Here is a 62652-nt window from a genome sequence, read left to right as displayed (position 1 = left end):
CTCTCTCCCTCTCTCTTTCTCCCTGCCTTTCCCTATCTCTCCCTCCCTTCCCCACATCCCTCTTTTTCCCTCTCCCTACTCTCTGCTTCTCTCTCCCTGTCTCTCCCTATATCTCCTTCTCTCTCCCTTCCTCTCTCTCTCTTCTTCTCTCTCTCTCCCTCTCTCTTTCTCCCTGCCTTTCCCTATCTCTCCCTCCCTTCCCCACATCCCTCTTTTTCCCTCTCCCTACTCTCTGCTTCTCTCTCCCTGTCTCTCCCTATATCTCCTTCTCTCTCCCTTCCTCTCTCTCTCTCTTCTTCTCTCTCCCTCCCTCCCTCTCTCTCCCTCCTTCTCCCTATAGAGAAAGAGGCAGCCCGCCCTAGCTCATGCAGCCAATCTGGACTGGAACCCAGAGTTTCCCTGCCTGTTCCTTTTCCTTACTTCCAAAAATATCACACTTGATCCCAAATCACTCGCCTACCTCCATTTTATAGTGAGAGAAAGTAGAATACCAAAATTGTTGAAGCATACAGACTGAGGTACAAACTAGCCCCACAACTCACTCTGAGACCTTGGGCGAGTTCTGTTTCCTCAGAAAGACACAGGACTTCCCAGGGCCGCTGTGCATGCCCAGTTCTTAGCCCAGCACCTGGGACATAGTTGGTGCTCAGTGTTAGCTGTTAACTCTTTGGGGTGCTTCTTCATTCTTTTCCAATGCTTGGGAATCTATAGGAAGCTGGCCTTCTAGGCACCAACGCCTTTGACAAGGGAGCTTAACTTGGGTAGGAAAAGGAAGGTAGCCCTTAAGAACACCCCCTTGCCAGGGGCACGGGTTGCACCTCACCCCTCTTACCCCTCTCACCCCATCTATCCCACTTACCAATGACGTTATGCTCTGCAGAGAGAAAGATCCAAAAGAGCAGCAGGGAGAGGATGCAGAACCCATGATGTCACTGAGGCAGCGCACACATGTGCCACCTGCGGTCTCCACCACCTGATGGTCAAGGAAAGGGATGGAGAAGTGGGGAGCTCAAAACCCACTGACTCTGGTCAAAGAACAGGTCTTAGAGGACTCACATTTGAGGACTAGTATGTATCAGAGCCCCAGAAATTCCTGCCCACTGGGCAGAAGGGTTGGAGGAGGTCATGGAGAGGACATGACTGCCACTTGACCTGCAAGCTGGCCCTGGGCAGTTGGGGGTTCCTCCCCATCCCCTGTCCTTGGAATGTTCCGCCACTCCCTGTTCCCATAGTGGGAGCCATTTTCAAGGATGTAGCCTTGAGGGATCAAGATGTTGTTGAGACCCTCTGGCCAGTGCATGGGACTGAACCCTGTAAAGGTCTCTCTGTAAACTGTTAAGGTTCAGGTGGTCAGGCGCTGAGATCTGCTGGCTTCTGGACCCCAAGACAAGCGTCCTGTTTAAGTTCCCTTGCACCTGCCACCTGCTGATGGGGAGTGATCTCTTTCTTCATCTCACCATGCCCTCTGTGTATAGGGAGCTGCTTTCAGATTTCACCCCCCAAGGTGAGCCAGCAGGAAGCTAAGGTTGGGAAGGGGTGTGGTTGCGGTTTTTCATTCTGGTCAGAGCTAATTTCAGGGTGCGAGGTTAGGGCATCTGTAATAGAAGGGCCCACGGAGATCTGCCCCAGACCTGAGGCCGAAATGGTCTTAAGCTGAGGAAGGAAAGGTTCTGATGGCTTCTTTGGTTTAGGGTACAACAGTAGGGAAAGAGGCCTAGAAAGGCCCAGAGGAGGGGGAGGGAGAAACGGAACTTGGCCCCATCTCAACCTTTGACCTCCAACTCCAACACAATCAAACAAAAACAACAAAAACAAAGGGTCAAATTCAACCCTTTGGTTCATGCCCATGCTCGCTCTTGCGCACGCGCGCACTCTCTCTCTCTCTCTCTCTCTCTCTCTCTCTCATTCTCTCCCCTCCCCACCACCCCATGTCATTGCTCCCATGTGGACAGGGTGGGCTGCCCCAGATGAAGAGGAAAGATCTGGAAGGGACATCTCTCCTGGTGCTCAGCCTGAGCTGGGCTGGGACTCACACCTTCCTTTCCGGTCCCACCCCCACCTCCAGCGGAAAATCATCCTACCGTATTTTAAGATCCCAGGATTGCTGTTTTCATTGAAAGCTTCTCCATATTGATTTTTTAGATGGTGTCCGTGTATTATCTCTTTTTTTAATAAACAATAACACGATAAGGAAAACAATGGAAGAAGAACCTACCAAGTTGTTCAGCAGCCAATTACACTGACGCGGGAGGTCCTCCTAGTTCCCTGCACTATGAGCCTGGGACCCTGAGGGTCCCTAGGATAGCCATGGCAAGGCTCACACTAGCCACTCTTCTTCAGATCAAACACAGACATGTCCTCTCAAAGAGATGAGTATTCCGAACCAGTAGAAAACCAGAATTTCACAGGCCAGTGTGAAAACAGAGAGAAAGGGGCACAAAAAGACAACAGTGATGGAAATTTTTTTTAATTTTAAAGTTTTATTTATTTATTGGAGGAGGGGCACAGGGAGAGAGAGTCTTGAGCAGACTCAGAGCCCGACACAGGGCTCGATCTCACAACCCTGAGATCACAGCCTGAGCAGAATTTAAGAGTCAGACACCCAACCGAATGTGTCACCCAGGTGCCCTGGAAGGTTTTTTTTTACGTTGTAACTTGCCTTTTTCTGTTAGAGTTGGGAATTATAAAAAACATTTTTGCAATATTCAAGGCGAGCACTAATATTCTTTCTTGTTATAAAAGTCCTACCTACTTAGAAATTTCTGCCCAAATTTTGAATGCATATGTCCTTTAACGCAGTACGACACACGAGGTTCATTACTTCCCTCCCCCATTCTCTCCTTCCTTGCTAATAGAATCTCAATTTTTAAACCCAGGTGGGTCCCTCCCTCAGCCTCAAGGATGAAGCACGTTTCATCTAAGAAGTCACATTTTCCCCTTACTGTTTGCAGACATTTGCTTTTCCAGACAATGAGAGGACGAGGGAAACGTGGGGAGGGGTCAGCTTCCAGGGAAGATGGTCTCTGTCATTAAAAGGAGAGACCATTTGAGGTGAAGGTCTTTTCACCATTACCCTTTCCACAGACCTTCCTGCCATGATGTCCAGGGCTGCAGCAATCGTCCCACACCCGTCCCACACCCGTAAGGGGACCGTCTTGAGGACAAAAGCCAGCATGCTGGGGTTGGTGGGGAAGGAAGGAAGGAGTCTTCTCATTAGCGCTGTGGATGCCTCTCTCCACACTCCAATGTGAGAAAATTAAATTGTCTTTATTGACTAAGCCACTGTTTGGTGGGTTTTCTAATACTCAAAGCTCAACAAATTCCTTACAGACAGACTTGGGAATTATATTCATTCTTTCAGTCACTCAACAAACACTGATTGAGGGCCTTTTCTGAGGGGGTCAGGCTCTATTGGAGAAACTAGAATTCTACCACAAAGAATTTCCCCAGATGTGCCTGCAAAAGAAGGCCAAACTTTATATGTACAGGGATTCATGTTCACCAAGAGAAGACTAATTAAATTAGCTATTCTCATGGTGTCCCGTTACAAAATAATGTGATGACATAAATTTCTCCAGGATATAGAACGTGATCCATTTTGTATGCATTTTTAAAATTTATTTTTAATCTTTTATATTCTGAGAAACTGAAGGCAACCCTTCCCTATAGCAAAGCTACCTGAAGGGGACAACCTGCTTGTCTTGGAGCCAAGGGCCAGCCCCCAGAGAAGGAGATCCAAGGTGGGACCATCCAAGAAACTATAGTAAACTAGTTTCCCACCCCAGTTCCATCCCCAACTCACATTCTCTATTAAAAGATCAGCAGGCCCAAGAAGAGCCCTGATGGTCCCACTCCTGAGGCTTGAGAGAGAGAAATCTATGGCAAATCAGCTGAGACTGACTCCCACCCACCTTTGCCCTCACCACTGGGGCAGCACCCACTTTCAGTGTTCTCGGAAAGGATGGGTTCCTTAAGTCCCGTAATCCTGCAGCCGTGCTCAGACTCCCTGGCTCTCTCTCCTCCTCGTCCTGGCCCTCCAACAGCACAGGCAAGAAGGTCAGTACAGTCTTTATTGGGGAAAAGCAGTACCGCACACCATTGCCCAAACCCACGACTCTGATTCCCGTGCTCAGGGCCACAGCAGGAACAGAAGCAGAGCAGAGAGGGCAACGAGAGCCCTCAGGAGGGTCACAGCCCTAGGACATCACCCTCTCCTGGCAGCCAGGACAAGCCCCCCCTGTCATCACCAAAGCAGCTCAGGACGAATCACGACAGCTAAGGCACCAGGATCCCTGCAGAAAGAAGCAGCAGCAGGTCACACTTGTGTCCTCCTGGTTCCGGCTCCCCCCGACCCTAGAGAAAAGTTGGTCATGCATGGCTCCCCAAAGCCTTGGATGGCACCATTTCCCAGACAATCCAGTCCAAACTGGCAGTGAAGATGACTCACTCAGATGTCAACCTTGTATCTCCTAGCACCAAAACAGCTCACTCTCGCCCCATCCCGACCCGGGTCCCCAAGTGTGTCACACACATTCCACCTTTATGCCTTTGCTCACCACCAGACCGCCTGTCCAGCATGTTCTCTGTGCTTTCCTCCCTTTGCCGCATCCTGCCTAGTCTTTAGGGCCCAGATCCAATCCTACTTTGGCAGAAAGACCTTCCCAAGGAGCCACACCCACTCAGAGCCTAGAAGCCCACGCGGTCTATATGAAGGTTTCCCATCTGGGGCATTGGATCTTTCTCTCCCACCAGACTCTCCAGGGCAAGAACTTAGTCTTGATCCTCTGAAGGCTCCTACCCAGGAGCTAAGCCAGTGCTGTCCACACACAGCAGTCAAGTGCACTCTTCTCAATGAGGCTGGCCGTGACTCACCTCTGGCAGAACCAGGGTTGAGGGTCCGGTTGGGGTTTGTGGCCAGTTCCGCTGGCAGAACGGGCGGGACACAGAAGCGGCCGCAGCCTGACGTGCAGCACTTTTCCCAGGCCTGGCAGTTCTCATCCATCATGCAGGTGACAATGCACAAGCCCACCAGAAGGTGTGGACACTCACCACCCCGCCCTGCGGGGGCAACAGAAACAGGTAGAGACGGGAGTGTCAGCGCCACTGACTCTGGATGCAACTGAGACTCGGAGTCTCCAGACGAATCCATCCCTGACTGTAGCCAGATCTTAACCAAAGTTCTGCCTGGGAAGCCTGGGAGTTAGAGCCTCTGAGAATCAGTGGGGCCGTAAGAGAGCATCTGGACCAGCAGTTTTCAAATGGTCTCCCACAGAGTTCCCCAGAGGTCCCTGGGTTCGATGCCTCTGTGGGTGGGGCTGCGTGGAGTGCCACGGAGCTCCCCACCCCCTCCCCCCATGGCTGGGCCTCTCAGTGTCCCTTCCTCCAGGAGGCCTCCCTCTGCCACCCCAGACAAGGTTTGGTGCCCTGCTTTGTGCTCCTCTCATCAGAATTCATTCCAGTTCTTGATCTGTCTACCTTCCCTGATGATAAGGACAAGAATCTATCTTCAGAAACTTGAACACTACCTGGGAATCTACACGTTGTCTAAAAACAACATCTGAGCCAGTGATTCTGAAGTGGAGTTCTACAGTGCCTGGTACGAAAGGAGCATATCGAAAATATGGATTCGTTTAAAAATACATATGTTGAAACAAAGAAGTCAGATCAGAAATGCTCTTATCTATTGTGAATATGTTGCTAAGAATCTGGTCAGAAAGCCATGACCTTGGGCAACTCCCTCACCTTACAGATGAAGAAACTGGCTCAGGACAAGTCTGCTTCCCTGAGGTTACAGAGCCGGTCAGCAGCAGAACCAAGACCAGAAGCCACACCACCTATCTTCCAGTCTTAGGACTTTTCCTTCTAACTCACTGCCTTCCCCTAGTTCTTTCGACACCAGTGCGGGGCCCCTGGGCCCCAGGAGAGGTGGGGTGGCTTTGGGCTGGGTCTAGGAGGACAGGAGGGATGAGAACTCTGACTCCTCCCAGGAAGGGAAAGACCAGAAGGCCACAGATGGCTCCCTCCCCAACCCACCCTGAAACTCACGAATCCCTTCCCCAAGAGGCCAACATACCTCCCTGAATGTCTCCACGGCAAGAGTGGCCACAGCCGGTACTGCAGCACTTATGCCCCTGGGGACAGGACTCGTCCCTGTCACACAGCTCCTCACATGGAAGGGGGTCAGCAGGACATTCACCACCAGACTCTGCCACAGAATCAAAGCATGGGACCCAGAGGTGTTCAGACCCAGTGTTCCCAGATATTTTCACTGTGACTCTTGAGTTTTATTATATTATATATATTTCATTGTGCATGTTAATCCTATGCTTGCCTAAAATATGTATTTATGTGCATATATGTATGTACTTTACAGTCTTTCTAGTTCTTTCTTTTTTTTTTTTTTTTAATCCTGGTCATCGACTACTAAAGTGTTCTCAAGACTCACAATCTGGAAAACACTATGGAGATCTAACCCAGTGTGGCAAACAGACTTATGGCCAGCCCCACATTCACTGTCCCTCCCTCCTTCCCGTGGTAGACACCTATGGTGGTGGCCCCCAGGGAGCCACACCTCCCATATGGTCTCTGGGCTGGACTGTGTGTCTTGCTTTGACGAACAGGACACCAGCAAGCGTGATGCGAGCAGAGGCCTGATAAGCACTTGCGTGTTGGGGTTTGTCCCCTTAAAACACCCCCCGCCTTGGAAACCAGCCGCTATGCCATGAAGAAGCTTGAGCTCAACTCCAGAATGATGAGATGCCCCAGAGAGAGAGAAGCTGGATGAAGAGACGCATCCCGCCCGGTCCAACCACCGTCAAGTTACCCGCTGGGCTCCCAGCTGCACGCAGCTACATGAGTGACCTAGCTTCGCCGTGTGGGCAGAAGAACGGCCCAGGTGAGCCAACCCAAACAGCCAAGGGAAAGAGGCAACTGTTGTCATTTTGAGCCACTAAGTTTGGGAAGTATTTGTGATGCAGCCGTGGACAACTGAAGCACTTGCTAATGAAACCACAGTTGTGTTTGGAGAGGCAGCGAGCCCAGCCAGCTGCAAAGCCTTGCTTCCCCAAGTTACCTTGTAACTAGAAGTGGCCACAAACTAGGACAGAAGCTGGAAAAACTTTTGCATTCTTGACCCAGCTATTGCACCTTTCAAACTGCGCCCTGACTTCTCTTTCTTCCGGTGCAAAGACAGAGCTAACCCAGGGAGGTAGAACCATCTTCTTCAACCACGAGGCAACGAGTATGACGAAGTCAAGGAAGGCAAAGGAGAAGGAAAAAAAATAAATAACCTCATCCTCGTCGGTATCGTGGAGCCACCATCCCAGCCCTGGTCCCCACTTCAGGACTTCTTGTTATGTGAGGAAAAAGGAACCCCTATTTTGTTAATTTTCTGTTGCATACAGCCAGACACATCCACGATGTGCCCCTTCACCACCCCTCTGAAGATAGCGACACTCAGAGAAGAGAAGAGGTTTGCCCAGAATGACAGAGTGAGTCAGTGGCAAAGCAGGACAAAACTCAGCCTCTTGGTTTGCAAGCAAGCACTCTTTCTACTACACCATCCTTTAAACACGCAGGCCCTGGGCCAGGTCCCCCGGAGCAGGCACACCCTAGGAACCCACATCCAAACCAAACTGCCTCGCCATGACTCATTCATCTCAGTGTTTATTTCAGCTTCTTTAAGTGGAGAAAAGAAGCGACAGGCTATTAAAAGCATTATGGAAAACCGAAGCAGGACTGGCCCAGTGCCTCTGAGTTGGGACATGTAAGTACAATTGCCTATGGAGGGCTCTGGGAAGTCTGCCATGATGGAAAAAAGCCAGTGTTGGCCTCCCAGGAGGCTATGTGCAGCTGACAGTCAGGGTCTAATAACCCGGCATCACAGGATTTTCCTGAACAGTCCCTATTTCAAAGAATCTCTGCCATTGTCAGAACACATCGAATTTGATTTTTTATCCAGAACACATGGTCACGCTAATTGCCAGATGCACCTCTCCACACCTCCCCACCTGCTTGACAAACACTAAAATCTATTTAACAAAGAACGAAGCCTTTCATCCCACAGTTGAGAAGGCTGGGCATAAAAAAATATATATATCTCTGGTGGGAAAAACCTAGTAATATAACTTCTTGTGGAGCTATACAGAGCAACACCCTTCCCAGATGTCACCATTTTGCTGAGCTTGGCCCTGAAGTGACTAATGCCAGGAGTGCTCTGCCCCTCCTCATCCCCAGGACCAGGCAAGGAGAAACCTCTACTCTCTTCCAGGCTAGGCTTCCTTGAGGTCCCTGGAGTTTTGTCAAATAGTAGACACAGTGAAGGGACTCTTGGGGAACAGGCTGAAGCCCTGAGGGTCAGAGCACATGCCCTTTGACCAGTACACACCACGGCCACCACTGCATCCCCCATGAATTCCTGCCAAATAATTCCCTACTCTCAGCTCAAACACTGGAACTGATGGCCTCCAAGCCAGACTATGCCATCCTTACAATTTTTAAGATTTCTTTATCTATTTATTTTAAAGAGAGAGGGGGAGAGAGCACATGTGGGAGAGGCAGAGGAGAAAAGAGAGAGAGAGAGAATCTCAAGCAGACTCTGCGCTGAGCACAGAGCCTGATGCAGGGGTCCATCTCACAACCCTGAGTCCACGACCTGAGCCAAAATCAAGAGTCAGCTGCTTAACCAACTGAGCCACTCGGGCACCCCATTCTTACACTTTACACTCAACTGAAATCTGGATGTCTAGAAGTTCTATCCATCAGTCCTTGTCCTGTGCCCAGAAACCTTGTGAAAACATGGCTAGCACCATCATCCCAGACAGGACCCTCTGCCTCTCACTATCTCAGGTTTCCCAAACTAGGTAAGCTCAGTTCCTCATACCACATGGCTTCCAGGCACCTCATAGTTATCTAACCAGGAATCTAACCAGGATGAGAAAGAGGAATGAGAGTCAGAATGGGAATGGTCATCCCCACCCTTCAAATATGCCCCTATCCCAAGACCCAAGCTATCACACACACAAAAAATGGAATAAAAACCTGACACCCAGGAAATACTCAGACATAGGCTTTACTGTTGCCCCAGCTCTAACCTTCCACTATATTTGAGGGAAGGACAGTGGTGCTGATAGAAAAGTGAAATCTCAAAACTTCTTAAGCCAAGAAGGGCCCTCTGAGTCATCATACCTCCTCCTGCAAACAGACAGCCAGACAGCCAGACAGCCAGACAGCCAGACAGCCAGACATCCGGAAAAGGAGCAGGACTGGCCTGTGGTCAATGGTGGCAGAACTGGGTCCCAAATTCCCAGCTCTGACACCGGGACCAATGATGTGGTCCTTTAAGCCACATCATTGTGATTCCCTACACTCCACAAGTATTACCCAAGAACAAGAGCTGGGACTCACTCACAGGGAGACTGGGTGGCTCCCTGCTCAACAGGGAGTCTGCTTCTCCCTCTCCCTCTGCCCCTCCAGTGCTCCTTCTCTCTCTCTCTCTCTATCTCTCTCTCTCTCTCTCTCTCTAATGAATAAATAAATCTTTACTTTTAAGTCTCCTAATAAAGAAATCTTTTTAAAAAGTTTTTTTAAATAAAGTAAAATGAAAACCAGACTGGGCCTCACTTCCCTGCTTTTACAAGCCCTGCAAAGGCTTCCCAGTGCGTTTAGAACAAAGCCTTAGACAGAAGCCCTGGAGACTAACCCGAAATCTGGAACTCTCCCTAAGTGGAGCCACCTTCCTTCTCTTTCCCTTTCCTCCAACCCCACTGACCTCCTTTCACTTCATTGAAACAGTAAGCTCTTCCCTACTCCCAGCCTTGGCTGGTGCAGCTCCTGCTCATCCTCCAGGTTGAAAGGACACCTCCTAGCCTCTGCCTTTGGCTCGGGTCATGATCTCGGGGTGCTGGGATCGAGCCCCACGTTGGGCTCTCTGCTCATTGGGGAGCATGCTTCCTTTCCTCTCTCTCTGCCTGCCTCTCTGCCTACTTGTGATCTCTGTCAAGAATAAATAGAATCTTTAAAAAAAAAAAAAAAGAAAGAAAGGACACCTCCTCTCCAGCTTGCTTTGATGTCCCTTTGCAGTCCTCATCACAGTTGGTGCCCAGTATTTTTAACCACAGCGGCCTTGCTCACCACGGGACACATATGCCAGCCAGGCAGAGGCTCGATAGGTAGTGAGCGAGGGAGAAAGTGGGGGAGTGGACAGACAAGTCAGACTTGGGATGGTGGGGAGAGAATCTGAACAGAGACGTGCTGGGCATCACAGCACAAGCTGCTAAACGTTATTTGGCAGGTTTTCTAAAGGCTTTTTAAATACATTTCTCGGGACGCCTGGGTGGCTCAGTCATTGAGCCTCTACCTTCAGCTCGGGTCATGATCCCAGGGTCGTGGGACTGAGTCCCACATCGGGCTCCCTGCTCGGCGGGAAGCCTGCTTCTCCCTTTCCTGCCCCCCCTGCTCGTGTTTCCTCTCTTGCTGTCTCTCTGTCATAGAAATACATAGAATCTTTTAAAATAATAAATAAATAAATAAATAAATAAATAAATAACTTCTTCCAAAGTGTATGATATAGACCCCCAGTGTGATGGGTTTAGGAGATGGGGGCTTTGGGAGGTGACGAGGTCGTGAGAGGGGAGCCCCCATGAAGGGGACGCTGCCCGCACTGCGCCTGTCCACCGTGTGAGCTCCCAGGAAAGACATGGCAGTCTGTGAACCAGGAAGCTGGCTTTCCCCAGACACTGAATATGCTGGCGTCTTAACCTTGGACTTCTCAGCCTCTAGAATTCAAGACATAAATGTCTTTTATCTATAAGCCTCCCAGTCCATGGTGTCCTGTTCTAGCTGCCCAAAGGACATTATCACTCTTTGAGGTAAGTACACTCATCTCCACTTTAGAGAGACAAAGGCCAGGACCAGAGAGGCCACACAGCAATCAGAGAAGCCACGGCTCACATCATACTCAGACCAGAGCAGCCTCACGGGGCAGGTGCCAGTGTCTGCCCCAAGCCCTCGGGCGGCCTGACCGTCCCACCGCCTTACCATGCCGACCGGCACTGGCTCTGGTAAAACTCTGGCCATGTCAGAGCTGAGGGAGAGCAGGAACTGTTCAGAGCCCAGGACGGACAGCCTCCTGTGATGCCAAGTGTAGTAACCAGTCCCACTGAGCAGTCCAGCCCAGCCCCGGAGCCCTAGGGAAGTCACTGCCTGCTAAGAGTGCAGCCACTTCCGCCTCCCGCTAGACGAGGACCTGCACTCAGCCAGTAAGTACGCTCTGGGAAATCAGCAGGGAGGTCACCGTTGCAGGCTGCCTGGCTCCAAGGGAGGAGGCAGCCCTGTCTGGCCTGGCCAGGGCTCAGAGCTGCTCACAAAGGGCCTGGCTTGGGTGCCAGCCTGTCCCTCAGCCCCTGTCACTCGGCCATCAGCTTCACACACTGGAAGACTGTGCTGGGCCCTGCAGGCTGGCGGTGAGTGACTGGCCTGACACAGGTTCCCAGGCTCTGGTTCCAAAACTGGGCCAAAAGAGTCCTGGCAAGGAAGACAACCCTCTATTCTCTCTTATGGGCAGGGTGCCCAAGCGAGCTGCCAAAGCCAGACAGAGACAGCCCCACGGGGTCCAGGGAAGGGGCTGCTACCTGGTGAGGTTTGGCTGGGAGGAAAGAGGCGGTCACATGCTGTGGAGTTCCAGGGTCTCCAAGAGGAAGAGGTCCAGGGAGGAGAAAGCAATCCTGGTTCTTGATAAAAGGGGCTGGTTAGCAACTGCACTCCTGAGGAAGCCCAACTTAGCAGGCAACAGGAAGGAAGCCAATGTCCACTGAGGGCTAAACACTTTACATACTTTGAACCTTTACAACAACCTCCAAGGCTTATTCTTTCCATTTGACAGAGAAGGGAAATGTGGCCCAGGGAAGCAGAAGACACTTGACCAGGGACCTGCTGGCTGGTAACTGGGGAGCCTCAGGCTTGAACCCAGCTCTCTGATGACCAAAATATAAGCTTTTCTACTGGAATAGCTGCCACATGCACTCACAGAGAATGGTTCCAGTTTCTTTAGGAAACATAATGGAAGGTGTGATGTAAGACCCCATTTAATGCAGTGAAGAAAAAATAAAACTTAGGCATTAACTTATCAAGAAGTATTTTAAAACTATAAAACACCCTGAAATACACCAAACACATCTGGACAATGGGAAGACATAAAGATTCAACATAAAAATGTCCGTTGTGCCTAAGTTAATTTTTTAAAGATTTTATTAATTTGAGAGAGAAAAAGTGAGAGAGCGAGCAAGAGCAGGGCAAGGGGCAGAAGGAGAGGGAGAAGCAGACTCCCTGCTGAGCAGGGATCCCAACATGGGGCTCTATCTCAGGACCCCGAGATCATGACCTCAGCTAAAGGCGACGCTTAACCCACTGAGCCACCCAGGTGCCCCCCTGAAATTAATTTATATATCTAACATCTCTCTAAAAAAAGCAGCCTCTGTATTTTCAGGGAGGGGGGTAGTGCGAAACAATATCATAATAAAATTTATTTGGAAGCACAAACAAGCAAAATTAACCATAAAAATCTGGAAACGACAGGGACATGAGAAGGAACAAGCCACGGAGAGACACTGTCAATTTCTAATACTTTTTGGAGGCCTCTCAGGAGCCAGGGGAGGAGGCAAGCACAAGAGCAGAAAGTTCCGCAAGTCACAGATCTCCCTGCTGGCAGCCTCCTCTGCCTGCCTGGATCCCATGCCACAGATCATCCTGGCTGGGGTACCTTTTGTCTGTGGTTTGTTTGTTTGTTTTTAAGGTTCTCAGAATTTGGCAGGCAATTATCGTGGCTCAAAGTAAGGAAAAACCAGGAATAGTATGGTGTGGGCTTATTTGAGAAAGGAGACGGCAGGCCAGCGAGCCCGGGAAGGCCTGGGGCAATATTTCTTACCCAGCTTGGGTTTAGTGACTGGGACCACACAGCGCTTGTTACATCCAAACGTGCAGCATTTCTCTGTACCTGGACAAGTCTCATCAGTGACGCACCTTTGGAAGCAGGATTGTTTCCGAACAGCCCTGGGACAATCTCCTTTCCTCCCTGTAGGGAAAAAGGAAGACAGCCACACACAAAAAGAGAGAGAGAAACAGAGAGATAGTAGTGCCCAGTGGCTCCCACAGGTTTAGCAAAAGGGAAAATCAAAGAAAGGAAGGAAGCCCTGAGCTTCTTTAGGACACTCAACCCTGGGGCTAAAGCAAAGACAATAACAATGATGAGAGCTCATATTCACTGAGTTCGCCTTGTGCCAGGAACCTCTCATTTGATCCTCATAACCATCCCAAGAGGTACAAACCATTATCTCCATTTTACAGGTGAGGAAATCGTGGCTTAAAAGCTTAACGCTTACAAATAGTAGCTTATGGCTTATTTGCAGCAAGAAAAGTCTCCTTGGCTTGAGATCGACTCTTGTGATCACTACCTCTAACAGGCTTCCCCTCACAGTTTGGCCCCCCAGCCTTCACGGGAGCCCTGAGTGCAAATAAAAGGCAGAGATCATCAGTGTGTCTTCCTTTCTGACAGAGGACAAAGAACTGGGGGTTGCATGATTAAAGAAGAAACCCCCAAACCGGGGAGAGATGTTGCAGACATGCTCCATTTCCAGAGCACATCTAGGAGGCAGGAGCCTCTCTGGGTCTTTCTAGCCCAGAGGCAAGGTCAGAGAGCACACCTGGATTGTGCCCCTCCAGCCAACATACCTTCTGGAAGGCCTCCTCGGCAGACACGACCGCAACCGGTGCTGCAGCACTTTTGCCCGGCAGGACACGACTCATCCCCCTGGCACAGCTCTCTGCACGGGTGCTTATCAGGAGGGCATTCTCCTGCTTTCACTGCAAAAGATGTCCCACGAGGTCGAGGTGACCCGCTAAGCCTCAAGAAATGGGGAATGGAAGCCGAGCACTTCAAGGCTCTTCAGCCTCTGCCAACATTCCTATCCAAGATAGCTCTGCCACTGCTGTCCCCTCCCCTCACACAACCCCTGACACTTGCCCACCACTACTGAACATCGGGCCACTTTGCAGGTGTGATCCTGTTCACATTTAAGGAGCTCTAGGCAAAAGCCAGAACCTCTACTAAGCCAGACTGGAAGGCCTACCTCCTAGTCCAGAGAGGGTAGAGAAAGCCAGGAAGACCTATTCCGGCTGTCCTGAGAATCCATGCATCCTGTCCTGTCCTACAGAGATGACCATCTCCACAAATGAGGACTCTCACTCCAGGAAAAGGCAGGGGAGGTCTTCTTCTTGGTCACTCTCTGTTACTGTTGGTCAGGGACCCCAAACAATAGCTCACCATGCTCTCCTGCAGCCACCCAGGATGTCAGGGACCCAAGAGCAAGAAGGACCTTCAGGAGGAAGAGGCAACTCAGCATGACGATGGCGCCAAGAGTTGAGATGAGCGCTCAGTCCAGGCGGGAGGTGTACACCTTGCCCAGGGCACCCACCAAGGGATGGGCAAGACTAGGAGACTGCCCTAAACCCAGCCCCAAAGTCTTCTCTTTCGCAATATTCCCCCAAGGATGTGTTCTCCTGACAAGAAGAAAAGTGACTGGTTGCTGTTATGTGGGAAAATTCCTGGCACTCCCAAAGGCACATGTGATGACGGTGATCAAAGTCTGTAATGGAACATATACAACACCCGTGGACAATGAAGAAGAACCTGATGGGTAGTTGGGGGAAATGAGGGATGGCCACTGGATACAGGATCAAAGGGAGCCCTAAAGGGCTTTGGAAGGACACAGCTGCAGCCAAAGTGATGGAGGGAAAGACCAGAGATGCAACTTAATAATAACCAAAGCTAATAAAATGCAGTGTGGCTCCTATTCATCCTAGCAACCTAGAAAACAGAGAATGGAGCAGACTACTTAGAAACCATGAAAAAAAAAAACTACAGTAAAGCCATATTTCAGTTTGTTCAGAATGAATACAAATACACCAACACCTGCATCTTCGTCTGTCTAGCCCATACAGGTCATTTTTGGATTGTGTGAAGGCTAGTTCACAGAACCCAAAAGAAGTTGCTATGACTCAAGTAGTCTAGACCATCTATACTCCTTTTCTTCATCTCCTCTTCCTCTATTTCGTTTGACTTATCTGTCCTGCTTATGACTTTGGTCAGACATGATATTTAATGGTATCCACTGGGACTGCTTAGCCCGTAAGATTAAAGAGCAGAGGAAACTCAAGGCTTAAAGTAAAAATCTCCTTAATAGAGCCAAAGAGTTTGGTGCTGAAGAGTTGCCTTATTGTTTTAAGGCTGATACTGGAGCATGGATATATTTAACACTTGTTGACTTACCAACAATTCGATGAACATGTGTTTTATATGTATTGTTTATTTTAGTCCTCACAATAACCTTGCAGAGGTAATAAAACTGGGATTGAGAAAGGGATTGAGAAAGAATACCCAAGGTCATAAAGCTAGTAAGTGGTGGTTACTGGAATTTAATAATAGTAACGACGATAGCATTGCTTGAGGGTTTACTTGCACCACAATTCTAAGTGCTTTATATGAATTAACTCACTTAATCTTCACTGCAACCCTGTGAATTAAGTACTATTATCCCCGCTCTACAGATGGGGAAACTGAGGCACAGAAACATACGTCACACAGTTAAGAGGTGGTAGACCAAAGGCAGGCACCCCAATTCCATAGTCAGTGTTCTTAATCACCATATCATCCTGGATTTGAAGTCAGATTTTTCTACATGAAAAACTCGTACTTTTTACTACCCCATATTGTGACCTGGTAAAAGTAACTTTCTCTACTACCCATAAATCGATCCAGCTCTATTCACGAACATCTCACCTCTAAGCCAGAGCTAAGGGGAGCTCTGAGGAACTCCAGACGCCTCCACTGAGTCCCCTGCCCATCCCAGAATCACCAGTCTGGAGAGAGCAACCCAGCTCCCTAGGGTTTGGGGAGTCCACCCAGCCTTCATTATGATGCTTTCAGATAAAACAGGCAGCCCCTGGGGCCTAGCCCTAGAAGGACCCTGTGGGCCAGACCCCCTTTTGGGGTTGGGTTTTGGGTCCCCGCACTAGACCGACTCTATGGCTTTCAAAGACTGAACTGCAGGCGCCGCTATGCTCGCCGCCCCCTCCTGCCCCGCACTTCACCAGCCTGCGCCCAGAAGAAAGATCCCCCGGACCAAATACCCACAGTTGCACCCGAGGCGCGGCCCCGCCCTAGCAAAGCCCCGGCCACCGCGCTCACTGAGCGGTTAGGAGTCTGGGACCCCAGCAAGACTCGACCTTGCGGTTCCCATGGAAACCCAGCATCTCGCCGCGGCGCGCTTCCGGGTCGGCGCGCGGCGCGTTCCAATGACGTCACGGGGCCACTTTCCGGCCGGTGGCAGAGTCGGACTCAAGTTGTGGGGGCTGGGGGAGCCATGGGGGCCACTGGCGACGCCGAGCAGCCGCGGGGACCCGGCGGGGCAGAGCGGGGCGGCCCCGAACTAGGCGACGCGGGCGCAGCGGGGCAGCTGGTTCTCACGGTGAGGACGCCCCCGGGGAGGCCGGGGCTGGGCCTGGGCTCGGGCCGTCTGGGCCTCGGGCTCCCGGGACCCTGGCCCGCGGGCAAGAGAACGCGGCGGCTAGTGCTGCCCAGGGGGTTGGCGTTTTCTCAGTCCGACGACCTGGATTCAAATTCTGGTGCCGCCCTCCTAGCTAGGTGACATGAGCCAGTCCTGTCAACCCCTGAGCTCCAGTTTCCTCTTCTGTGAAATGGAGATGATTAGCGCCGCCTCAAAGTTGTTATGGGGTTGGGGTGTAAATGCGAAGAAAGCGCCCAGCACACCGGCTGCCCCAGAGTAGTCCCTCGGTAAACACTGGTTCCCTTCCTCCTGCCGTCCCAGAAAAGGTGGGTTTGGGACTTTGGAAGCAGGAAACTTTTCCGGAGTTCCTCCACCCCGCAGGGCCTTTCAGCCGCCGCCCTCCCTCCTACCCCAGGGTGGAAGAAGCGCTGAAATTCCCTGAGAAACAGGGGTGTCTAAGTTTAACTTCATACTCACCTTCCACCTCTACTCCAGTGTCACGGGCCTCAGTGACATCTGTTCCCTTGGTCCCCGCAGAATCCTTGGAACATAATGATAAAGCATCGGCAGGTGCAGCGAAGGGGCCGCCGCTCACAGATGACAACAAGGTAAGGCTGGTCCTGGGTATTCACCTCCCAGCACCCTTGGGGTCCCCCCTGCACAGAGCTGGAAAGAGCTCATCAGCCATTAGAAAGAACACTGGACTAGGAAAGAGGAGACTCAGCTTCTGTAACTCTGTGTTGATCTTGGTTGAATCATTGCCCCCTCTGAATTCAGGTACAAAATGGGGAATCATGGATTCAGCAGTGCCTGAGATCCCTAACATTCAGTCGGCTCTGTGGTTGAGGGCTGTAAAAAGGCAGAATAGCAAACAGTAGGATTTTGGGGTTTTCTGTTTTGTTGTTATGCAAACAGTAGTATTTATGTCAGGGAAGGGAGAGAGCACAAGATGGACCTTGGGATGCTGATTATATTTCTTGACAGGTCGTGATTAAGTGGATGTTCTCTACAACTACTCGTTGAAGTGTATAGACTTTGTATCTCATAAAACGCTTTAAAAAATAAAACTCATTTCATAGGGTTATTATGGAAATGGAATAAAAAACCATGTCCGTGTAGTTTGCACAGAACCTGGGCATGTAGCTTGTTTTCAGGTGAAGCTATCTATTATTGTCGTTAAAGGAGCCTGTGTCAGTAATTGGCTGGGCAGACTAAGAAAGATATGTCTGGGACATGACCCCTGACTGTGTCTCCTTCCTGAATGCAGTTTCACAGATCCTGCCATCTCCATGGACCTCCTCCGCGCTGTCCTGCAGCCTAGCATCAATGAGGAGATCCAGACTGTCTTCAACAAGTACATGAAGGTGAGAGGGACAAAGAGGCATGGCCAAGCCTTTCCTACATCACAATCCCCTGGATCTCTCTGCTACACACAGATGTGTAAAGTCTTCCAGTTCTGAACCCCTGAGAACTTTTACCCCTTTCTTTGGGGGTAACTTGAATACCTCTTCTGCCAAGCTATTTTGAGGGTAAAATAATTTAAGTGTAATATGCTCAACACCATGCTTCAAACAAGTGTTTTTGTTTGTTTGTTTGTTGAAGATTTTATTTATTTGACAGAGAGATCACAAGTAGGCAGAGAGGCAGGCAGAGAGAGGAGGAAGCAGGCTCCCTGCAGAACAGAGAGCCCAATGCGGGACTCGATCCCAGGACCTTGGGATCATGACCTGAGCCGAAAGCTGAGGCTTTACCCACTGAGCCACCCAGGTGCCCCCAAACAAGTGTTTTTATTATTTGTGTAACAGTATCAACGTTATTATTATTTAAAATTCCTTTCTAAGCCTCTAAATAAACTTCTGCATGACTCTGATTGTCCCATAGATGCTTCAAGCAGCATATTCAGAATTGACCTTTTTCTTCCTAAACCTCTTCTTGTGTTTATTCATTCAAGAAGTATTCACTGAGCTTCCACCATAATACAGGCACAGTTCAAGGCACTGAGGATGTAGCAGAGAACAAAATGAACAGTGTCCCTGCCCTCTTTAAACAGATATGTACTACATTAGGGAATGCCACAGAGAAGGGGGAGAGAGTGACCAGTGGGAAACAGTAAGGCTGTTTCATAGACTGTGCCCAGGAAGGCCACATGTGAGCAGAGACCTGAATAAGGGAAGGGAAAAACAAGACACATCAGGGAAAAACAGTCCAGGCAGAGGGAACAAGGGCAAATGCCCTAAGGCAGCGGTATGCTTGGCACATTCAAAGCAACAAAGTCTCCATTGTGGCTAGAGCCAGCTGAGCCAGGAGGAGGGTAATAGGAGAGGTAATCAGAGGGGAAAGAGGGGCCCAGTTCATGGAGAACCTTTGAGGCCATGGTAAGAATGTTGGGGTTTACTCTGATTAAAATAGAGGCTCTTGGAGAGTTTTGTGCAGAGTATTTGATGTGAACATTTTTAAAGGGTCACCCTGACTGATGTGCAGAGAATCACCTACAGGAGGAGGCTTGAGATGATGGTGGCTTGAGTGTTAGCAGTAAAGGTGTTGGGAAGGTGAGATTCCACGTGTGTTTTAGAGGTAACAACAAGCTTTGCTGATGATTCAGATGTGTGGGTAAAAGAACAAGAGAAGTGAACGCATATTATCTGCCCTGGGCAACTATAAACACAGCATTGCCACTGGCTTGATATGAGGAAGACAGGAACGAGCAGGGGGAATCAGGAGCTCATTCTGGGACATGTGATGTTTGAATGGGACTACCATTCATTTAGAAGCCGGAAACCAGGGACTCTGCCTTTCCTTCATCTCCCCTGTCCAGCCACAGTCCTGTACATTCCACTTCACAATCTGCCGTGCCCTTCTTCTTCCTCACCTCCGCCTTGGTTCAGGCCTTCATTTTCTCTTACCCAGGCCCCTCCTGTGACCCCTACTGCTGCTCTTCTTCCCCGCTTTCATCCCACCCTCCCTGCAGATGCCAGTGACCTCAAAGGTGTAAATCTAAGGCTGTCACTCCCCTATTTAAAATCCCACAGCAGGGGCTCCTGGGTGGCTCAGTGGGTTAAAGCCTCTGCCTTCCACTCAGGTCATGATCCCAGGGTCCTGGGATCAAGCCCCACATCGGGCTCTCTGCTCAGTGGGGCGCCTGCTCCCCCTCCCCTCTCTGCCTGCCTCTCTGCCTACTTGTGATCTCTCTCTCTCTGTCAAATAAATAAATAAAACCTTTAAAAATAAAATAAAATCCCACAGCAGTCTCCTGGGTGGCTCATTCAGTTAGGTGTCTGACTTCAGCTCAGGTCATGATCTCGGGGTCCAGGGATCAAACCCTGTGTCAGGCTCCCTCCTCAGTGGGGAGTCTGCTCTTCCCTCTGCCCTTCCCACCGCTCCTACATGCAGCACTCCCTCTCTCTCTCAAATAAGTGAATAAAGTCTTTAAAAAAAAAAAAAAGAAAGGAAAACATATTCTTTCCTCAAGAAAATTTCTCTCTAGGGGCACCTGGGTGGCTCTGTGGGTTAAGCCTCTGCCTTCAGCTCGGGTCATGGTCCCGAGGTCCTGGGATCGAGTCCCACATCGGGCTCTCTGCTCAGCAGGGAGTGTGCTTCCCCCTCTGTCTCTCTCTGCCTGCCTCTCTGTGTACTTGTGATCTCTCTCTGTCAAATAAATAAATAAAATCTTTAAAAAAAAAAAAAAAGGGGGATGCCTGGGTGGCTCAGTTGGTTAAGCAGCTGCCTTCGGCTCAGGTCATGATCCCAGCGTCCTGGGATCGAGTCCCACATCGGGCTCCTTGCTCATCAGGGAGCCTGCTTCTCCCTCTGCCTCTGCCTGCTATTCTGTCTGCCTGTGCTTGCTCTCTCTCCCTCTCTCTCTCTCTGACAAATAAATAAATAAAATCTTTAAAAAAAAAAAAAAGAAAAGAAAAGAAAATTTCTCTCTAAACGCTTTTACAATTTTGCATTTATCCCAGCAGCATTTTCGAATGCCTTATGCAGGACCAGATTTCATTCTTAGGTCGAGAGTCCACTTACGGTCACCCCTATATATTCATCACACTGCCCACTTCTCAGGCTGGTTGTAAAGAATCCAGATTGTTTGGGCGCCTGGGTGGCTCAATGGGTTTGGCCTCTGCCTTCGGCCCTGGTCGTGATCCCTCTCTGCTCGGGGGCTCTCTGCTCGGGGGGAGCCTGCTTCCTCCTCTCTCTTTGTCTGACTCTCTGCCTGCTTCTGCCTACTTGTGATCTCTATCCGTCAAATAAATAAATAAATAATCTTTAAAAAAAAAAAAAAAGAATCCAGATTGTTTTAGCTAGCTTTTCACTTTAGCTAGCTTTCACTTAGCCAGTAATCAACACTGAACACCAGTATTCATCTCCAGTTCTTAGGGATTTTTTTTTTTTAAGATTTTATTGATTTATTTGAGAGAGAGATCATGACAGGGAGGAGGGGCAGAGGGACAAGGAGAAGCAGACTCCCCACTGAGCAGGGAGCCCCACAAAGGACTCAATCCCAGGAACCTGAGATCATGACCTGAGCTGCAGGCAGACGCTTAACCAACTGAGTCACTCAGACACCCTAAGGTTTTGTTTTAAAGTGAAACTCGGGACGCCTGGGTGGCTCAGTTGGTTAAGCAGCTGCCTTCGGCTCAGGTCATGATCCCAGCGTCCTGGGATCGAGTCCCACATCGGGCTCCTTGCTCATCAGGGAGCCTGCTTCTCCCTCTGCCTCTGCCTGCCATTCTGTCTGCCTGTGCTTGCTCTCTCTCCCTCTCTCTCTCTCTGACAAATAAATAAATAAATAATCTTTTTAAAAAAAAAAATAAAGTGAAACTCATCTGACTATTCATTTAATTTTGCCTGAAGAATTTTCCTCTTCACCTCATCAGACTTCTAATCCACACCTTCTTGTACTTCTCCTTAGCTGAACATTAACAATATCAGGCATTCGGCCTTGTCAAATATAAAATGAAAGAACATCCCCTTGGGGAGTGCCTGGCCGGCTTACTCAGTACAGCATGCAACTCTTTTTTCTTTTCTTTCCTTTTGTTTTGGGGGTTTTTTTGTTGGTTTTTTTTTTTTTTTAGATTCATTTATTTATTTGAGAGAGAGAGAGAAAATGCAAGTGGGGAGAGGGGTAGAGGGAAAGAGAGAAGTAGACTCCCCACTGAGGGGGAACCCGATGTGGGACTCGATCTCACAACCTGAGATCATGACCTGAGCTGAAATCAAGCGTCAGGCACTTAACCAGCTAAGCTACCCGCAACTCTTAATCTCAGTGTCATGAGTTTAAGCCCCAGGTTGTGGGGGAGGGGGCGCCATGGAGCCTACTCAAAATTTAAAAGAAGAAAGAAAGGAAGAGAGAAAAAGAAAAGGAAAGAAGGAAGGAGGAGAGGAGATGAGAAAAGAAAGTACATCCTCATAGTTGTCGCCTACAGTATACAGGTACCAGAATTTTTCTGTATGACATTGTCTTCTGGAGACACAACTTGGATTCTTATGAATGTGTTCCTGGTGCCTCCATTTGGGACCTCCCATCACCTGTCCCTCAGTGTTTTCAGGCTCTGACTCTCCCTCTTCCACAGTGAAAGAAACTTCTGCCTTCCCCTTCCCCAGCTGATTGGGACTTCGGGTGTCCTGGGGCCCTGGTCAGGTCTCATGCTACCCATTCCACACCTTCTTTTGGCTTGGGCAAGGTCAGAATTCAGTGAGGACCTTCTACTCTCAGGATCTTTTCTGGTCTGCCCTGGGATGTTCACTGCGGGCACTGGCATTCTTTTTTCCTTCTACAGAAGTAGTGCAGGTATGTTACAAAAATTGAGATACTATAGATAAGCAAAAAAAAGAAAGAAATCATCCATAATGTCACTGTTACTTTAATATATATCCTTGCAGGGGCACCTGGGTGGCTCAGTGAGTTAAAGCCTCTGCCTTCGGCTCAGGTCATGATCCCAGGGTCCTGGGATCAAGCCCCGCATCGGGCTCTCTGCTCGGCGGGGAGCCTGTGTCCCTTCCTCTCTCTCTGCCTGCCTCTCTGCCTGCTTGTGATCTCTGTCAAATAAATAAATAAAATCTTTAAAAAATATATATATATATGTGTGTGTGTGTGTGTGTATGTATATATATCCTTGCAGTTTTTTTGTCTTTCTGTATTTGCTTTTTGCTGTTTTATTTTTTTTTTAAGATTTTATTTATTTATTTGACAAAGAGCGAGAGATCACAAGTAGGCAGAGAGGCAAGCAGAGAGCGGGGTGGGGGTGGTGGGGAAGCAGGCTCCCTGCAGAGCAGAGAGCCCGATGTGGGGCTCCATCCCAGGACCCTGAGATCATGACCTGAGCCGAAGGCAGAGGCCTAACCCACTGAGCCACCCAGGTGCTCCTTTTTGCTGTTTTATTTTATTTTATTTTATTTTTTTAAGATTTTATTTATTTATTTGACAGACAGAGATCACAAGTAGACAGAGAGGCAGGCAGAGAGAGAGAGGGAAGCAGGCTCCCCACTGAGCAGAGAGCCTGACGTGGGACTCGATCCCAGGACCCCGAGACCATGACCCGAGCCGAAGGCAGCGGCCCAACCCACTGAGCCACCCAGGCGCCCCTTTTTGCTGTTTTAAATAAATAGGCTCATTCTGTACCAAACATTGCTTCCTTTCCTAAGCAATATATCATGAATGCCTTTTCATGTCAAAAACATACTCTCCTATACCATCTTTACTGTAATTTTTAATATTTGCATATTTCCTAATATGGATGTGCCGTGATTTATTTAAGCTATAATTGACATTTAGGTTATTCTTTGATTCTGCCCTATTTTTTCTTTCTTTTTAAGCAGGCTCCCTGCTGAGCAGAGAGCCCGATTCGGGGCTTGATCCCAGGAACCTGGGATCATGACCTGAGCCGAAGGCAGAGGCCTTAACCCACTGAGCCACCCAGGCGCCCCGATTGTGCCCTATTTACACCTTAATGCTTTAATGGCCATCCACTGGGCACCTCCATGATTGTGATCCTCCTTAAGACAGGATAGATCAGGAAGTGACCGACCCTCGATCTGTCTGATCTGAAAGCCACATTCGTAATCAGTGTTCCCTTCTGTATGAGAGGAAGATAAAAGCTTCTCTCTTATATTCTGTTTCCTTTAAGTTATTGCAGAGTAACAGGTCTTCTGACCTTGTCCTCTGCTGTACTTCTCCCTAGTTCTTCCAGAAGGCAGCACTGAATGTCAGAGACAATGTCGGGGAAGAGGTGGACGCAGAGCAGCTGATCCAGGAGGCCTGTCGGAGCTGCCTGGAGCAGGTAAGACCCAAAGGGACAAGAGATGCAGAGACGTAGGCCCAGGCTTCGTCCTCAGGGCTCTACTAAGAAGTGTGATCACTTCATTCATGGTACTTGGGGGGGGATGCCTGATAAGCCACGAGCCTCCAGAGAGGGCCTGGAGCTGCTGCTGACAGAGAGAAGGGAAGTGGCTCCTCTGTACCCAGTACAGGACCAGTGCTTTCACCTGCACTAGTTTGACGCCCCAGAAGACATATTGTAATCCCTAGTTTCCAGATGAAGAAACTGTGGCTCTGAACAAGCGAGAGTTAGGATAGCCGAGCGCTCTCTCACCTCTGCGAGTGGTGACATCACTCTACAAGTAGTCACAGCCCCTTTTATTACCGTGGGGCCTGTCACCCTTTCTGCCTTCCTGCCTCTTGGGGGGTGCTCGGGAGGTATGACATCAAGTCTAAAAATGCCTGTGTTCCCAAAATAGGAGTGAACCTGTTTGCCTGTGTCAGCTGTTCTTATTAATAGGAATTGTCAGCATCACCCACTTCTGTGGTTAACTGTGAAACCACTGGCTGTCAGAGATGAAAATTTCTACACACTCAGAGCCGCAGAGACGGGTTTGAACTTAGTCCTAGGAGAGTGATTCTCCGGAGATGAGTCATGTCTCCCAGGAGGTGGGCTGGCCAGCTGCTCAGGCACAGCCTCAGAAAAGAGCAAGACCAGGGCCTGAGCTCAGCTTTTGAGAGGGCAGAACTCTAACCATTAGTGCAGTGAAAGCTGATCCGCTTCCCATGGTTTTCTACTTAAGTCTGCCAAACTCCTAGGAGGCCAATTCATTCCTTCAGTCTGGGACTGGAGTATGTTACGATCAGTTGTAACATCTGCTCATAATCAAACATGGAAGTTTGCGAATGTTCTTCTAAGTTTGAACTGAATCAAGATTAAACTAATAAACCTTCAGTCTCGGTTGCATCCCAGAATGCTTTCTCGAGTTTATTTATCTCTCCAGCTCATATAGATCGTGCGCCGTTTCTGTGTCAGGCCCCAACTGCACTATGCAAAATGGACACAGGCCTTACCCCAGCTCCCTGACGTTACTCCAGTTATCATTCAGTAGATCTGGAATTACAAACTGTTCTGAGTGCTGTGAGCACAGGAGGCAATGAAGAGAGTACACTAGAAGGTACGGAACCTGGAGGTAAAAGGAAGCGGAGTACATCCAAGGGACAGAAAGAAGCCAGGGCTGCTGGTTTTCCGAGGGTGGAGAGAAGGGAAGTGGCTCCTCTGTACCTAGTATGGGACCAGTGCTTTCACGTGCACTAGTTTGACGCCCCAGAAGACATATTGTAATCCCTAGTTTCCAGATGAAGAAACTGGCTCTGAACAAGCGAGAGTTAGGATAGCCGAGCGCTCTCTCACCTCTGCGAGTGGTGACATCACTCTACAAGTAGTCACAGCCCCTTTTATTACCATGGGGCCTGTCACCCTTTCTGCCTTCCTGCCTCTCGGGGGGTGCTCGGGAGGCATGACATTGAGTCTAAAAATGCCTGTGATACTTGTTGAAGTTGGAAAAGTAGCAGAGGCCAAATCAAGCCAAATTACAGGTGTGGAGTTCCAAGCAGAAGAGCTGCCTACTGAGATGGGCACTTTGAGAGATCACTCTGGCTGCCATAAGGAGAGTGGTCTGAGACTCTGCCCTAGAGAATGGAAGGGAAATGTATGCAACTCTCCAGGAGTCCCCGGAAGGATGAGATGAAAGTGAACGGGGGGCATGATCTGTACTCCGTGGATGGGTACACCTTTCCCGTCTCCTGAGTCCCCACGTCCACCTCCTGGAGTCCCTTGGCCGGTATCGATATGACTGGGAAGCTGGAGTGTGAAACACACGGTGTGTGATCAGGGCGCAGGAATTGGAGATCGGGAAGGTAGAAAGCCCAAAGTTCAGCAGGAAACCAGATGAATCAAGAAACTTCAAACAAGTCTTTTGACCCTTCTTTTCCTCAGTTTTCTTATCCCTAAAATTGGGAGTAAGAATCCCAGCACCAGTGGTTTGCTGTGAGGATTAAATGAGAAAATATTCATATGCGACCAGCACCACGTGGGTGCGTTACAACAAAGAACATACTACACGATAAATACATGGGAGTTCTGTTCATGGCTATAATACACAGCGGCCTCCCGACAGAGCCTGGTTTTCAGGTAGCCCAGGAAACTTGAAGTTCTTTCGCGTCCCCTCGTCTGAATTGCCCACGGAACTTCTTGTTGCTTGAAAAGATTCTTCACATCAGACGTGAGACAATTAGAGAAGGGTTTTTAGTTTGTTGGGGTTGACTTGATTTGTTTGCCCTTCCTACCGCACATCATGCTCCCTAATCTCCTGGGCTACACCTTTCTGGCTATTTCTCAGGGAGAAAAGGCTGATCTTATCTATATCCTGTTACCTTGCATTTTTTTGTTTGCTCGATTTTGTTTGATGGTAATTGGTTTTTGTTTGTTCATTTTATTTACTTATTTAATTATTTAATACACATCCATTAAGAAAAATTTGGCATGGTAGTTAAGAATGCAGGCTTTCTTTTTATTTGCACTGGCCAGATAGGAGTCCTGGGGTTTTGTTGCTGTTGTTGTTGTTGTTGTTTAAGATTTTATTTATTTGAGAGCGAGCCTGAGAGGGGGAAGGGTCAGAGGGAGAAACGGACTCCCTGCTGAGCAGGGAGCCGGATGCAGGACTCTATCTCGAAACTCCAGGATGATGACCTGAGCTGAAGGCAGTCGCTTAGCCAACTTTACCAGACTAGCTGTGTAACTTGAGGCGAGTTACTTCACCTTACTAAATCTCCGTTTTCTCATCTGCAAAATAGGTGTAGAGGTGCTGCACCGTAGGATTGTTGGGAGGATTAATTGTTGTAATATCTTTAAAGATTCTAGATCAATAGCAAGGACTCAGTAAATGGTACTTTCTGCTGCGACTCCTCCCACAGCCCCCTCACTGACTGTCTTCTAGCTGCACTGGAATCCCTTCTGGTTCTCCAGTACACTGAGCTCAGGGTCTTTGCACTTGCTGTGCTCACTCCCCGCATGCCCTATCCTTAACTCTTTATATAGCTGCCTCCTTTTCTTCAGATTTAGCTCAAATATTGCCTCTCAGAGAGGCCTTCCCTGGCCACTTCATCTAAAGTAACACCCCACCACCACCCCCACCCCACCCCCCATCTCCCCACCTGGGTGGCTCATCAGTTAAGCATCTGCCTTCAGCTCAGGTCCTGATCCGGTCCTGGGATTAAGTGTACTTAGCGGGGAATCTGGTTCTCTGCCTCCCTCTGCACCTTTTCCCGCATCTGGGCCCCCCCCCCCCCCCCCCAACACCCCCCCCCCCCCCCCCCCCCCCCGCTTCCTCTCTCTTACTCTCTCTCAAATAAATACAATCATTTTAAAAATAAAGTAAGGATGCCGGGATGGCTCAGTTGGTTAAGTGTCTGCCTTTAGCTCAGGTCATGACCCCAGGGTCCTGGATCCTGGGATGGAGCCCCTCCTTGGGCTCCTTGCTCAGCAGGGAGCCTGCTTCTCTCCCCCTGCCTGCTGCTCCCCTGCTTGTGCACTCACTCGCTCTCTCTAACAGATAAATAAATAAAATATTTTTTAAAAAATAAAGTAGCTCCTCATTCTCACTCTTTTCCCCACCTCCAGTTAATCTCTATCACCTTGTTGATTTCTACCCCTGACTTCAATCGGAAATTATTAATAGTTCATGAATTTATTTTCTGTCTCCTTTATACCCCCACCTCTGCTAAAAGCTTGAGCTTTACAAGAGCTGAGGCCTAACCTTGTTCACTACAGTTTGCCCCGCCCTAGAATAGGACTTTTAACATGGAGGACGCTGAGTGTGTGCCGAATGATTGCGTGCATTAGTGAAGGAGGAAGCGAAGGAGCAAATGGCAAATGAACAAGCAGGGCTCCTGCTCTCCTAAAACCTACAGCTTGGTTAGGCAGGCAGGTATGAATTACGTTACCGCAAAACATGCACGTAATTTCACATGGAGACTTGTGCACTCTTCACTGCAACGTTTGGAGGAGGTTTATGAGTCTAGTATTGGACTTAGCAAACTTGGGACCTCCATGCATAGACACCAGGCAGACCTTTGTATAAATCTGGAGCTCAATGGAGAGGACACAGCTGAAGAGAAAAAAAAAGCATAGGGTCAACATAGTGTGTCAACTATACTCAGATTTTTTTTTAAAGATATTATTTATTTATTTGACAGACATCACAAGCAGGCAGAGAGGCAGGCAGAGAGATTTGGGGAGGCAGGCTCCCGCTGAGCAGAGAGCCCGATGCAGGGCTGGATCCCAGGACCCTGATACCATGACCTGAGCTGAAGGCAGAGGCTTAACCCTCTGAGCTACCCAGGCGCCCCTGAACTCAGATTTTTTTTTAAATTACGGTATCATCCATGCGTAGATATTAACTGAAGCTGTGAGCGTGATGAGAGCAGATAGAATACCAAATGGAAGAAGACAGAATGAACCACACTGAGGAAGATGAACCAGCAAAGAAGGCTAAGAGAGAGTGGCCAGACAAGTAGGAAGAAAACCAGGGAAGTGTGGCCACAGGAGCCAGTAGGAGAGAGTTTCCAGAAGAGGGGAGTGCTCAGGCTCATCGAATGCCGCGCACGTTCTCTTGTGAGAGAACACAACTCTTCCCGTAACCTGCAGGGCCCTGCTTGCCTCGTTCACGCTCCTCGTTCACGCCTCTCTCCTCTACCCACTATTTGCCAGGCCATCTTTTTCTTCAAACAAGCCGAGTCTGTTCCCACTTTGGGGCTTTTGCCCTCCTCCCTGCTGCTGACACACCTCTCAGCATTTCTTCTCCCCAGCCCAGCCCAGAAAGCTGCCTGCTCAGCACAGCCTCCCCTGACCGCCTACTTAAAGCAGCCCTCCCCTCGCTAGTTCTGTCACATCTGCCTGGGGTTTTTTCTCCGCACCATTTATCACAATCTGTTTATTGTGATATATGTTTATTTATTTGCTTATTATCCAGATCGCCCGCAGAGTAGAAGCTCCGCAAGAGCAGGGACTTTGCATGTGCTGCTTACTACTGTGTCCCCAGCACATCTACACTGGGAGCTCAGTATTTATTAAATGAAAAGCAGCAGCTTATTGAGGAATATGTATTATGTTAACACATTTAGTAAGGAAAAATAATATATAGTATATATTTACATAGGAAAAAGTAATGAAGAATTTACACTGAAATATTAACAGTAGGGCTGTTAACAGAGCTGGCTGGCTCTGTTCGTTGAGCATCTACCTTCGGCTCAAGTCAGCTTCCTGCTGACTTTTTTGCATTCTGCTTCTCCCTCTCACGCTCCCCCTGCTTGTGTTCCCTCTCTCACTGTCTCTTTCTCTCTGTCAAATAAATAAATAAAATCTTTAAAAAGAAAAAGGAAAGAAGTATTAACAGTAGTCTGTAGATACAGAGATTTCAGGTTTGGTGTGGGGGTTTTTTGTATAGTTTCATCTTTAATTTTTCAGCAATGATCATTAATTATAGTTGACCCTTGAACAAAATTAGGCAGGGGTGATGGGCACCAACTTCCTGCAGTGTAAAATATACAAATACACGTAACGTCCTTCCTTTTTTTTTTTTCTTTTTTAAGTAATCTCTGCACCCAACATGGGGCTCAGACTCATGACCCCAAGATCAAGAGTCGCATGCTCTAGCAGCTGAGCCAGCCAGGCGCCCCCACATATAAACTTTTGACTCCAAAAACTAGCAGCTTATGTTGACCAGAACTACCTTACCCATAACATCAACAGCTGATTAACACATATTTTGTATGTCATATGATTTATAGATTGTATACTTGCAATAAAATAACCTAGAGAAAAGAAAATGTTACTAAGAAAACTGTAAGAAAGAGAAAATACATTTGCGGTACTGTACTGTTTTTATGGAAAAAAAACTGTGTAAGTCAGCCTGTGCAGGGTCAAGGGTCAACTGAAGTTTTTAGAAAGAAGGTAGGTATCTATGTATATGCATCTCTCAAGATGCTTTTGTACTGATCATGAAAACATTTCAACCCAATCTGGAGTTTATCCCAGCTGTTACGCACCACAATAGTGACTGTTAACACTTGGTCTTTTCTTTTCAGGCTAAACTACTGTTTTCTGATGGAGAAAAAGTAATACCCAGATTGACCCATGAGCTTCCAGGGATAAAGGTCAGAATCGCTGGGTCTGGGATGTTGCAGGGGGAGAGCGAGGAGGCTGGGAGGCAGGTGAACTCTCTGGGCCCAGGGAGCTTCCACATACAACGCACTTGTAGGACGAGCTCCAAACGGCGTCATGCTGGGAGAGCTCTGGAGGCCCAGCCCAGGGAGGGGCCCAATGAGGTAGTGCAGGGCTTTGCCTTCAGCAGCCCCTGAACCTGCCCATCCCAGGCACTGGCTCGCCACTGACCCCCCCTTTCCATTTTCCTCCAGCGCGGCCGACAGACAGAAGAGGAATGTGCCCATCGAGGAAGCCCTGTTCCCAAAAAGGTAACTCATCTCCATGCTTTCTGGCTGGGAAAAGACCCTACGACTCCAGAAGATAGAGGGCTTCCTCCATGCATCATGGAGGCCTTTCTAGCATGAGAAGCAGGACCCCTGGAGGCTGTTAACTCTCCCTGTTCGCTCTCAAGCATCATTTGGTCTCTTTGGAAAACCATCTCCACCAAGTGACTCTAGGCCTGCCAGTGGCGTGGGGTGGGGCTTCCCACGGGGTCAGGCCTCTGACAGCTGTTCTTTCTGGCAGAGGAAGGGACGGCCTCCTGGACACATGCTGTCAAACGACCGGGCAGCCGCTGGCCTGGTGTGAGTAGGGGCCGGCAGTGCCGGGAGAGTGGGGAGGGGGTGGGCCTGGAGGGAGAGAGGCCGGAGATCCTCGCCTGCCAAAATCAGATCCCACTGTTTGAGTCACCGTGGGGGAGGGTTAGTCTGGTTTGAGGGCCGGGGAAAGAAGGCAGCAGGGAGGACATTGTTTTATCCTGCTTTTGCCCCAGAACCGTTCTGCCCAGCTTGATTTAAGACCAGAGCTGTTTTTATTGTGAGTACATACTGAAGGCTCATGACGTGTTGTAACTTCTCTAAATATCTTACATACTTTACCTTCTAACCCTTACAGCCACCCACTAGTGAAGGTATAGGTAATTTTGTAAATCAGGAAACAGACTCAGAATTTTTGTCCAAGGTCAGCCAATTAATAATGAGCAACATTGTACTACAAAGGTTTTGAAGCAACAGAATCTTTTTTTCAAATAAGACTTTACGTGGAAGTCTGATCGAGAAAGCCACATTAATCTAGTTGGGAGCAGCGGGGACTGTCTGAAACCACTGGCTTAGAGACACAGAGCAGTAGAGCAGTGAGGCCGCCACACTGTGGCTTGGTCTCCCCACCCCACCCCCAGGCAGCTCCGTGGCTCCCAAACATGGGGGAAGGGCAGTTGCTGTTGTTCCCTCCTTTTCACAGAGAAGGAAAGGACGGCTCAGAGAGCTTCCTGGACCTGCCCTCATGGCTAGGTAGTCAGTAGCCATGGTAGTCAGGTAGTCAGTACCAGCTCTGACTGGTAGTCAGAGCCAGTCCTAGAATGCCTTTTTGCCTTTGTACCTCCTCAGTGGGTAACCAGGAGGAAAGACCACCAGGGCCAAAGTGAGAGTGTGTGAGGAACTCCTACCACCACCAGCAGGCTTTGTTCCAGTCCTAGGCCTCACCTCGGAGAATTTACCTTTCTTCTTTCCTTCCAATCAGATGGAAACCAAAATCCTGTGAACCGATTCGCCGAGAAGGCCCCAAGGTATGATTATGTGAGCGTGGCAGTGACCACTATCCCAGGGAGACCCAGTCAAGGTTCTGGACCCACCATGAGGGAACGGGCTAGAGTGTGAGGGAGGTACACACGCCATTCCAGAGCCATCCACCTATTCCCCAACCTCCACCCTATACCCACACCCCCCCTCTGGCCTCCCAGAAGGATCTTAAACAGGGATTGGAACTAGGGGTGCTTAATATAAGACAGGCCCTGCACTAAATCTTTTGTATGTCATCTCATTTAATCTTTATAACAATCTTCTGAGATAGATTCTGTTACCCTTCTGTGGTGTAGTGTATTAAGTGTAGTTATCGTATACACTTAATACCCTTGAACTTAATGAAGGCTCAGAGACCTGCTCAGAGTCACACAGCTGCTAGATGGTCAAGCCAAATGTCAAAGCCAAGGTCCATTGCCACCAGAGCCTATGGTCTTAACCATTAGCCTCTCTTGGCTCCAGAACAGTTGTTTGCAAGCTCTTTTAGCAGTAGAATCCTTTCTTCAAATAAAGCCACGAATGGAAGCCCAGTAAGGTAAGCGAAAGCTCCACTGGCCTGGTGGAGGCTCTGTCTGGTAGAAATGTTCCACCTCCTGTGTTACTGGCCCTCTCTGCACTCACACCAGTGACCGTGCCTTTTGTCTTCAACTCTGCTCCCCTCGAGCTAATAAACCTGCATTTCCCTGATCTTTGTGTTCCTCTCCAGACATCCCTTCTCCCTCTCATGAGTCCTTCTTCCTCAGCCGTGAGCCTTGTACGTGGGCATCCCTCAGAGTCGTCTCCCTGGCCCACTCCTGCACGTCAGGTTCCGTGAGTGCTCTCAATCATTCACTCTCAGGATCTCAGGGACCAATGTGTGCCGAGGTCACCATACCTCTTTGTCCCACATGTCTCTTTCTGGTTTAGAATTTACGTCTCCTGCTGTCTGCTAGACCTCCCTGCCTGGAGCTTCTGCAGCATTTCAGACTCAGCCTATCTAAATTTGCAGTCAGAATCTTTCCTCATAGACCGTCTTTGACATTCTCCACTTCAGTCATCTTTCCCTCTTCCCCTCCTTCCCATCTGTGTCCCCTCGAGGCCTGGCTGATCCCACTCCCCACATAGATCCCAGTTCCTCTTCCCTCCTTGTCATCCTTACTGCCGTCTGAGCTCAGACCCTTCTCTTGTTTCAGAAATGCTTTAGTCCAGCAACCCCTAAACTGCTCCCTGCCTGTAGTCTTGCCACTTCGAACGCATCAGCCGTGTGTGGGCGAGTGAGCGGTCTTTAAATCAAATCTGGCTCTCCTTATTTAGAAACCTCAGTGACTCCCCGTGGCCTACAGAATGAATAAAGTGCAGACCCCTAAAAGCAGCACACTTGAGACTCGGGAGGGCCAAAGCCTTTTGCTTTTTCTCTGTCCCCTGCCAAGGGCTGAAGGAAGGGATCCAGCCTGTTGCTGAGAGGCACCGCGTCCCTCCCCTAAATGAGGCTGCGAAGGAACCAGCCAGCTCTTACCTCCTCCTGGTTGTTTTCCTTTCCCACCCCAGTTTATTTTTTGTGTCTCCTCTAGCTCGTATCTCTGAAGCCATTTATTGAACTGTCATGTGCCACCCGATCCTCTAGTAAAAACAAAAACAGACTTTCCCTTTCGGAGGAGTGGGGGGGAGGAAGCACATCCGGGCCTCTAGCCCCTCTCTGCTTCTCCCTCCTACCTCATTTGTTGCCTCTCCCTAATCTGTGCTCTCTCTCCTTTTACTACACAGAACCCCTCATGGTCTCTCCAGCCTGCCAAGCCCGCTCTCGCTTCCTACCATTCATACTGTGCCGCCCTTTCTTCCTCCCCTCGGCCCTTCCAGAATTAACCTGGGAATTAAACTCTGCAAGAGAGCCTTCCTGTTGCCCTCCCCCATGGCATCCCTCACACCCAGCATCTGTATCCCTGCCTGTCTCATGCTGGTTTAATTATCTATACATAATGTCTGTGGCCCCCAGAGAGCAGAGACTATCTTACTCATCTCTTTATCCCCAATATCTAGCCCAGCATATTGTCAATACTTGGTTTCTTGATTCAGCTGTTCAGAATAGTGGACGAGGATGGTGATGGGAGAAGAGCATTTCCATCCTGCCCACCAGGTAAACCTCACCTCACCAGCCTCTCTATCTTTTGCATAGTGGGACCCAGCCCGGCTGAATGAATCTACCACCTTCGTGTTGGGATCTCGAGCCAACAAGTAAGTTCGAGAGCTTTGGTGCTGAGGGGGCGGGGCAGCTTGGGGGCCTACCCCTAGGACTGCAGAGGATGGAATCCTTACACTCCTCTGTCCCTTTTCAGGGCCCTGGGGATGGGGGGCACGAGAGGAAGAATCTACATCAAGCACCCGCACCTCTTTAAGGTAGGCGAGTGCAGGGGGTGAGGCGGGCCACCGCAGTGCACGCTGGGAGCTCCGGACCGCACAGAGAAGCTCGGAACAGACACTGATCTGGGAGTCGGGGCTTCTGCGCTCTAGCTACCCCTCTGCCCTTAACCTTTACCTTTTGGAATTTACTGAACATTCTGCCCCTCAGTAACAGCTACTTTTCTTGTATGCTTAGTGCAGACCAGACAGGGTTCGGGCGCTGCACTTCCATTATCTCCGGGAGCTATTCTTTAAAACGGAGATGGCTATCATTGTTTCGCAATACATAAAAAAATAAAAACAGAGGTAAAGAAAGGCTAAGTGACTGGCCCAAAGTTACTTAGCCGGTAAGGGATAAGTCTAATGTGAGTAGGATTCCAGTCTGGGTCTGTCTTCCCCAAAGCCTGAGCTCTTAACCATTACCTTATTCAATTGTATGTAAAATAAAGAGAGTGGAGCACGGGCGGGCACAGTTCTAACCCTTTTCAGAGAGAGGTCCTTAGGTCTGTCCTATTTAAGAAAATAATGGGGGGCAGGATAGCAATCACCCCTTAAATGAATTTGTGTTTTTTCCATCACAAAAGTATCCAAATATATTAGAAAAATAGTAGTGCGTGTGTGTTCAAGATGTGTTTTTGCACCCATACATAAGGCTTGGGGTCACAGAATTACGGCTCTGTCTACTACATTCTGTGCAAGTTCAGGTTCTTTGAAGGGTGGACCTGCTGCTGCTTTTTCAGTCTTATATCCTGAGAGCCTCAGCACCTAGACGGTGTGGCCTACCTGCTACTTCATTTTCCTTTCAGCATCTTCACTCCTGCTGTTCCCTCTGATGACCTTCCTCCCCTCCAGGCTTAGATCTCTGCCTGACTCTTCTGTAGATCCACCTCTTCCAAAACCCTCTTGCATCATCCCCCAAGTGTGTGTGCTCCGGCACCTCCTTGGAACTCTAGTAGCACGATGGTTAGAAGTGTGGCTTCAGCCCTGTTTCCACCGCTTGGTAGCCGTGTGACCTTGGTCAAGCGGCTTCACATTTCTTTCTTTATTTTCTTTTTTTTTTTTTAAGATTTTATTTTTTTGTTTGACAGACAGAGATCACAAGTAGGCAGAGAGGCAGGCAGAGAGAGAGGGGGGAAGCAGGCTCCCCGCTGAGCAGAGAGCCCGACACGGGGCTCGATCCCAGGACCCTGGGATTATGACCTGAGCCGAAGGCAGAGGCTTTAACCCACTGAGCCACCCAGGCACCCCTTAATTTTTTTTAAAGATTTTATTTATCTATTTGACAGACAGAGATCACAAATAGGCAGAGAGGCAGGCAGGGTGGGAGGAAGCAGGCTCCCCACTGAGTAGAGAGTCTGATGTGGGGCTCAAACCCAGGACCCTGAGATCATGACCTGAGCTGAAGGCAGAGGCTTAACCCACTGAGCCACCCAGGCGCCCCATTTCTTTTTCTTTCTTTTTTTAATTCAGTTTAGTTACCATATGGTGTATTACTAGTTTCAGAGGTAGAATTTAGTGATTAATCAATTGCATGTAACACCCAATTCTCTTTCCATCAAGTGCTCTCCTTAATGCCCGTCACCCCTCCCCTCCAGCAACACTGTTTCCTAGAGTCAAGAGCTTCTTAAGGTTTGCCGTCCTCTCTGTTCTGTTCTTATTTTATTTTTCCTTCCCATTTCTGAGCCTGTTTTGTTATCTACAAAAATAGAAAGATACAATCCAACCTTGTAGGCTTGGTAGAATAAGAGGAGAGTGCAGGAAAGCTCCCAGGGCACCGCTGACACATGGCAAGGCTCCGTAAATGTTCGTGATTACCGGCACACATTCCCAATTCTTTGATCTACCGTTTGTAATGAACTGCCAACCCGCATTCATTACGAGTGGGGACGATCTCTCACTGTAATCTTTCGAGTCTAAGAAGTGGAAGGAAGGGGGCATGTGGGTGGTTCAGTTGGTTAAATAACTGCCTTGGGCTCCAGTGATGATCCTGGAGTCACAGGATCGAGTCCCACATCCAGCTCCCTGCTCAGCAGGGAGTCTGCTTCTCCTTCTGATCTCTCCCGTCTCACACTTTCTCTCATTCTCTCTCTCTCTCTCGAATAAATAAATAAAATCTTTTAAAAAAAGATTTAAAAAATTTTTTTTAATTTTAAAAAATTTAAAAAATGTTTTTAGTTGTTTTACTTTTCATTCTCTATTAGTGACGACAGGCATCTTTTCATTCATTTAGCTTCCCTTTGTACTTCCTCTGTAAACTGCCTCTTGTATCTTTTGCCCATTTTTCTGTCCTCCTGAAGGCATTATTCAAATTTTTCTTTTCCTTTTTAGCTTTTTTTATTATAGAAATAATATGTAAACCCATTCTTATTATAAAAAGACCCAATATGCAGAAGCTACTAGGGAACAAACCACCAGGTTCCCCTTCAGCCTTGACTCAGAGTCTCCTCCCCTTGAGGCCAGCAGCAGCATCCTCCAGGCTCTCCCTGTGCACACACGTGGGTGGAGGGTGTGTCCTTCAGTGATATTTTATGTTATTGACTGTACACATCAATAATACATGTATGACTACATATTGTTCTCTGATCTTATTTTTTCACCCAAAAATTCATTCATTCTTCAGACATGTATTTATTGAGTGCTAAACATTCTCAAAGTGCTAGAGATAAAACAGTGAACAAAATGGACACACAAGACTCCTTACCCTCGAAGAGCTACATTCTAGTACAAGGCCAGGTATGGCTTGTGAGCCAGATCCAGCCAGGAGCCTGTTTCTGTCCAACTCGAGTTTTTTATATTTTTAAAGGGTGATCTAAAAAAATAGAAATGGGGGTTCCTGGCTGGCTCAGTCAGTGGAGCATGTGACTCTTGATCTTGGGGTTGTAAGTTCAAGGCCCAAGTTGGGTGTAGAGGTTACTTAAAAATAAAATCTCTAAAAACAGTTAAAAAAATAAAAATGAAGGACGTGTGACAAAGATGTATGTGGCCAGCAAAGCCCAAAATATTTACTAGCTGGTCCTTTACAGAAACGGTGGGTTGACCACCTTCAATCTGTGGGTAATGTCTTAAAAGATTTGTCCATGTTATTAAATTAAGTCTCCCTCATTTTATTTTTAACAGCTGTGTAGAATTCATAGAATAGATATTCCATAATTTATTTCATTACTCCCTTGTAGTGGATATTTATGTTTTTCCAACAGTTTTGCTATTACAAATGCTGCTATCCCAAACATCCCTTGTGTACATGTGTGGGGGATTCTGCAGGATAAACCCCTGGAAGTGGGACTGAAATTGGGTTAGAAAGCGCTTACTTTTAAATTTTTTATTAATATTTACATTACTTGGGAAGTGAAATAATTATTTACACTCAAAGGGTAGTAACCATACAGATTTCCCAGCTTTGTCTCTATTTCAAATGTCCTACCTATTTTCTAAAACCTACCTTTATTGAGCACTTCCTGTGTGTCAGATACTGTCTTTACCACTTTTTTTTAATGCATTTTTTTAAAGAGTTTTTATTTATTTATTTGACAGAGATCACAAGTAGACAGAGCAGCAGGCAGAGAGAGAGGGAGGAGCAGGCTCCCCGCTGAGCAGAGAGCCTGATGTGGGACTCGATCCCAGGACCCTGAGATCATGACCTGAGCCGAAGGCAGAGGCTTAACCCGCTGAGCCACCCAGGCGCCCCTCTCTTTACCACTTTTTATGCACGATCTCATTTATCCTTGACAAGCTCCTGAGTATTAATACTGTTGGTTTCACAGATGAAGAAACTGAGTCTCAAGGAAATTTCTGCCCAGGTTGACACCATCTACTAAGAGGCAGGGACCAGAATATAAACCTAATTCCAAAATGAACTTCTTACCCACAGTGCTGTTCTGCCTCCCCCAGAGCATGACCTGTCCTGAGTTTTGTTTCAGAAAATATGGTTACCATAACATTTCACACATGTGGCAAACTACCTCAGGTCATTTTTTGAAAAAGGGTAGAACTCTGGAATAGTAGTCACCGGTCTGACCAGTTGCCAGAGTGCTGTGCTTTGAGAATGGAAGGGGTAGGAAACTTGCTAAATCTCTGGGATTTGGGTCCTGTCCCCTGGCCTCCTGGGCTCAGCTCCGCTCACTGTGAAGAGCTTGGCGAGCCCTCTGCATTCACCGGGCTGGGACAAGGTCTTGCTGAGAGTTGCTCTGAGACCAAATGAGGATCCTCCCACTAGTCTTAACATCTGCGACTTCATCCCTTGCAGTACGCAGCCGACCCCCAGGACAAGCACTGGCTGGCTGAGCAGCATCACATGAGGGCAACAGGGGGGAAGATGGTAAGCACTGTTCACACATGCCCTGTCAGAGACCCACCCAGCCCGGGAGCCATGGGTCCCGCTGTTGGTGGCAGCTTCCTTCCATGTCTGAGACTCCCTGAGCCTGATGAATGTGGAAAGGGAGACTTGTCAGGGTGGAGAGGCCCCTTCCCACTGAAGACTGGACTTATTCTGTGGATTCCCTTCCCACTCACCACTCCCTCACTCCCTCCAACATCATCCCTCATATTCAGATTCTATTAGCTGTGCATCAGAATGGCAGGTGCCCGACACACAGAACGCTACTTTTCCCTCGTATGCCCATTGACAGATGCTTCTCACGGATCACCACCTTTGCCACTAGACACAGCTGTAGGCTCTTCCCCCCAACACAGTGCTCCAGGGAGCACCTTCTGTCTGCAGGAGTTAGCACATGTGGTGAAACCTGTTTGCCACGCCTAGCACCCCCTTCCAGAATCACCTCTGCTTAAAAAGTTCTTAGCTCATCAAGCAAAGATCTTGGGAAAACCATGGTTGCAGGTGTTCTGAAACTAGCAGGGCTTTGTTGTCATACGCGGTGTTCCCCACCTGAGGATTCAGTCCTACCATGGGACTGCTCCTGTTAGAATTCAGGGGCCTTGCAGACAGTGTGCCTTCTCCTTCCTGGCAAGGAAACTATCTTCTGTTTTACTACTGGGCTTACTCCTATACCCCGTTTCAGAAGATTTCAGGGAGCTTACCACTGATAAAATGCAACATACGTAAATAAGAAATAGATGGGGAAAAGGAAAGATGGGATCTAATGTTAAGCCATGAGCAAAAGTAGCTTTAAAGGGGGTGTTTTTTTTTTAATAGCTGACTTAGGAAACCAGCACACTTTTGTGCATTTTTGCAAATTTAACTCTAGGCCTTCTCAAGGACATCTCATTGGTTACAGAGTTCACACTGCTCATAAGATGACAGATTACTCCAGGGACACACAGTCCTGACCCTAAGACTAGAAAGAACTGTCTCCCACGGGAGATTTTCCCACAGACTCTGTGTGGTAAGCACATGAGAGGGCTCCCTCCCCCTGCAGCCATGGCACTGTGCCACAGCCATGCTGCAGGCAGCTGGTAGGAGACAGCCGCGCAGCTTCTCACGTTTGCCCTTTTGCCACGAAGTTCAAAACCATATCATCTCACTTCCATACTTAACATACAGCTTCCTCCTCCTGATTCTGTTTCCATGTGTGTTTTGCTAGCTCTCTTGCCATTTCATGTTAAACCACCTCAGAGTCCTTTTTTTTTTTAAGAGGAGGAGGAGGCTGTAAGGAAGTCGCCCATCCCAGCTCCCTTACCCATCAAGTTTCTGTTTGAGTGAAAGGTTGTCTCAGGGAGCTATTCTCCAGTCTCTCCCTACTCACTCCCCCCTCAACTGTAAATGAGGCCCCTCTCCCTTCCAGCCCTTACATTAAGCACATGTTTAATAAAGTGATATTGAGTTGAAATGAATCAGAGGCAATGATCACTCTCCTTTGCTCTTGCCCTAGGCTTACCTCCTCATTGAGGAGGACATCCGGGACCTCGCGGCCAGTGATGACTACAGGTGAAATCGGTCATCGGTACCCTGCCCCACCCCCCGCAGTAGCCCCTTGGGATGCGCTTGGGCCTCCACCCACCCTTGCTTCAACTCTCCTCCTCGATGTCTATTCCAGAGGATGCCTGGACCTGAAGTTGGAGGAGTTGAAATCCTTTGTGCTACCCTCCTGGATGGTTGAGAAGATGCGGAAGTACATGGAGACACTACGGACAGAGAACGAGCATCGTGCTGCTGAAGCACCTCCACAGACCTGACCGAAGCCAGGTCCCCTGGCTGCTCTTGGCAGCCCTCTTCCAAGACCCTGTCACCCACATGGCTGAGGCCACTGCTGGGACTGCTCCTGGATGGATCTCAGCGGCATTAAGCTGTGCCTGGGCTAGTCTGTAGTGACTCACTACAGAGCACCCCCACACTGGCACGTGGTTCTATATTTCTAAAGTTATTGGGTTAAGAAGCAATTAAACAGTTTGTAATAAACAGACAGTGAGCTAGCTGTGCGGTCTGTTGTAGGGGCTGACAAATGCCAAGCAATCTAGAAGTGGGTGTAGGAAAAAAGGACCAGGTACCCCTCCTCCATCGCAGGCAGTAAGGTCCCACTGACCGGTGCAGCTCTGCCTTAGGAGACAAAGCTGGGAACACCGTGTACCCTGCAAACCTTCCCTGTTTCTTATTTCTTCATCCTCTACGGTGTGGAAGTGGCAGAGAGTGTTGGCTGGCACTGTGGGGGTTGATGACAGACCAGAAGAAAAATGCAGAGAGGCTTTTATTACGCCCGTTTTACTCGCCCGTGTCCGAGGTCACAAAGCAAACCGTTGGAGAGGCCGAGAAGGAGCCTGTTTGTTTCCAGCAGTGTCCTGCTTTGGCCATCGTTCCCCTCCCCCGTGAATTTTCAGACACAGGTCCCAGGAGGTGTGCGGGACATTAAAACTAGTGGAGGGGCCGGGGTTTCCGGGATGAGGGAAGGGTACTGATGTCATCAGACCCGAGCCCTCCCTTCCCCTTGGAGCAGGGATCCCGGGGCGCAGCCCGGAGTTCCCTCCCGTAGCCGGGCCTGGAACCGGAAAGGATTCATCCCACGTGGACTTTCTCTTGGCCCTTTAATGGTCGGCGTTTTCCGAAGGCCAGCAATCCGCCGCAGATTCGTTAGTTAATGACAGCCTCTTCTGCCAATCGCCCTTCAGAAGCCTGTTCCCGCCGCCCAATGCTGGTGCTCTGGAGGGTGGGTGCAGCAGTTGCGCGGTGACAGCGCACTCCGGCGCGCCCCATTGGCTGGATCAAACGCAAGCGAGCCGCTGATTGGCCGGTGCTGCTGGAGGGTTACAATTCAAACGCGGGCGGGCGGACCCCGGGTCCTGCAGTTGCAGCCGTGCTGTCCGAGTTCCTGTCTCCCTCCTCGCGCCGCCCGGATGGCCTCCCAGAACCGCGACCCAGCTGCCGCCAGCGTCGCCGCCGCCCGCAAAGGAGCCGAGCCCAGCGGGGGCGCCGCCCGTGGCCCCGTGGGCAAAAGGTAAAGAGTGTGAAGTGCCGGGCCGGGCACGGCCTGGGCCTCGGCGTCTGGAGCTCGGACTTCCGGGCCCCCACCTCCTCCTGGGGTGGGTAGATGTTCGGGGACGGGAGGGCACGCAGGGAGCTCGGGTTGCCCTTAGAGGGCCCCCGGAAGGAGGACAAAAGGGGGAGGCACGCTGCCATGATCCTCCGCGGGTGAGTCAAGATGAAAGTGTGCCTGGGACCCTCGGTGGTCTGGCGAGGTGGGGGCGAGTGGAGACGGAAGTGGGGAGAAACTGGGATCCGGCACCGGGAGAGAGACGTCAGAGAAGCCGAGGGGCTTAAGAACAAGGCAGAACCGTCCTGCCTGAGCCTGGTAGCTCACCCAATTAGGAAGGGTGAGGACTCACTAGGACTCTCCGGTGGAAATGGGGGTGAGTGTGCCCCAGCTGAGTCTGGCCTCGGGGCAGGGGAAGCCTCCATGACAGCTCCTCCAGAGTCATTGGGGTGAGGGAAGAAGCGCCATGGGGAGCCTGGGCCGTCCACACTCCCAGGTGACTCCCAACGCTTATGTTGCAGGCTACAGCAGGAGCTGATGACCCTCATGGTGAGTGACTCCTGCCCGGACGCCCAAGCCAACTGATCCACCCTCCACCTCCCAATCGCTTATCAGCACTGGGGACAAAATGATGACTCCACTTTCCTGTCTTCTGGGAAGAAGTTAATAGACCCCTCCTGCACCTTTCTTTCCAGGAGTGTCTACTCCAGGTCCCACCCACCCCCACCATCACCATGAAGTTCTCTCTAAAATACAGTTCCCTGAAGCCATGCAAGGCCTTCTGTCTACGTTGCCTGGCCCTACTTTCCTCCCCTGAGATTTACCCACACCCAACTCTGCCCTTACTATTCCTAGGAAATACACCTGCCATACTTTCAAGTAATTTTCCCTAGATGACCTTGTCTACTTTAACCCTGAATATCCCACTTGTGTCCTTCAATGCTGATAATTGTATCTCTCCCTAGTCCGTGAGTCGTCTTTAGGCTTTGTATATAACCAGCACTAACTAGCATGTCGAACTGAATTCCCAGCATCCAACAAGATTGGGGGGTACAGAGCTGCCTTCTGTTGCTCTGCATAACCCTTCCCTCCTTAACACACCCAGTACTCCTCCCCAAAGGGCAGGTTCCACCCCAAGAATTGAATCACTTCCTCAAAAAAAGCCTATAGATTTGATCCAAATTTTGGATCAAGATTTGATGACCTTAAGGGGGAGGATTTCACCCACTGACCCCCAAAAGTGTGCTCTGCAGCCCAGCAGATGTTGTTTCTTCCCCAGATGTCCGGTGACAAAGGGATTTCTGCCTTCCCTGAATCAGACAACCTTTTCAAATGGGTGGGGACCATCCACGGAGCAGCTGGCACAGTAAGTGTAGGGTCGAGGTAGGTGAGTGTGAGTTTGCTTGGTCTGGGGAGAGGTTGGAGGTAAAAACCAAGTGCAGGTCAGCTTCAAGCCTGGCAGGACACTTCCTTGCTCTGTTCTTGTGCTCTCAGACTGTGGCCCTCATCTCCCTCTATACAGTAAGAGGTTGGGTTTAAAGCATCTTAGATGCCTGTATGAGGCCAGACAGAAAGGAGTATGGAGCGTACCTGAGGACGTTGGCCGATGGAAAGGCACAGATCTCAAGATGGCAGCTTCCCATTGCTGCACATCTGGTTTAAGATGAGTCAGAAGGAAAAAAAAAAAAAAAAGATGAGTCAGAAGGGGTGCCGGGGTGGCTCAGTCGGTTAAGCGGCTGCCTTCGACCCTGATCCCAAGGTCCTGGGATGGAGCCCCGCATGAGGCTCTCTGCTCAGTGGAGAGCCTGCTTCTCCCTCTCCCTCTGCCTGCAGCTCTGCCTACTTACTTGTGCTCTCTCTATCTCTCTGTCAAATAAATAAAATCTTAAAAAAAAAAAAAAAAAAAGAGTCAAATCTAGGGGCACGTGGCTGGCTCCGTCAGTGAATGTGCAACTTGATTTCAGGGTTGTATGCTCAAGTCCCATGTTGGGCATAGAGATTACTTAAAAATGAAACCTTTCTAAAAAACAGAAATTCAGGTGTATGCCTTAAATATCCTAATTTTGACGTGTCAGCAGCTAATGTTGTGCCTCACTAAAGCACAGGTAGTCCTCAGGATGCCAGTTTATACCACAGGGTCACTGAGGTCCCTGCCGGCTGGAGAGAAAGTACCAGAGCCGGTGTCTAACACTTTGTTTTTTGTCAAGTCCCAGACAAACTCAAAAGCCCTCAAACGGCCCTTACTGGGGCCTGGGTTGGTAGGTGAGGCTCAGGCTCACTCCCCAGCTCTGTTTCTCCAATGCCAGGTGTATGAAGACCTGCGGTATAAACTCTCCTTGGAGTTCCCCAGTGGCTACCCCTACAATGCGCCCACGGTGAAGTTCCTCACACCCTGCTACCACCCCAACGTGGACACTCAGGGGAACATCTGTCTGGACATCCTGAAGGACAAGTGGTCAGCCCTGTATGATGTCAGGACCATCCTGCTGTCCATCCAGAGCCTACTAGGAGGTGACTTCTGAGACCAGCCCCTCCCTGAGCCTGGGAACCCAGCCCCGGCCAGCCTCTTCTCCTACTGACGATTCTCTCTTTCCGTCCACCCACAGAACCAAACATTGATAGTCCTTTGAACACGCACGCTGCCGAGCTCTGGAAAAACCCCACAGGTGGGTCCTTCATCCTTCTTGGGCACCAGGTGATCCCTCCCCAACTTTCAAAGACTCCCTCAAGCAGAAGGATGCTGGTGACTTGGGATTGTGTCCTGAGGACAGGGTCAGGGTGGGTGTCAGCCCAGATAACCCAGTTCTGCCTCTGCCTCGGTGTTTCTGATTTCCCTGTTTGCCGTCAAATCAGAAAACTAACTTTCTACATTAATGTAGGTTGAAGGGCTTTGAAGTAGAAAGCAAACTGTGTAAATGACTTGCTCACTAAGACTCCCAGTCACCTCCCCAGCGTCCCTGGGGTCGCTGAACCCATCCAGGAGAGCTGACAGGCAACCAACAGAAGAAGAATCCCCCCCCACCGCCCCCGCCGCCAGCTCCCCAGGCTTGTCCCACCTTTGTATCCTTGCCTGCCCCCTTGCCCACCGTAACCCTTGTCCTCACCACTCCCTGACACCTGCCTGTTCTCTTCCAGCCTTTAAGAAGTATCTGCAAGAAACCTACTCAAAGCAGGTCTCCGGCCAAGATCCCTGACTGTCCAGCCTCTCTCCTTGTGTTGTCTTTTTATTTTCTCCTTAGACAGTCTGTCTTTTTCTTCATTTCTATCTAGGACTGTGTACCTTAAGCTGTGGTGTCATTTTTGTGTTGTTTTTGTTTTTTAAATTAAGTCTCTGGTTGAGCCCTTGTGATGAATATATTAAATAAATACATTGGGTTTTTTTTTACAAGTTGCCTTGTCGTTACCCCAGGAATGGGAGCACTCAGGGTCGGTGGAGTAGGATCCTGGCTCTCGCCCTACTCCTCTCCCCAAGGCCTGGAGGCAGCTGACAGGCTGAGCGGCTGGGCAAGGGGGTGATGAAGATTCCTTCCCTTGTGACCTTAGCTATTTTATGACTGCATCTGTCTCCTCTTCTAGAAGACGGTATTACAAAATGCCTTTCCATCTAGTTGTGATGTGCACTGGGAACAGCAGTGAATATTGGAGCTGTCCCAGCTGAGTTAGGAGGAGACTGAACCAGAACTTGAAGCGAAAGAGCTATAGCTGTAGAAGGAGTATATGTGCACAGCAGGGGCTTGGGAGGTAAGGACCAGCCACTGTGGTCTGACAGGGTGTTCTGGTCCTAAAATAGAGAAGAAAAGCACTCAGGTCACCCTACAGCAGGCCCAGGATCTGGGAGACCACCAGGGAACACCTCTTCCTGCCAGAGAGCCCAGGACAGCTTGACTCACCTCTTAGCCCAGCCCCCCCATCGATGGATGGCCCCACACTCCCAGGGAGTACATTCACCTCATCACCGGTGAGTCCTCCCAGCTGCTGTCCCCACTGGCCCAGGCCCCTGGCCCCGAGGCCCTCTTGACCCTGGCCTGCCACAGACCTCAGCATTGAGCCCCTGAGAGGAAACTCCTGTGCCAACCAGTTGGGGTCCCTGCAGGGCTAGGCAGGGGGAAAAGCAGGCTAGGATGATGGCCCTGGTCCAGGTCCCACAAGATGTCCAAGACGAACCAATAACAACAGCCAGGTGCCCTCCAACACTGCCTGTGTCTTGGCCTCACCCAACCTACCCAGCTCTGCCAGCAGCTGGTTGTGCAGGCCCAGGGGGAGGGGGAGGAGACAGTAGTGGAGGGCATCAGGAAGGTTCTCACCATCCTCCTGCTCCTGCCAGCCCAGGCTTCTTTCCTGCCCCCATGAGCAGCGGGGGAGGCAGGCAGGTGAGAAGTGGTATAAAATCCAGATGTGGATGTCCTCGGCCCGGGTCCTCTTACATGGAGCTGTTAGCTCTCCCCTATGGGTTTGGAGCAGGGCTGCCCAATCCAAGGTCCAGATAAATCTGCCAGGGGGCTACCTCAGATGCGACTTAGATTCAGTCAGTCTGGCTGGGGCCTGAGGTCCTGCGTTTCTCTCGAAGTTAAAGGTGTAGAGTGGTGCAGAGCGGTGCAGAGCGGTGTTCTCAAGGTGTGACCCTCCCACCTTTCACCTGGGACTTGGTAGAAATGCAGAGTCTTGGTCCCAACAAGCTCTCCAGGATCCTGATGCCCTCCCAACGTTGAAAAGCCCCGGCTAAAGGATGTCTAAGAACAGGGCCTGCCTTAGGACACCTCTCCATGTAGTCCTTGATCAAAGAGTTTGCCCCCTGCCCCCAGGATGGCCACATGGCCTGTCTCGTGTCAGCCCCAGGGGCTGACTGTAGTTCAGAACTCATCAGAGTGTTCCCTGGGATTAATTCCTGGGAGAAAGTAAAATTATTTTACTAATAGGGTTGCTAAAAAGAGGAGGGAGTCCGGCCAGTTGGAGCAGTCAGCTGCAGATGGAAGAAAGCCAAGCAGAGACAAGTAGCTAGGAGACACGGAGGTGACATTGAGATTGGCCTCCGGCTGGGATGCCTTAGCACCCCAGTTGCAAGAGCCAGTAAAGCCCTTTAAAGTCTGTTTGCTTTAGGTTTTAGCACTTGCAACAAAAAGAAGCCCAGTACAGGAAGTATTCGAAGGTATCATTGTTCCCATACACGCCCTACAATTACTGAGTATCTACAAAGTAAAAGCCCAAAGCAGGGAGAAGGACTAGGTCCTGTCTTCAGAGGCTAAGCTTGGGCAACGAGGGCGGGCAGACAGGGACGTGAGTGGGGTAGAGTAAGTGCCCTACAGAGGGGTGGTAAAGAGCTCTGACCCAGCAGTCTGCACACCACCCCCATGTTACTTGCACACACTTAGACTTAACCTCTCTGTAAAATGCAAATATTAGTAGCTACCTCAGAGGCTGGATGGGCCTTGGAATAGTGCCTGCCTTGTCAGGTAATAACGTCGGCTGTTAGACTCACATGTTACAAAAGCTCAGAGGTGGGGTACCTAATGCAGACCAGGGAGGTCAAGGAGGGCTGTCTGGAGAAGGAGATGGGGTATGAAGTTCAGGGGTATGGAATACTGGCAAAGTAGCATGGTAGTCAGGTCCCATAGGGCTTGTAAGGCCTTCCAATTAAAGGCCTGTAATTAAAATGCATGGGCTTTACCTTGAGGCAGCTAATGAAACCTTGAGTAGGCAGGGATGTGATCAGATTTGGTTTCAGAAGGCTGCTTCTGGGGGCGCCTGGGTGGCTCAGTGGGTTAAGCCGCTGCCTTCGGCTCAGGTCATGATCTCAGAGTCCTGGGATCAAGCCCCACATCGGGCTCTCTGCTCAGCAGGGAGCCTGCTTCCTCCTCTCTCTCTGCCTGCCTCTCTGCCTGCTTGTGATCGCTCTGTCAAATAAATAAATTTTAAAAAAAAAATCTTAAAAAAAAAAAAAAAGCTGCTTCTGGCTGCCACCTGGGGACTGAGTGGCAGGGAGATTAACTGCTGTTCTCAGCAACCTGGCGAACTGTGGCGGCAGCCCAAGTCACAACACCGAGTGGGCTCAGAGAGGAGGGAGAAAAGGGTAAGGGGATAGGAAGAAAGGAGCAGGGCAGAGTCAATTACAGGGGGCGAGGAGGCTCCGGAACTCCTGATTTGGACCCACCCCTCGGGGTGCCATCCCTGAGGTAAGTGAGTGCTGGGAGAACAGGATGGAAGGTGAGCGGGATTTCTCCGTGTAGGGCAGGACCAGTGCCAAGGACTCAGGACAGGCAGGCAGAACTGCCAACAGGTAGATGGGGCCACAGTTAAGAGCCTTGCTCTCGTTTCCACCAAATGTCGGCATGCCTGGCTACGTCGCCTCACTCTGCCTTCATGTCCTCTGCTGTGAAATGGGGAGAACAGCATCCGACTGCCTCAAGGGTTGTGTGGACGAATGAGACCTGCCTGAAAGGCATGGGGCCCAGCACACAGGAAGCAGTCCTAGTGATGACTGACCCCTGCGGAAGAAACACACTGGGGAACATGAATGGGTCAGAAAGGGGAGCCGAGAACACAAAGGACTTGCAGAGGGAGGACTGTGGTGATGAATAACAGGGCGGGCCAATGTTTCGAGGTGATAGTAGTGATATTAATAATAGCATTCAGATGGGCGCCTGGGTGGCTCAGTGGGTTAAGCCTCTGCCTCCGGCTCAGGTCATGATCTTAGGGTCCTGGGATCGAGTCCCGCATCGGACTCTCTGCTTGGCGGGGAGCCTGCTTCCTCCTCTCTCTCTGCCTGCCTCTCTGCCTGCTTGTGATCTCTCTCTGTCAAATAAATAAATAAAATCTTTAAAAATAATAATAATAATAATAGCATTAAGCACTTAGCATGTGCCACGCTCTGTTCTAAGCACTCTACACTGCACACACTAACTTGTTCTCACAACCCTGCAAGGTACATACTGTCCTCAAACCTATTTTACAGAATAGGAAATTGAACCACAGAGTGGTTTGTCACTAGCAATGAGAACTCAAACTCTAAAAGCACAGTCACCACTGCACTGCCTTAGCTTGGACCTGAAGCCTGCTCTGACTGAGTTGTGTGCAAAGAGCTCTGGAAGCCAGACAGAGCCCACTCAGCCAGTTGGGAGCAGGGATCAAGGGAGAAGAGGGTATCTGAGCTGGGTCTTGGTGTCTTTGAGATGGTATCTGAGCTGAGTTGAAAAATTTGCCAGGCTTGTTAGAGGAGGAAGGGCACCCCAAGGAAGGAGAAGAGCATGAGCAAAAACCCAAAGGCTTGAAAGTGCACCCTCACTGTCCAGAGCAGGAGCCACAAATTGCCCGGTGTGGCTGAAACCGGAGCGCGGAAGGAGAGGAAAGGAATTTGGACTTGATTCTAGAAGCAAAGGGGAGCCTTGAAGGTCTTTCAACAGGGGACCAGCGAGGTCAGATTCTTTTAGCTAGATCATGTTAATGTTGAGCTCATTGGCGGGAGCTAGAGGCAGGGATCCCGTGTGGAGATGATGACATCAGAAACGCCTTCCCGGCTGTGTGCCCCCACCCTCCTGTCCCATCTGCAGTATGGAGCACCTAGAAACACTCAGAAGAGACGAAGTATAAGTCACGCAGGAATGCATGCCGCCTGGAACGGATGGATACAGTGCTCAACTTTCCCATTCCCTGCGCGCAAGAACCAAAGGCTGCAGAAAGGAAGGACGGTGGGGGAGGAAAGGGGCCTCACCCCGGGCTCCTCCGAGTTCCAGCCAACTGCCATGCCCTCACCCTACCCGCCACCCCAGCACCCTCACCCGACAGTTCCAAGCCCCCGCCCCGGACCTCCCTCTTCCAGCGTCAGGCGCGTCGCGGCCCGGCAGGCCGAGCTGTCCACGTCCAGTTCCAGCCGCGGGGAAGCTACCCAGCTTGTCCGCGCAGCCCTGGGCTCCTGCGCCTCGGGGCGCCTCGCTGCTTGGCTTCCCCCTCTTCCGAGCCTCGGGTGGCGCCCCAGTCGGGCGGGCCCTGACACCTCCCCCAATCCCCCCACCCCCCACCCCGCTCCTCCTCTCACTCAGGCTACGCGCTTTGCAGTGTCTGCTTTTATTCCCTCAGGACGCGGAGCCAGCAGGGGCCGCGCCTCCCTCCCGGGGCTGGGCGGAGAGCGGGACCCGGCGGAGGGCGGGAGGTGACAGCGCCCTCGCCCGAGGGACGCGCGGTCTGGGCGGAGGCGAGGGCGACTTTTACTGCACGCCTTCCATCATCTTCAGGAACTCTGCGGGGAAGGAGAGGAGAAGCATAAATCGCACGAAACCGCCGAGAGCTCTCCACCCCGCCCACGAAGCCGCGGACAGCCCCGTGCGTGGGGGCCACGCCCCGGGCGTTCCGCCAGGCTCCGCCCCCCGCCGCGCCCCCGCGGCCCTCACCGTCGAAGTCAATGCGGCCATCGTTGTTCTTGTCTCCGTCTTTCATGAGGGATTCGATCTCCTCGTCTGTCACGTGCTCCCCAGAGGCCCTGAAAATCTCAGCCAGCTCCTCCGCATCGATGTAGCCGTCCGCGTTCCTGGGGGGCGAAGGGACAGGGTGGGACTCAGGGCAGGCAGGGGCGAGTAGCCCTGGCCCCGGCGACGCCCCCTCCCTCCCCGCCCCGCGGAGAAGTGAAGCGCGGTGTGGCCGGGCCCCCGGCGCACCTGTCAAAGATGCGGAAACACTCGGCCAGCTCCTCCTCGCTCTTCCCCTTCGCATCCTCTTTCATCTGGCGCACCATCATGACCAAGAACTCCTCGAAGTCGATGGTGCCGCTGCCTGGGGGGAGCAGGTGGCGGATGAGCCTCACCCCTGCATCCCCACCTCTCCCGCCACCGTCTCAGCCCCGCCTCGGAGAACCACCTGCTCACCGTCCTCGTCCACCTCCTCGATGATGGCGTCCAGCTCCTCTTTGGTGGGTGTCTGGCCCAGCATCCTCATCACCGTGCCCAACTCCTTGACGCTGATGTCCCCGCCACCATCAGCGTCAAACATGTCGAAGGCAGCCTTGAACTCTGAAAGAGGCAGAGGACTGCGGTGGGGCCGGCTGGACTGTCAGCCTCACACCTTCCGTCCCCTGCCGGACACCAAACCTTGCCCAGCACACCTCCACGCGGCAGCCAGCCCTCCCACCCGCACCCCTGCACTCACCAGCGATCATCTCCTCGCTGAGGTAGGACCGGGCCTCCGCCTGCTGGTCCGTCTGCAGAAGACACAGAGTGAGAGAGTGGAAGGGGCGGCCCCAGAGCTCATTCTTGCCTTAACCCCATTCTCTTCAACCCCCTTCTGTCACTGTGCTTTGGTCTTCCAGAAAAATGATTCCAAACCAGCACCACATTTTGCATGCTCCCACAGCTACCTGACCCCCGTTTTGAAGAACTAGGGAGGAAACACAGCTTATGCCCAAGGTATTCAACCTTGCTAATCAGATGTCAAGTCAGGAATCCCCCCCACTAACCTCGGGCAAGTCATTTATTCTACCCTCTCTCTTCTCAGCAGCTTTTCAGGGATGAGGTGACATCTGGGATGTGAAAGGGTTTTGGACAGTGCCAACACGATTCCAGTGTCCTCTCCCAGTTTTCCCTAGCTCTCAGCAGGGCCTGGCTCTGTAATAGGGGCTCAATACATGTTTGTTCTCAAATAAATAATAATGCAAGGCAAAGTCATTGAGCACTGGTTAGGTGTCAGGCCAGAGACTGGGCCCTGGGACCAAGAAGACTCAGACGCATCATCCCTCCCCTCCGAGAACTTGTGGAGATGGAGATTTTAATTTTCTTTCTTATCATTGAGCCATTGGAGTAAATACTACTGGTGCTGGGGAGAATATGATGGGGGCCTTGTGGAGGTGAAAATAAGATTTGAGGGGAGGGTTCTGGCCACATCCAACCCAAGCCATCCAGCTATGGGGCTTTGAACTGAGGCTGGTTGGGGGAGGGCTGAGGTGGCCAGGGCGTTCTGCCGGCTGGCTACTACCCTCTTCCTTGCCCTCACCTCCTCCCTCCTCCTTGCCCACACAAGAGGATGGGCTATTTTTAGCCTGGCATGGGCAACAGCAGCTGTCCTCCAGGGTCTAGTTACCCCTTGAAGTGAAGTGGGGAGGGGGACCTCAGGGGAATTGATAGCCCCAGATTAGGAATCCTCTCTGGGAGGCGGAGGTCTCTCTAACCTTGGTCTATCATCTTCTGCCCCTTCTCCGCACCCTCGGAGCTCTTGGGATCCTGCACCTTAGCTGGCTTGAGACCCTGCAGAGCCCCCCCCCCTTCTTCCAGAGGAGTCTTCAGGAGAGTTTGGCAAGGCTTCTAGCCCACCCCTGCTGCTGGCTTGCTGGGTGACTCACTATGGCCCTCAGGGTACCCCCCCCCCATCATGAGGGAGACAAGCAAGTAACCCCTCATGGCTCCATGACCAACACAGCCGGAGCCTCAGGTCTGCAGGGAGTCAGCAATCACTGGAACACCCCAATCCCCCCCACCCCTGGGGAAGTCCAAGGCCTTCTTCCCAGACTTCCTCCTAGACATCTGGGCTCCAGGAGCCTTCATGTTCCATCTTCAAATGTCCAATTACTAAACTACAGAACACCCAGATCTGGCCTGGAAGAGGTCCAGAAGTGTTTCAGCAAGCAAAGGGATGAAGTCCCTTCTTGTCCTTACCATGGTTGCTAGTCCCAGGGCCTCCTCCTCTGCTGCAGGTCACCTCCTCAGCACTCCACCACCCGAAGATGCCCTGGCCTGCTCCAGCCCCTCGGATTTGTAGGGGCACCCTCTCCTCCCACCTCCCTGCTCCCCAGGACTAGTTGTCCTAGCCAATCAGATCCTGGGGTCAGCGAGCGCCTCCTCCCCCCACTGCATCCCAGAGTCCTAGCCCATTACCTAATTTAGCCAAGGGCCCTTGCAGAGAAATTTAAGCCTCTGAGCAGGTGGCAGGCCTTGATGTCCTAGATTCTTGGGAGGAGAACCCGCCCTGCTCCACTGCCTTAGGGAGCCCCTGCTCAAGAAACACGGTGGCTCCAAGATGGGTAAAGGACAATCAGAATGGAGAAAAGTGAAGCACACAGCAGACAGGGAAGAGGACAAGCCTGTGAAGTCTGAAACCCAAGATCCCGGTCCTGTCGCTGCTACCTGTGCACTCTTAGGCAGGCGACCTGCCACTCTGAGCTTCAGTTTCCTTCTCTGGGAGGTGGAGATGGGGACATTCGTGACCTCCCTCACAGACAGACCATGGGAAATGAAGCCCAGCTCTAAGTCACCTAGCTTGTGCCGGCTCCATAGGGTTGGTGCTTGGCAAGTGGAACGGCCGATCTGTCTGAACCGTGGTAGAGGGCCGGGGAGGGGAGGAGGAGAAGGTGACAGCCGCAGTCATTGAACCTCTAGGAAGAGCCACATACTATGCTAAGCATTTTAACCATGTGATCTCACCTAGATCACCCCTATCCCATGAGGGAAAAGCTATTATTCCCTTTTTACTAGGGGCTTTGTAAATCATAAAGGTCTCAAGTCATATCAGTGATTCTTATTAATCCTGAAGGGAGGGGCACCTGGGTGGTTCAGTTGGTTGAGCGTCTGCCTTCGGCTCAGGTCATGATCCCACGGTCCTGGGATCGAGTCCCACGTCAGCCAAGAGCCTGCTTCTCCCTCTATCTCTGCCTCCTGCTCTGCCTACTTGTGCTCTCTCTCTCTCTCTGTCAAATAAAGAAATAAAATCTAAAAAAAAAGAAAAAAGTCCTGAAGGGAAGTTGGGACAGCCCTTGAGGGGAACTGTCCAAACGAGAAATCTAGGGAGGGGTCCAGGAGATGGGTATGCAGTCGGAGGAGAAATAAATGTTGAAAGCAGATCTTTCTCTCAAGTTTACCTTCTCCAGGGAAAAGGTGTTTGAGATTCCTTTTTTTTTTTTTTTTTTTTTTGAGGGCAAGGGAGACTAGGTAGGGGCAAGCTCTCCAGGTGAGTAAAGGGGCAGCCGGCCCCTTCTTAGAGCTCAGTGAAGAAGTCCCGAGCCCCTCAGCTGTCCATCTGGAGAGTGAAGGGATGGGCAGGGCAAGTCCAGGCTGAAGGGAGCCCATCCTCCAAACCCACAGGGTCCAGACTGGGTGTTGGAGAGGTAGGCGATGCTGTGGACAGTGGCTAAGCCAACAGAAAGAGCACAAAGACAGCTGAGTGCACAGCCTGGGGCCAGTGAGAGGAGGCTGAATTCCAAGGAAGGCAGACGGACGGAGGCAGCTGGGCCGCCATCTTCCTCTATTTATAGGCATTCCCAAGAAAAGCTCAGTGGAGCTAGGCCAGACTACATAAGGCCTCCCCTGGCCGGGCAGAAAACCAAGGGGGCAGTGACACCAGGGGAGTCCAATTTGGATGTGAGCCCTGGAGCCACTAATGATTCCTTTGAAGCAGGGAGTTTGGAACCCTCAGCAATCATTTGTTCATTAAATTGTTCTTTCATTTATTCAGGAAAATAGATAAGGTGCAAATTTACCTATTCACTCTAACTCCTCCAATCTCCATCCCCTTCCCTCCCCATCCTGCATGCTGCTGTGCTCTGGTCAGACTAAAACGCAGCTCCAAACAATGCCCTGTGTAGCCTCCGGGTCTTTGCACATGCTGCTTGTTTCTGCCAGAACTCCCATCGTCTTTCTGTTCACCTGCCCACTTCCCTGTCAACTTTCTCAGCTTTAACATCACTTCCTTGTGACACATGGGTCATTCAGACAGTAGAGTATGCAACTTTTTTTTTTTAAGATTTTATTTGTTTGACAGAGAGAGAGCAAGAAAGGGAACACAGCAAGGGGAGTGGGAGAGGGAGAAGCAGGCTTCCCAGTGAGCAGGGAGCCCAATGCGGGGCTCGATCCCAGGACCCTGGGATCATGGTCTGAGCCGAAGCCAGACGCTTAGCCACTGAGCCTCCTGGGTGCCTCAGCACACAACACTTGATCTTGGTGTCATGGGTATATATGTATATATTTTTTAACTTATTTACTTATATTTATATGAATATGTATTTAAATATATATCTATATTTATATAAATATTTAATTCACATATATGTGTATATATACACATATATGTATATATTTCAATATAGTTAAATATATAAAATATCTATAATTTATACATAAATATATAACATATAATGTATATATAAAATATATAATTTATATATATAAATATACATTTAAAGGGGCGCCTGGCTGGCTCAGTCAGTGGCCCATATGACTCTTGATCTCCAGGTCCTAAGTTTGAGCCCCACATTGGGTGTAGAGATTACTTGAAAAAAAAATACAAATAAAAAATAACATCACTTCCTTTGAGATCCCTCCTCCCCTACTAAGGCCAAGGGAGTCCAAGGCAGTCTCCAGAAGTTTCTTCAATCACGGCCCTGAGCATGCCACATGACATGCCTGCTCTAAGTTCCATGGACCAAAGACTGTTACTATTCATCACTGCGTTCCCCAGCACGCAGCACTTAGCACACACTCAATAAGTATCATGTTCTTTATACGAATAACTGGATGGAGGGGCATCTGGTTAAGAGGAGGAAATTCCTAACCGTCGGAATAATCATGGGAACGGGAAGCCTCCAGAGAGAATGAGCTTCCTGTTACTGAATGTATACAACCAGGAATTTAATGACCATCTCTCAGGGCAGCTGTCGGGAGATACTATACAGAATCCAAGGAGGGGCACCTGGGTGGCTCAGTGGGTTAAAGCCTCTGCCTTTGGCTCAGGTCATGATCCCAGGGTCCTGGGATCGAGCCCCACATAAGGCTCTCTGCTCAGCAGGGAACCTGCTTCCTCCTCTCTCTCTGCCTGCTTCACTGTGATCTCTGTCTGTCAAATAAATAAATAAAATCTTAAAAAAAAAAAAAAAAGAATCCAAGGAGAGTGGAGAATACAAGACTTCAGGAAACCTAGTTCTCATCCTATTTGTAAGACCAAGGTAGGTACCTTCCCCTTCTGTAAAATACAGGTACCAGACCAGATTTCTAACGGCCCATGGTATGAGCACCTGCTTTGTACCCAGACTTGAGAGACATAGACCCAAACACAAGTTAATATTGTTTGGTGTTCAGTGAATGAGTGAGTGTTGAATGAATTAAGGAATGAAGTGTGTCCTTTTTTGCCCCCACACCCTACTGCTAAGCTGAATGAAGAGTAGCGTGGACTTTGGGCATAGGTCCCAGCTCCTCTATTTCCTAGCACTGGATTTTGGGAAAGTCAGTTTGCCTCCTCATCCTGAAAATGGGCCATTATTATCTGGTAACAGCCCCCTTCCCCAAGATGTGAGTGTGAGCTGTGTGTGGCCCCACAGAAAACGCCTATAACAGGATGTAGGTCATGGTGGAACCTTTGTGCATAGCAGAGCAGGGAGTGTGTTTCCCATTCAGAGCTACTTCCCCCACCCCTCCTGGGCCGTTCAAAAAGGGTAGGAAGGATTGTCAGAGAGATCTTATTTGCTCAATTGGAGGACAGCAAGGCCTTTTGACGGGAAGTGGCAATAAATTCTTCCTGACCCACTGCTGCCCTCCGGGTAAAAGATAAAACACAGCCAACCTTTTCAGAGGAGCTGCTGAGATTGCCAGGCCTTCTGTGTGGGAAAAGAACAGAATGAGGAACTCAGGAGAGGTAGGCTGCAAGGTCCCACACTCAGAAACCACTGGCAAGCTGTGTGACTTTGGGCAAGTAAGCCTGCCTTTCTGGATCTCACTTCCTCGTCTGCTAACTTCTTATGTGCGAGGCTCCAGTGAGATTGCAAAGAACCTGTGAGCACTGGAGGAACAACGATAACTATGTAACTGATCAATTTGTCAGCCTCTGCTCGCGCCAGGCACTGGATCAAGGTCCTTACAAGGACTGCAAAATTAGTACTAGTATTACTTGAACCTAGGCTCCAGGGTTGACGTCAGATTCCAACTCAGATAATAGGTCTTCCTTGGCCTCAATTTTTTCACCAGCTAGATGGGCTTTCCACTGTGGCGTGACTTTTGAAAGTTAGAGTATGGCTGGAGACTGTGACAGGATAGAGTGGGGGCAGCCGGGACAAACTGGGTCTTCGGGACGGGTGGGAGGATTCGCGGAGGGTGCGAGCCCCTGCGGATTGGGTACGATCCCGCAGAAGGCTGGGGCTCGCCCAGGCCTACCCAGGATTCCCAAGTCCCTCCCGGAGCGGAGTGCCCGGGATTCCCGGGAGGCTCCGGGGAGCGGGCGGGGCCGGGGGCGGGGCGGCGGCAGGAAGCGGCCCGAACGTTGCTGTGAGCGGCCTGGGCCCGGCAAAGCCGGGCCGGCCTCGGTAAGCTGCTGGAGCTGCACCCCGGACCCCGGGGGATCGCGCGCCCCTGAGCACACCGCGGGGCGCGGGAGAGACGCGCCAGCAGGCGAAAGAGACGAGAGGGGTGTCCGGGCCTATCCCGGGAAGAGCGCGGCCCTAGGCTACGGCGGAGGGAGGGTGCGACGCCAAGCAACGCCCGGGCCTCGTAGGACCCCCAACGGGCTGGGGCGGGGCCTCCGCGGCGCCCCTCCCTCCGCCAGCTGGGCCCCGCCCCTCCTCCCAGCGCGGGGCCCAGGGTCTCCCTCCCGCCCACGCCCAGGCCCCAGTGTTGGGCTCCCCCCAGGGTGCCATGGCTTCGCGGCTCCTGCACCGGCTGCGGCACGCCCTGGCCGGCGACAACCCGGGGGAGGCGGCGACCGGTCCGGAGGCCGAGCAGTTCCCGGAGAGCTCGGAGCTGGAGGATGACGACGCCGAGGGCCTGTCCTCCCGCCTCAGCGGCACCCTCAGCTTCACCAGCGCCGAGGACGAAGAGGAGGAGGACGACGAGGACGACGGAGAGGTTGGCCCCGACCCGCTGCCCTCCGGGGACGGGGCGTCGGGAGAAGATGCAGGCGAGTTGCCGAAGACCGAGGCGGGAACCCTGGGGCTCGGTTAGGCCTCCACCCCAGCCCTGTTCCCCAGCCGTTTCTTGGCTGTGTGACCTTGAGAGAGTCACAACACCTCTCTGAGCCAAGTTTTCCCTTGTGTCAAATGAGGGAAATCATTCCCATCTCGGGGTTGCTGGGGGCATTAAATGTACAGCGTCTGGGATACAAATCGTAATAATGTGCTAGTGATGTTTTGGGGTGAAAATATTTAGAGCCCACTGTCCGCCAGGCATGGTGTTTGGCACCAGGTCCCTCTCTGGCCCTCAGTTTCCATTATGTCAGATGGAAATAAAGCCTGTCTCACCTGTTGGGAGTATGAGTAAGGTCACCACACGTGGTTTATGTGGCCCTCAGCCCCAGGCCCACTGATGTGACTGGCCGTGTGCCCTTGCAGATGGGAGCTCTCCACCTGATGGGCAGCGGGGCAGTCAGCCACTGGCAAGGCAGTTGCAGGATTTCTGGAAGAAGTCCCGGAACACCCTGGTGCCCCAGCGGCTGCTCTTCGAGGTGACCAGCGCCAATGTGGTCAAGGACCCACCCTCCAAGTACGTGGTGAGTGAAGGTCCAGGAAGCCCTGGGCTGTGAGTCTGAAAGTCTGGCTAAGAGAAAGTAGGGAAGACTCCCAACTTCCCAACTTGATAAATGGTCAATCTATTTTAGGAATGGGGAAACTGAGGTCAGAAAGGGGATGTAATGTGATCAAGTCCTTGGGCAGATGACTTAGCTTTCTGAGGGATTATGGATCTGCCTCCCCATCCTGGTTTTGAGACTAAGAGAACTGCCGTGTGGGCTCCCCTTCCCCCAGGTTTTGCAAACTGTAGCAAAATACAAGATACACAAGAAAGAATATTATCTGGGTCAGACCTGAGACCCAAGTTGCATTGGTTAGTAGTTAAAAAAAAAAAAAAATGGGTTTTGAATCCAGACTTTGATTCAGACCCCAATTATCAGCTGTTTAAAGTTGGGTGAGTTGTGTAACTTTGATGACCCTATTTCCTCATCTGAGGAGTGGGAATAATGCAGAGGATTGTTGAAGAAATTAAATGAGTGCACAGAGAGCCCTTAGCACTGTGCCTGGCATTATGAAGAACTTGATAAAATGGTAACTATTATTATGACTTAACTTTGGCTTGAAAATGTCTGGCGTCTAGGGCCTTATACCCCAGGTCAATCAATCCCTGGGCACCCACACTGTACACAATAATCTTGTTCTGAGGGTTAGATTTAGGAGTAAATGGTGTTGAGATGAAGAGCAAGGGGAAGGCCTTGGAGTCTGGTTTTGCCTGTGGAAAGGAGAAACTGACATGGGAGAATGAGGTCTGCCGGGTCCTGAAACCCAGCCTGACCTGGCCAGTCCTGGCAGACTCAGACTTCCCTCATCTTCACCACCCTCCTCCGTTTCTGACTCAGCAGGCAAAGGGCCTGGAGCACTGTCCCACATCTGGGCCTCTTCATTCCTTTCTGCGCTGTGAGTAAACAAAGGCCACGCCTATGGGGTGACTGCTCCAATTTGAGCAGGGATCCACTCTGATGATCTAGTCTTAAGTGGCGAAAGTCCCAGCTAGGCCTCATGCACTGGGAAAGGGACCCTCAGGAACAGCCAGGCAGCAGGGAAGTACTGGGTGATTCTAGGAAGAGAATGACAAGATAGAGCAGTATAGCCGGATATGCTCTGGCCCATGTCTGGAGAGACAAGTCCCCTCCTCTGTTCCTGGGGTGGGGTTGAAAGCCGGGGCTCTGGAATGAGGCGGGCCTGGGTTTGAATCCCAGCAGGACCATTTACCAGCTATGTGACTTAGGGGAAGTCTTGGAGCCCTTTGTCTGTCTTGTAGCCTGCTTCCTCAGCTGTCAGAGTCAGGGGCTCCCTCCTTGCTGTGCTCCATAGTAAAGTGCCCAGCACAGCACATCGTGGCACGGGCTGGTGCTCAGTTAATGGAGCTACTGTCATTCTTACCCCTCTTGGCAGGACATTACAAAGGTCAGATGAAATAATGGATATAAAATGTTTCCTTTTTGCCAAAAATTTAAAGTAAAAGCTACATGAATATAGGGGGTCATTTTAGACAATGCTTCCTGAAGTGTATTTTGAAGGAAACTGGTTTCTTGGAATGTTGATAACTGTTCCTTTAAAAAAAAAAAAAAAAGTTTTTGCAGCCAGTGTTTTTTGGGAATGCAGAACTGAGCGGGAGTAAAATAAACTTCTTTAAGGTAAAATCTTTTAATCCTTAGTATTAATGTCCACTGAATCTTGAAGAGAAGTATAAGATAGACCAGAGGTGGCTAGAATATTGGCAATTTCACAGAACAAATTCGAGAGAAAAGTCCGGGTTTGGTGTTAGTGTGCCTTCAACATCTCATGCTTAACAAATCCCACTTTTCAAACCTGGTGGGTCAGCGTTATTACAGATTAATCTGTATGCGGATCCTCAGGCCCCAGGACAGCTTCATGGTCATCTTGATCAGCGTTTCTCAAACATCACTCATTCCAGGACCACCTTCATGATTCTCGTCCTAGCTAAATGCTACTGTACCATTCCTTGCTTAACATTTTTAAGTAAACCTACTTTTTTTTCGTAAATAAGTTCAAAAGACTTCAAAGCACTACTATATGTGGAAAGCCTTGTTTGCCATAAAGACAACCATAAAAATTAATGAATTAAATACAATAAAAGCAGTGAAAATGAAACCGTGTCATTAAAACCCTGCAAGAGTCCTGTTGCCTGAAGGCCCAGACCTTTGCTTTCTGGGTCTTTTCTGAAAGGGGAGATGAGAAGTGTTGGAGAGGTGCGTTTCAAAAAACCAAGCTGAGAGCTTCTCAGCCTGTAGACAGGATTCAAGGAGTACTCGGCAAGGGGCGGGGGGGCCACCTCCTGTCTCCACTTCAGTGTTATTTACTCCAGTACCAACCACCTGGAATCTCAGGCCCGATATTTACTTATCCGCATCCCACACGTGAGGGGACACTGACCTAGGTCACCGCTTCGCTCACTAGAGAGGAAAGCAAGACCCAAGGGGGGACTGCCTTGCTTGACGACACACTGCAAGGGAGTAGCTGACTGGGGGTGTGCCCCGATGCCCTCTTCACAATGATCGCTCCTTGGTCTATCTGAAGACCTGTCCTCCAGGTCTGCTTTGGAATAACCTGGCTAAGGATGTGGGGGCTCTGTTTCCAGAGTGGAACAAAGTCCAAGCTGGTCTTGAAGGTTGCTTCAGTGGCCCAAGAGATTGGCCTGGGCTTCAGCTCCCAGCTGGTTTACCAGAGGGACTGTCTGAAGAGCTAACTGCCCTATGGGAAGGGAGTGCTCCCTGAAAGGGCAAAAGGGGTGGCAGGTCTAGGCACTGAAGCTCATCTCTGTCTTTCTTTCCCCGTGCTGCCTTGGGCCTGGGTCATTTCAGACGAGCCTCAGGTAAGAGGGGACTGGGCTCCCTGGCTGCCGCCCCAGCAGCTCCCACCCTCCTGGGCCCAGTCTCAGGGGCCAAGGGAAGAAGTGGGGGAATGCAGCTTGAGGTGTGGGTATGGGGAGTGAAGGGGCGCGCGGACAACTCACACCTGCGCTGACCCCACCCTCCCTGCAGCTCTACACCCTCGCCGTGATGGGTCCAGGGCCACCCGATCGCCAGCCAGCCCAGATCTCTCGCCGCTACTCGGACTTTGAGCGGCTGCATCGAAACCTGCAGCGACAGTTCCGGGGCCCCATGGCTGCCATCTCATTCCCCCGGAAGCGCCTGCGCCGGAATTTTACCGCAGAGACCATCGCCCGCCGGAGCCGGGCCTTCGAGCAGTTTCTGAGCCACCTGCAGGCAGTGCCTGAGCTGCGCCGTGCCCCGGACCTGCAGGACTTCTTTGTGCTGCCCGAGCTGCGGCGGGCGCAGAGCCTCACCTGCACTGGCCTCTATCATGAGGCTCTGGCGCTCTGGGCCAATGCCTGGCAGCTACAGACCCAGCTAGGCACCCCCTTGGGCCCAGACCGCCCACTGCTGACCCTGGCTGGGCTGGCTGTGTGCCACCAGGAGCTGGAGAACCCTGGGGAGGCCCGGGCGTGTTGTGAGAGGGCCTTGCAACTGCTGGGGGACAAGAACCCCCACCCTCTGCTGGCACCCTTTCTGGAAGCCCACGTCCGGCTCTCCTGGCGCCTGGGCCTGGACAAACGCCAAACAGAGGCCCGACTCCAGGCCCTGCAGGAGGCAGGCCTGACCCCCACGCCACCCCCCAGTCTCAAAGAATTGCTTATCAAGGAGGAACTGGACTGACTTTGCCTAGAGTTAAGGCCACTGTGGGGACAGGCACCACCCCAGGATGGGGGGTGGGCAAGGAGGGCATGAATAGCAATTGGGAAGCTGTAGGGGGTGCTGGGAACCCCTAGAAGTCCTACAAGTAATTTGTAGCAAACCAAGGACATTCCTTCTGTCGAGCTGGGTTTAGGACAAGCTTCGGCCGGGTTTGCCCTGGGGTGGCATAGGGAGGAAGTCTGATGCAGCCTCTCCAGCTCATGAATGTCTGGGGACTGTGCCCCAGGGTAGGTCAATGTTACCTCTTCCTTGGCCCAAGGGCTAGGGACTCTTCCTCGGGAGTCCTGGAGTAGGGCTGCCGTCTGGCCCAGGGGAATTAAAGGCCAGCAGCTCCAGTGGTATTAGTCTCTTTATTGGGTTTGGGGATAGAAGGTCCAGCCCTTGACTGCAAGGTGTTGGGAGGAGAAGGGTGACCCTTGAAGCCCCAGGCCAAGCTGGTCCCTCTGGCTACAGCTTGCTCTCTGAGTCCCAGGGCTTCACTCGGATCACGCCCTCCTGGGCACAGGACACAGCAAGGACACCATCCCGACGCCATAGCCGCCCTTGGACCAGCCCCCGGGAGCCACCTGTGGGTGAGGGGAGGGGTGATAATGGCCTTCTCTCTCCTTCAGAGCCTGGCCAGACAAAGCTTCTTGGAAAGTGTGCAGCTGCTCTGGCTGCCCCGTCCAAGGGCACGTCGAGTGTTGTGGCCTCTCCCAGTCTCTAAGTGCCCCTTTATGAGCCTATTGGGAATGGTCCCCGGGGGTAACTCCTAAGGGAACCCCCCTTGACAGTTTGAAAGCACTTTCACATATCCAGTGGCTTCCTCAAAAAGCTCACAGGGGGAAGAGTTCTGAGGGCAGTCTCAGGTCAGCAGCTTGGCTAAGTAGATCCGTCCCCACTCTGGCTACTTAGGGTAGGAAACCCAGCAGTTCCCTTTCTAATGAATCAAACTGGGTGCTCCAGGGTGGTAATTCACAAAACAAACAAATAAAAACCCATCCTCACCCCTATCAGGAAAAAGGGCGTGTGGGGAGGACCTGGGGCC

The 62652-nt window shown here is 50.7% G+C and overlaps 6 protein-coding genes across 8 annotated transcripts in view; 3 read left to right on the top strand and 3 right to left on the bottom strand.

The window, feature by feature from the left end:
- Nucleotides 1-4053: 4053 nt before the first annotated feature.
- Nucleotides 4054-16318, bottom strand: LOC111141741 (WAP four-disulfide core domain 3). Of its 2 annotated transcripts, XM_022494535.1 has the most exons (7): nucleotides 14318-14420; nucleotides 13726-13857; nucleotides 12923-13069; nucleotides 11929-11931; nucleotides 6074-6205; nucleotides 4873-5058; nucleotides 4246-4292 (listed from the first exon to the last, which is right to left on the bottom strand). In XM_022494535.1, exons 1-7 carry the CDS (start codon nucleotides 14394-14396, stop codon nucleotides 4276-4278), a joined length of 696 nt encoding a protein of 231 aa, XP_022350243.1. In that variant the 5' UTR covers nucleotides 14397-14420; the 3' UTR covers nucleotides 4246-4275. The 2 variants fall into 2 exon arrangements, 1 of the variants encoding a protein (XP_022350243.1); XR_002640223.1 differs by lacking the exons at nucleotides 11929-11931; nucleotides 14318-14420 and adding an exon at nucleotides 16232-16318 and having other exon boundaries at nucleotides 4054-4292.
- A 53-nt stretch (nucleotides 16319-16371) lies between these two features.
- On the top strand, nucleotides 16372-40388 carry LOC111141663 (deoxynucleotidyltransferase terminal interacting protein 1). Its single transcript, XM_022494399.1, has 13 exons — nucleotides 16372-16520; nucleotides 17097-17167; nucleotides 17827-17923; nucleotides 23738-23836; nucleotides 29962-30030; nucleotides 30292-30348; nucleotides 30605-30663; nucleotides 31598-31643; nucleotides 33809-33867; nucleotides 33969-34029; nucleotides 38276-38347; nucleotides 39858-39913; nucleotides 40023-40388. Exons 1-13 carry the CDS (start codon nucleotides 16416-16418, stop codon nucleotides 40159-40161), a joined length of 990 nt encoding a protein of 329 aa, XP_022350107.1. The 5' UTR covers nucleotides 16372-16415; the 3' UTR covers nucleotides 40162-40388.
- An 863-nt stretch (nucleotides 40389-41251) lies between these two features.
- LOC111141630 (ubiquitin conjugating enzyme E2 C) lies at nucleotides 41252-44832 on the top strand. 2 transcript variants are annotated; one of them, XM_022494348.1, is made up of 6 exons: nucleotides 41252-41414; nucleotides 41972-41999; nucleotides 42730-42816; nucleotides 43757-43961; nucleotides 44057-44116; nucleotides 44586-44832. In XM_022494348.1, exons 1-6 carry the CDS (start codon nucleotides 41314-41316, stop codon nucleotides 44642-44644), a joined length of 540 nt encoding a protein of 179 aa, XP_022350056.1. In that variant the 5' UTR covers nucleotides 41252-41313; the 3' UTR covers nucleotides 44645-44832. The 2 variants fall into 2 exon arrangements, with proteins under 2 accessions (XP_022350056.1, XP_022350057.1); XM_022494349.1 differs by lacking the exon at nucleotides 42730-42816.
- A 4752-nt stretch (nucleotides 44833-49584) lies between these two features.
- On the bottom strand, nucleotides 49585-52169 carry LOC111141753 (troponin C2, fast skeletal type). The gene is made up of 6 exons (XM_022494558.1): nucleotides 52082-52169; nucleotides 50583-50634; nucleotides 50303-50446; nucleotides 50096-50210; nucleotides 49832-49968; nucleotides 49585-49680 (listed from the first exon to the last, which is right to left on the bottom strand). The coding sequence occupies exons 1-6, from the start codon at nucleotides 52082-52084 to the stop codon at nucleotides 49649-49651; spliced, it is 483 nt and encodes a 160-aa protein (XP_022350266.1). The 5' UTR covers nucleotides 52085-52169; the 3' UTR covers nucleotides 49585-49648.
- A 4856-nt stretch (nucleotides 52170-57025) lies between these two features.
- LOC111141410 (sorting nexin family member 21) lies at nucleotides 57026-61596 on the top strand. Its single transcript, XM_022493935.1, has 3 exons — nucleotides 57026-57299; nucleotides 57730-57887; nucleotides 60912-61596. Exons 1-3 carry the CDS (start codon nucleotides 57038-57040, stop codon nucleotides 61584-61586), a joined length of 1095 nt encoding a protein of 364 aa, XP_022349643.1. The 5' UTR covers nucleotides 57026-57037; the 3' UTR covers nucleotides 61587-61596.
- Nucleotides 61597-61958: 362 nt separating this feature from the next.
- The window catches only part of LOC111141409 (acyl-CoA thioesterase 8), a 12173-nt gene continuing 11479 nt past the window's right edge, over nucleotides 61959-62652 (bottom strand). The window contains exon 6 of the mRNA XM_022493933.1: nucleotides 61959-62191. Within this exon, the coding sequence (XP_022349641.1) occupies nucleotides 62073-62191 (119 nt within the window). The 3' untranslated portion in view covers nucleotides 61959-62072. The remainder of the gene's footprint in view (nucleotides 62192-62652) is intronic.

Source organism: Enhydra lutris, unplaced genomic scaffold (assembly GCF_002288905.1).
Source record: "Enhydra lutris kenyoni isolate GAN:26980312 unplaced genomic scaffold, ASM228890v2 scaffoldscaffold6, whole genome shotgun sequence".
NCBI classification, from domain to species: Eukaryota; Metazoa; Chordata; class Mammalia; order Carnivora; family Mustelidae; genus Enhydra; species Enhydra lutris.
Note: the sequence above shows the minus strand (reverse complement) of the source record. Positions and strands in the feature narration are given on the sequence as shown.

What these genes read in the sequence shown, in the direction of transcription:
- LOC111141741 (XM_022494535.1), bottom strand. Translation starts at nt 14,396, where the DNA reads ATGCTGAGTTGCCTCTTCCTCCTGAAGGTCCTTCTTGCTCTTGGGTCC. An exon ending in CCGAGGAGGCCTTCCAGAAG is followed by an intron (nt 13,070 to 13,725) that starts GTATGTTGGCTG and finishes TTTTCCCTACAG; the next exon opens with GGAGGAAAGGAGATTGTCCC. An exon ending in CCGTGGAGACATTCAGGGAG is followed by an intron (nt 5,059 to 6,073) that starts GTATGTTGGCCT and finishes TTGCCCCCGCAG; the next exon opens with GGCGGGGTGGTGAGTGTCCA.
- LOC111141663 (XM_022494399.1), top strand. Translation starts at nt 16,416, where the DNA reads ATGGGGGCCACTGGCGACGCCGAGCAGCCGCGGGGACCCGGCGGGGCA. An exon ending in CGGGCAGCCGCTGGCCTGGT is followed by an intron (nt 30,664 to 31,597) that starts GTGAGTAGGGGC and finishes CCTTCCAATCAG; the next exon opens with ATGGAAACCAAAATCCTGTG. An exon ending in AGCACCCGCACCTCTTTAAG is followed by an intron (nt 34,030 to 38,275) that starts GTAGGCGAGTGC and finishes CATCCCTTGCAG; the next exon opens with TACGCAGCCGACCCCCAGGA.
- LOC111141630 (XM_022494348.1), top strand. Translation starts at nt 41,314, where the DNA reads ATGGCCTCCCAGAACCGCGACCCAGCTGCCGCCAGCGTCGCCGCCGCC. An exon ending in CGTGGCCCCGTGGGCAAAAG is followed by an intron (nt 41,415 to 41,971) that starts GTAAAGAGTGTG and finishes CTTATGTTGCAG; the next exon opens with GCTACAGCAGGAGCTGATGA. An exon ending in AGGAGCTGATGACCCTCATG is followed by an intron (nt 42,000 to 42,729) that starts GTGAGTGACTCC and finishes TTTCTTCCCCAG; the next exon opens with ATGTCCGGTGACAAAGGGAT.
- LOC111141753 (XM_022494558.1), bottom strand. An exon ending in CAGCGAGGAGATGATCGCTG is followed by an intron (nt 50,447 to 50,582) that starts GTGAGTGCAGGG and finishes TGCCTCTTTCAG; the next exon opens with AGTTCAAGGCTGCCTTCGAC. An exon ending in CGAGGAGGTGGACGAGGACG is followed by an intron (nt 50,211 to 50,302) that starts GTGAGCAGGTGG and finishes TGCTCCCCCCAG; the next exon opens with GCAGCGGCACCATCGACTTC.
- LOC111141410 (XM_022493935.1), top strand. Translation starts at nt 57,038, where the DNA reads ATGGCTTCGCGGCTCCTGCACCGGCTGCGGCACGCCCTGGCCGGCGAC. An exon ending in GGCGTCGGGAGAAGATGCAG is followed by an intron (nt 57,300 to 57,729) that starts GCGAGTTGCCGA and finishes GTGCCCTTGCAG; the next exon opens with ATGGGAGCTCTCCACCTGAT. An exon ending in ACCCACCCTCCAAGTACGTG is followed by an intron (nt 57,888 to 60,911) that starts GTGAGTGAAGGT and finishes CCCTCCCTGCAG; the next exon opens with CTCTACACCCTCGCCGTGAT.